This window comes from Rhinopithecus roxellana, chromosome 21, assembly GCF_007565055.1.
Source record: "Rhinopithecus roxellana isolate Shanxi Qingling chromosome 21, ASM756505v1, whole genome shotgun sequence".
Lineage (NCBI taxonomy): Eukaryota > Metazoa > Chordata > Mammalia > Primates > Cercopithecidae > Rhinopithecus > Rhinopithecus roxellana.
In genome coordinates, this window is record NC_044569.1 from 77564603 (window position 1) to 77625550 (window position 60948).

Here is a 60948-nt window from a genome sequence, read left to right on the forward strand (position 1 = left end):
CAATTATCTACCCACCACACCTAAATTGCACTGAGCTTTTATGGTGTGTAAAATAAAGCATCTGGTTTTAAATGAAGAAGGGAAAAGCAAAGAAAATAAAACAGTGTATTAACTATGAATTAAGGTACAGCTGAAGTAATTAATAATAAATGGATCAATAATTACCATATCATACATTAGTCATGTTTGACTCCTTCCAAAAAGTATCTAAAATATGTTACTTAGACACATACATAAACTCAGGGGTAGAATTAACTCCCTAGTAAAACAATTTGTCAAGTGACCTTACGTCTATTCATAGAGAATGTCAGTAGACACAATTGATATGATTTTTATTATAAAAGTTACACAAATTTCCAAATTTAATCACCTTGAGAACTTTGTTTTAATCTGCTTAATCATAAGGAAGATTGATCCATATATTTGTTTCACAGGCTCCTTGGAGCCTAAATATTTATATCTTTTGCCTTTCTTACCACCGTGTAAAAATTGTAGAACTGTTGGTGCAAAGATCAAAAGGAAACCTAGACTGAGGGACCAAAAGATGGCATAAGGTTTGGAAGGCTATGTGGGCTCTGTATGAAGGGGATATTTTCCAAGCATTGTAACAAGAGCGGATTGACTTGAGGTGGAGTCAAAACATTCAAAGGTAATGTAAGTTGGCTGGAGGGAAGACATCAGATCTGAAATCAGATCAGGCTCATTGCTGTGAAGATATGTTAGAAGGCAAGTTAGAGTCCCATTGTTAGAACAAGATGCCAAATGTTGATCCTGGCAGCTTAGGTTCTCAAGAACACTTGCTGGTTCATGTCTTTTTATATATTCCCTGTGATATTCCAGAGTCACTCACATAGGGCCTCCACTATGACATGCAAATAAGGCATCTGGCAAGTGGCAAAGCCAGGATGCAAACTCAGTTCTAACTGTGGGTTAGAACAATGAAGCAGAAAAAATAACACAAAAGAAGGAGGAAGGAGAAGGTGGAGGGAGGTGGATGGTGGGGGAAGAAAATAAAAAGAGTGTTGGCTTCTGCAACACGTATACTAAAATTTTACATCAATGACACAGAGATTAGCATGACCCCTGCACAGGGATAACATGCAAACTTTGTGAAACATTTCATATAAATTGAAGAATGGGACGGGCATGGTGGTTCATGCCTGTAATCCCAATAACAGACTGGAGTTTGAGACCAGCCTGGTCAACACGGTGAAATCCTGTCTCTACTAAAAATACAAATACGAAAATTACCCAGGTGTGGTGTGCGCCTGTAATCCCACCTGCTTGGGAGGCTGAGGCAGGAGAATCACGTGAACCTGGGAGATGGAGGTTACAGTGAGCCGAGATCACACTGCTTCACTCCAGATTGGGTGACAGAATGAGACTCCATCTCAAAAAAAAAAAAAAAGAATGTTTTAAAAAGAAGAGAAGGCAAAGAAAGAAGATGAAAAGGAAGAGAAAGGAAAAAACAAGAAAACATGTGTACTAACATTTAACCTATGGTACAGAAACTATTATAGCTCATGTCTCTCCTCTGCTCAAAACCATCCAATACATCTTACTTGAAGTGAGATCCCATATCATTATTACTTTTTAAATTTTATTTGTCTGTTTTGAGACAAGATCTCACTCTGTCACCCAGGCTGGAGTGCAGTAACACAATCATAGCTCACTGCAGCCTCCAACTCCAACTCAAGTGATCCTCCTGCCTCAGCCTCCCAAGTAACTGGGCCTACAGGCATGTGCCACCACACCAGCTAATGTATTCAATTTTTTGTAGAGATGAGGTCTCACTATGTTGCCCAGACTGGTCTTGAACTCCTGATCTCAAGCAATCCTATCATCTCAGCCTTCCAAAGCGCTAGGATTATATGTGAGCCACCATGCCTGGCCTCCCATCTGCTATCATAGTTAATGACCCTACAGACCCTGGCTTCCCCTATTGCCTCCTTGTCATCTCCTCTCACTCTTCCTCGCTCTCAATCAAGTTCAGCTGCATCCACTTTATTGAACATATCAAGCAAAATAGCACCTCAGGGCCCTTGAGTTAGCTGTTTCCTTTCCCCAGAAGTTCTCTGCCCATTTTTACCCCATGCCCACAAGGCTTGCTCCCTCACTTCCTTTCACTTCTTTCAGGTCTCTACTCAAATGCCACCTTTTCTTTTCATAAGGGCATCCTTCAACCATTCCTAATAAAATAAAAACCTGCCATTGTTCTCTATGCCCCTCACTCTGCTTTATTTTTCTTCATGTTATTTATTGCTACATGATATATTATACATGTATTTGTGTATTTGTTTATTACCTGTCTCCCCTTTGTTTCTGGGATGCATTCGACAAGAGAACACAGATTTTGACCATTTTATTCACTGCTACATGTTTAGCCTCTAGAACTGTGTGTGCTTGGCATGTGATAGTTCACCAAGAAATATTTGTCAAAGTTTGAATGCCTGAATAACTGAATAACTGAGCAATTGAACGAAGAGCCCTGTTTTAGACAACCAACTGAAACTCAGAGAAACTAAGTCGCTTACCCAGGTCACTTGGAAAGCTAGACATTTTTCTCATGATGAGCCAAACAGTTATTGTATCTGTTTAAAACATAACTTGCACGCACACTTGAAGTTTATATTTTGTGTGTGTGTGCGCATGTGTGCGTGTGTGTGTGTGCATGTATGCATGTGTCTGTGTGTGTGTGCATGTCTGTGTGCGTGTGTGCATCTGTATGTGTGCATCTGTGTGTGTATGTGTCTGTGTGTGTCTGTGTGTGCGTGTGTGTGTGCACATGTATGCATGTGTCTCTGTGTGTGCGTGTGTGTGTGTGCCTGTGTGTTTATGTGTTGTTCTCTTTTGATCATTGTTCTTTTGTTGCCTTGTCCTCATCTATCAAGACAATAATCTGATTCTGTTGTTAATATGTTTGGTATGCATGTTGATGTATAGACTGGAGATAGGAAATTACTCTAGATCACTGACATAATTTGTTTAATTAGATTACCAGGAAAATCTGGTGAGAAAGATTGGTTAGATTCAGAAATTACAACTTTTTGAAGTACTAGTATAAAATAGTATTTAAAAAAATGTGATAAGTCCTCCATCTGAAGATCTCAAGAGCAGAAATCCTTCACTCTGATTTCCAATTAGTTGAAGGGGCATATAATCCTTGAAATTCAGACACAATCTGTGGATAGAAGAATGAGGAGAATCCTAATTTTAACCTAATAAAATTGTGTTTCTATTTCACTCTTGCCACCTGCCTAAATGAGGAGGATGTCAAGATAAAGACAAAAGTTATGAAAAAATAAAGGCATATTTTCTACATTGGAATTTGTGATTGATAACGTGATTTGTAGTCTAAGTTAATACATAAATAAAATCTAATTCCTTCTAAATTATATGTGATCTTTCTGGATCAAGAGCATGAGGTGACTGGCTTTCTTTTGAAGAGTACAGCATTTCAAGGTTACACTGAGAAAGGTATTCATGTTACACTCCTCTGAGACATCGCTTTGTGAATCAGAGATATCCTGCTTCACTAAGGTAGAACCACAGAATAAAAATGTGACTAAACCAATATGATTCTAAGAAAATTCATGTCACTTCTTTCTTCTCTACTTTTGTTTTCTCTTTCTATGCCTTATATGCTTAAGACTTTTTTTTATCTTTCCCCAAATAAACTTATATAATATATATCTGCTTTAAGGTGTCTGTGATGATTCACATTAAAAAAAAAAAAAAACTGAGAGTTCTCAACGTATTAGAAATTTCTGTGAAATTCTTCTTTAGCTTGGAACACATCACATTATGTCACAGAAACTTGAAAAGTCTATGAGCCATAATTTTAATGTCACAACACAATTCTATAATGGGTAATGCAATTTATGTAGAATCAGATTACATATGTACAGGGAGTGAATCTATTAAGGCTAAAACTAAAATCTATCCTTTAATAAAATAAATTATACATTTGTATTGCACAACACACATTTACCTTAAGGTATCTGGAAAATAAAACAATAAAATCAATATAAATTACATGAGAATTCAGTAGCAAAATACTCAGATTCCTTGTGGAATCATATTGCATCTATTAGTTTGAACCAATAAAAAAACACTGGATTATAGTGTTCACAGTGCGTATGTTCCTCCCACTATGGTTGCATTGTGCATGGGAGGCAGAGACATATTCTTGAACGGGTAAGTTGCAGCTGTAGCTTTCTTCAAATTGGTTTCTGAAGATCCTTTTCTCTTTGAAGTCATCTTTAGTAACAATGGTCCTGGCACTGTCAATGTGTCTGTCCAGCCCCATGTGTCTGTTCCTGTTTGTTCATGGGCATGGGAGAGGTCTGAGTCACTGAAGGGTGTGTCCCCCACTTTCCTGTAGAAACTTGAAAAGGAGCCATGCACACTGGTGCCCAGAGGCAAAGGCAGAACAACAAGGCTCTCCCACCTGGAGGACTCACGTGGAACTTACGTAACCCACCCCCGTCCAAAAAAAAAAAAAAAGAAAAGTGCAAACCAGTTTATCTTGAAAGGAAATGTTTCTGCCTCTCTGTCATTAATTTCCAGTTGTTCTCTTGTTTGACTAGTAGGTAAGAATCTCAGTTCACTTCTCCTACGTTTCAGAAATTTAGCTTCTTTAATTTTTCTATTGGTTGATTTCTATTTAGAGTCCTAATTGAATCAAAGTAGTAGAGATAAATCTCAGTCTTTTGGGATTTTATTTTCACCCCGAAGTTTCTGAGACTGAGTGTAAATTTTGCCTACTCTTATGGGGTAATAAGAGTTCTGGGTAAGGACAGCATCTGGTGTTTGGTCATAAACTTACACAGTGGTCACTGAGGCAGCACTTACTCTGGTCAGGGTCACCTGGGAGCTTCAGACCAGGAATTTCCACGTTAATTTTATGGTTTACTTACATAGTAGCTAACAAACACTGAGAGGAAAAGTTGCTTAAATGGGATGGGAGCTGGGCAATAAGAACAAATCAAACACCAGGAAAGGAAAAGAAAAAGTATTACAGAATATTTGTGTGTATTACAATCTCATGCTTTTCAGGAGAAAACTAATTTCTTCCCCATCTTCCCAGGTCTACCCCATTGCCCATACTAAATCCTGTGGTCTCTCTGTTCTCTGGAAGGTAAAATGTTGGGCAGCCAACAGACAGGGACAGAAGCTGCTGGGGCGGGGGGATTGGGGGGGAGCTCTTGAGACTCAGTAAAGCACAGTCTGGGAGAAAGATTATCTTATATAGCGGCAAATGTGATCATTTCTAAGTAGATTTGATGCTGCTACTTTTTTGGTGAATTTATTTTAGAGCAGAGGCTAGTATTTTAGTGCAAGCCACTCTCAGTCATGAATGTAGAAAGTCTAGGCAAGGACTCCCTAAAGATGTTCAGTGGTGTTACACAGAACGCGTTCTGGCACAGGAATGTAGCATGTTATTTTCAGCAGACATTACCCTCCAGAATGGATTCTATTTTAGACAGCATGCTGACTAACGTATAGAGCAGGTTGACAGAAAGATGGATACATTTAGATAGTTCAGATCTGAACAACAGCAGATTTTCAACTCAAGTTTCAACTTTTTAGAAGGTTTTACCCTTTTGAGTATAGATACCATAATTAGAATTATGCCTGGATTTATAAATTTTTATCCATAAGGCATTTTAAGCTTAAATAAAATTAACAATTTTAATTTTTCCAAAGCAAAGTTAAACTAATTTTTTTAATTATTTCATTAAAATTATTTGAATAGGAATTATTTTCTGCTTGTATTTTACAATAAAAATTGAATCATTTGATTGATTGGCCCCTTATATAAAATTAAACCATTTATAGTATTTGCATTGTCAGTTTTCTTTGGGACCATTTATGCTAACCAATCTTTATAGCTGAAAATTTTTGCCAAGAAGATATACTTGCACAAATAACAAGTATTTGTACATGCTGTTATACTTATTGTCAGATTGATTTTTGCTTTATCTCATTTGACGTTCCTTTTAAAAATATGCATTTTGAATTTGAGAGAAGATTGATAATCATATTTGTCCCTGAGGAAAGCCTGAACAAGTCCTTTAAGATACTCTAGGATTTCATTCCCAAGTAAAGAGATGCATGAAAAGGCCCCATTTCAGTGAAAGAAGCCAGACACACAAAGCCACATATGTATGATTTCATTTATATGAATGTCCAGAATAGGCAAATCCATAGAGACACAAAAGAGATTAGTGACTGCCAGGGAATAATACAGGGAGGGGAAGAGGGGAATGACGGCTTAAAAGGTTTCCTCTTGGGGTGGTGAAAATGTTCCAGAACTAGATAGTGGTAACAGTTGCACAACATTTCAAATGTCACTGAATTATACACTTTAAAATGGTGAAAATGATGAATTTTAACCACTCATAACCATGTTTTATTAATTTTATCACTTTTTTTAAGTAAAGGGAAAAGAAGGTTCTGAGATTCAAACCTTTGCAATCAAAATAATTTGTCAGATAGAGAAGCCTGTGAACATATTCTGAAAACCATTTAATGTTTCTGTCCATGAAACTGAGCCTAATTCTAAATAGTATAAGAGCCACAAGAAACTGTCTAGTCTGGTATTAACCTTTTTCTTAAATTAAAAATGCTATTGGGTTGATAGGTGCAGCAAACCACCATGGGACACGTTTACCTATCTAACAAACCTGCACATCCTGCACATGTATCCTGGAACTTAAAATAAAATAAGTGTTATCAGTGTTCATTGTGAAAAAATCAATACAGAAAGAATAAATTATCAATTCCATTGTCTGGAAATCATGTTTTGGGATTTTATATATATATATATACACACACACATACACACACATATATATGTGTGTATGTGTGTGTGTATATATATATGTATATGTATATATATGCACAAACTTTATTTCCCTAAAAAGAGATTAGATATTGTTTGATAGTATATCCAACTACATAATTTTACCAACGACCTCACACTTTTTAGTAATTATTTCACTATGTGCAGGCAGGGTTCTATGTACTTTAAGTATATTAACTAATTTAATCATCCAACGACCCCATGAAGCTGGCATTGTTCATTGATTTTAATGAGAAAGCTAAGAGAAGAAATAAGTAGCCTTTCAGAGGTCACACAGAAAGTAAGTGACAGATCCAGGATTCATATCCAAGCATTCTGGCTCTAGCGTCCATGCTTCTCAACCATTATGACCCAATATTCAACCAAATCAATACTGAGGGACACATGAAATTTATCCAGTATTTTGCTATTACAAACAAAAATCCAATGAGCATTCTTGAAGCCATACACAAAAATAATGGTTACAATAGAAGTTACTGGAATTGAAATTTTGGTTCAACCTATATTAAAATTTAAGGCTTTTGATATAAGTAATACATTTTTGAAATGATCAGTCTTACGCTTGTGGGGGAGCACACTCCTGCACTGGGAAAAGATTCACTGTGAAGCACAGAGCACCTTTTTGGTTGGATCATCTTGTGATTAAAGTTCAGGCGTTATCTATCCTGTAAGTGGCAGAATCAAGACCGCAATATTGCCTGCTTTTCTTTTTAACTCATGTTTTCCCTTGACTACACTGCTCCTCAAAGTAAAACCCCTGTGTCAGTGTACTGACATGGAATTCTCTGCAATTATATTCATGGAATACTCTGGAATTCATGGAATACTCTGCAATTATAACCACCTTCTAATACTTTTAATACCCAATCAAAACGTATTATACATATGCATACATAGATACTCATTTGTAAAGTTGTGCTTCAAAATAGTGATCTCTTCCCAACATTACAATATATATTAATGATGCCGACAATTTGATAATGACCCATTGTCCAAAATATTCCCCATTAGTACAACAAAGACATAATTGAGAATTTCTATTTCCATGCCAGCCATAAGCACAAGTTTGCAATGTGATCATCTTAGAATTATTTAATCTCTAAATACAGCAAAAACAAGAAGCCAAGTTAATGTTGTTTTATTACATCCCGCCATATCTGTAAATATTACTTTACACATCCAATTTCTGCTTATTTTAAGCAGCCAAGTTTCTTTAAAAGCAAAGGAACTTCTTTTAACAGCAATATTAAAGCTCTGTTTAAAACATTGCAAAACAAACCCCACTGCATTTTAGACAGCTGCTTCCTTATAAAAACAAGAAAAAAACAATCTGTACATTTACATAAAGATTCCAAATCATTCCCTGGAGGAGAAATGAAAGCTTTAAAAATATATTTTCTTGCACACTCAAATACCATAAATTTCACCTTACACATATAAGAAAATAATAATACTACATATGGGAAAGTCAAATAAAACATAGAAATGAATCCCTGAATTAAATTTTCATTTGAGATGAAAGAATTGCAAATTAGGGCATACATGCAGACCAGGTGGTTTTCAGCATGTTCAAAGAACAAAGAGAAGGTTAGAGGTTTTATAAACAGGGAAGTTATACTGGTTGCTCTTTGAGAAAGTTTGTCGGCACTAGTAAGGTCTTGGGGAGGTGGCACGTTTTGATTGGCGAGTGAGGGAGTGCGCAAACCAAAGTGGGTGTTTCAGTAGCCATTAGATAATATAACTGGCTTCTGGTTACAGTAGACAATTTCATCAACGAGGCTTGCAGAGAATTTCATTCTCAGAGCAATATTTTGTGCCCTGAGTTTTCTCCCCCTGGCTTCTCTACTGTCTTTTGGTTGAGTATTTCAAGATTGATCCAATTCGTATGATCAACTTTCACACATGTTCAGAATGATTACATTAAAATAAGAAGACTTTAAACGGAAAATAAGGCCAAGCGCGGCGGCTCACGCCTGTAATCCCAGCACTTTGGGAGGCCGAGGCGGGCGGATCACGAGCTCAGGAGATCGAGACCATCCTGGCTAACACAGTGAAGCCCCGTCTGTACTAAAAATACAAAAAATTAGCCGGGTGTGGTGGCGGGCGCCTGTAGTCCCAGCTACTTGGGAGACTGAGGCAGGAGAATGGTGTGAACCCGGAGGGGGAGTTTGCAGTGAGCCGAGATAGCGCCACTGCACTCCAGCCTGGGCGACAGAGCGAGACTCTGTCTCAAAAAAAAAAAAAAAAAAAAAAAAAAGGAAAATAAAAAGTGTAAATCTAAAACACATATATTTCAGGGTCAAATTAGAAAACAAAAGATGTAGGAATAAATCAGAATTGTAGATACCCATTTAATTCATAGACCTTCTTAGTGCCCAGAGGGAGGGCTACAGAAGGAATACAGCAATTCCCATGAATGCCTTGTGTGTTCTGCACAACCAGTTCAGGCTCATCCTGCAAATGCCTTCAGACTCATCATTCAGTCAGCTCTGTCTCCTGGATTTCTCACTCCAAATAAGGTGAGCCATAGAGAAGAGGTTGGCTGATCCCTCAGCAGGCTCAAATGGCAGTTGCCATTGGCCTGAGAAAGGAAAAGGCAGTGGCAAGCCTAGGAAAAAGTAGGAAGCAGATGACGTTGCCTTTACTCTCACCCATAGTCCTCGTGTCCTCTCCTTGCCCTGGAAGGCCTGCGTCTTCGTGTTGCCCTCTGACTTCCAAATGCCTTACTTAGGCTGCTTTCTCCTAAAGTTCCCTCTGTTCTAAAATGACAACTTGATCTTTTTCTTTTATACATTCAAAGTTTCTATTTCTTCTATTATTTTAAAATTTCTCTGGAGAAAGCAAACTGATTAAAAATTAATTCACACTGAAGGATGGTGGAAAACCTGGAGTATTTGTCACTTAAGGGAATCTCTGCTGGAGGTGTTGCTGACAATGTTAGCAGAAAGCTGAAAGAAGGGGGCCCACGAGGCCTGGCTTTCCTTGATTCCCGCCAATACCACTCAGAAGAAGGGCAGTAAGGAGAAAAATGAAATTTTGTAGCTCTCAGGCCCAGACCAGGTGTCAAGTTTGTGGGGCTTAGGCCTAAGGACACTCAATCTCCCCGGGGTGCTTTCAGTGAGATCCGCCCCTCAGCTCCCTCTAGCCTCTATACTCTGGGAGGACATGGTTATTTGGTTCTAAATTTAAAAATGTTGGTCAATATAAGAGAGAACAGAAACAGCAATAGAGGATTTAACTTCAGTAAAGGTAAGTTTTAAAATGTTTTTGTTATTAGCTCCCCAAAAAAACACCTCATCTCTGGACCCTTGCTACCAAAAAACAGGGAACCCTAGCTACAGCGAGTATTCCCAAGTTTGCTACTAACTTGTGGATACAGAAATCTTGAAACAGACTGCAAAGCAAACCTACTGTTCCATCGGGTTCTCTCTTTCCTTTCCACAGAAACCAGAAAAGTTTAATTTGTTTACAGTTTTAAACAAATTACACAAATTGGACAGGAACTATTTCCTGATAGACTCAGTTATAATGCAACATTTAAGAGCTAGGCCTAGGAAGCTCTCTCTTTTTTCTATTGTAGGACAAACTATACCCCAGCCTCATGTCAAGTTTTTACAATTTTCCTCTTTGTTTTAATTTCATGTTAAATGTTGCATTGATTAATAATAATACATGTACACACATTTTTTTCCAACTATATTCCTATGGAAAATTGTTACTTCATGGGGCACTTCAACAAATTTTGCCTCCAGAGTCAAATGAATTTGGTAGTGCAGTAGGGGTGAGTCCCTATTCTTTATGAGCTGCAACATTTTAAAGTTAATTCAGTCTTCAGTGTTTCTTTTCCAAATTTTTCTTCACATAGTAATACTCAATATTTCTTATTTATTTTTTAAACTATCACTCAAAGTGAATATAAAATAATGTGATATTAACATAACTTAGCTGTTGTTGGACTAATATTTATCCAACATATTTATTACTAAAATATCTGTAAAAAAAAAAAAAATAACAGAGCAGATGCTTAATTCCTTAATTCCCGTGCTGCAGCTTGAGATTTACTAGTTGTCTGTTTTAACATTTTTCACTTTTTGGAAAAGATAAGCAACAACTTGCTTAAAAAATATAAATTGGTGAGTAGCGTAATTCAAAATTGAGGAAAAAAAGTCATCATATACATACATGTTGAAATTGAACTTTACAATATTATTTTTGGAAACCTCCAGAATGTCTGGCAAAGACCTAATTGTAGCACTGTGACATTATCTCTTTGTGCATGCTTCTGCTAATGTAATAAATTTGGGTTCCAAATTATTTAAAAAGTCAAGGTTGTCTTCTTCCTGTTTTTCACTGCAGCAGCCCACAGAACCAGCTGGAGATCCTCTTCCCTCGTAGTTATAAGTAAGGACATAATCTTGGGATGGCACGTGGTCTTCATTCTGACTACATCGATGCAACTTCTGTAAAATTTTTTAAAAAATGAATTGTATTATAGTTTTAAACAACTTAAATATATGAACGTAAAATTTATTTTTATTTACCTTTTATGTTTAATTTTTAACCAGTGTGTCCTCTAATGGATTCCTACACACAAAAAATGCACATGATTGGTCTATATCACAACCATACCATAAAGTCAGTATAGTTTACATTTCTAATAATCCATATAAGTAAAAAATTATGTATACAAGTGTTATATTTAAGTACATTCAAGTTATCATTAAACGCTTATCCCTAAATTTTACACATAGAGGTCAGGTTAGTCCAAAAAATAGAGACAATAGTCATACTGTTGGGAGTTTGAGATTGGATGTCAAACAGTCTTGGTTGTGAGTCAAAGCTCTGGCTTTACCAACTAGCTATATGATTTTGGACAAGTAACCAAATATCCTTTAATCTCAGTGACCACCTAAAGAGATTATTTTAGAAATTAATGACAAAATCATAATGCATAATACACATATTATGCCCAGCACACATTAAATGTACAATATATTTTAACTAGAATTACTATTATATGCAGTTATAAAGTAGGTAGGATTTACCAATTTAACTTCAGAATCAAGTGTCCAAGAAACCCAAAACATGGCAAAATATATATATGCACCGAAAAGTTCAATGAAATTGAAAAGAATGAACAGAACCCATATTGCAAAAATGGGGCTTTTGTAATAAAGACGCCATGCATTCAGCCACATCTACCCTGTCTGCCACTGGCCTGTCTGCCAACTCATCAACTGCCATGTCTCCTCCTTTTCCTCACCTGGGTGCCCACTCCTTGCCTGTGTGGAGCCCATTGGCATGACTTACGTTCTTTCTTCATGACATTGTTAACCTTACCTCCCATTACCTGGTGTGCAATTGAGGAACCCTCCTAAGACTATGTCTTAAGCTTCACTCCATCTCAACCTGATCTTACATGAATATTGACTAGAAGTAGAAAAAGAATTAGCACTTGAATTCGACCCTCCAAAATGCTATGGATACATAACCTACAGCCCTATACCAGAGTATCACCCATTTGCATTCCATCCAAGGATGAAAAGTCCACTGTTTGTCCTGCAATGGCACTGGTGTCCTCTGATAAAAGAGGTAAAACTTTAGTTCCGAAGAGTGTCTAATCCAGTGGCTTTCTATCTAGCTGCACATTTGAATCATCTCAGAAATGTAAAACAAAAACAAAACAAACAAGAAAGCCCAAATTCATTAAATAGGAATCTTTTAGAGTAGAACACAGACATCCGTATATTTTAAAAGCTTCATAGCAGATTTTGCCAGACCCAGTGGCTCATGCCTATAATCCCAGCACTTTGGGAGGCCAAGGTGGGTGGATCACTTGAGACTGGGAATTGGAGACCAAACTGGGCAGCATGGCAAAACCCCCTCTCCACAAAACATGCAAAATTTAGCCAGATGTGGTGGTGTACACCTGTAGTCCAAGCTATTCAGGGGGCTAACATAGGAGGATCACCTGAGCTCAGGAAGTCAAGGCTGCAGTGAGCGGAGATTGCACCACTGAACTCCAGCCTCAGCGACAGAGCAAGACCCTGTCTTTTTTTAAAAAAAAAAAAAAAAAAAAGAAAGAAAGAAAGAAAAGAAAGAAAAAAGCTTCTGCTTCATAGGGGATTTTGGTATGAACAGAGAATTCCTTATTTTAATTTCTTCTTTCTTTCACATTCTTGCTTTCCTTAGAATAAAAGCACTTTACATTTGCATGGTGCTTTGTATATTTAAAACACGTCCTGCAATGGTGATGATAGTTAATAATAGTATATTGTATATTTCAAAATTGCAAAGAAAGTACATTTCAAATGTTCTCACCACAAAAAAATAAGTATTTGAGGTGATGCGTATGTTAAGCGTGATTTAGTCATTCTACATTGCAGACATAAATCATAATATCACTTTGTGCTCCATAAACACATTCAATTATATTTTGTCAATTTGCAATAAAATAAAAAATATATAAATCATGCTATTTAATCTTTATCCTAAAACTGCATTCAAATGTTTGTGTTTTCACAGAGAAATACAGATTTCATTTGAAAAGTTTGTAATTGTGAGGAAGTAGAATTGCTTTCACATTCTTCTATATCAAAAGGGTTCATCAGGTAAATACACAACTAAAAGTGAGATGTTAGTGAAGAATATTAAAAACCTCCAATATTTATGGGATTTTATAAATTAAGTGAAATATGACAAGTGAAATAAAATCTCTTTTAAATTAAATAATGTAACAAAATCAAAGAGCACAGGAAAATGAACAGAGCAAGCAAGAGAGGGCCCACAGAAAAATACGGAAAAGCAGTTTCTGAAAATACATGTTAATTTGAATTTTCTACTTTTCTCCATTCAGAAGTTTAAATTTTAGAGTCAAAACACGTAAGGAAACTCACTTCACCAAGACGGGGCTGAGTGAAACTGTGCCACTCTGAGTAGGTGTATCTGCAGTTGTCCACCTCCGTGTGTCCTCCCCTGCAGGAGTCCAGGGTGTGATGGTGCCCAGCTCCCCAGCAGGATTCCAAGGTCTGGTTTCCTCCTTTCATCATTTCAATGGTTTCCTGTCCTCCATTTTTCATTCCTGATCCCATGGTGCCACAAAAACCTTGGCTAGAGTTGTTGGCAGTCTGGGTCATAAATCCATTGGCAGAGCACTAAAACAATAAAATAAAATAATTCATGTTGAGAGGAAATGGATTCTAAGTTGTCATGAGAAGGCAAAGGAGAGAGGACATTTATTCAACCTTTTTATTCACTCATTCATTCAACAAACATTTATCAGTTTCTAATTATGCGCCCAGATGCTGTCTTCATTCATTTTGTGCTGCTATAACAGAATACCTGAGACTGGGTAAGTTTTAAAGAACAGAGGTTTATTTCTTACAGTTATAAAGTCTGGGAAGTCCAAGATCAAGGAGTTCACATTAGGCGAGGGCCCATCCCATGGCAGAATGTGGAAGGGCAAAAGAGTAAGAGTGAGAGGGAGAGGTAGAGAGAAAGAGAGGAGCAACAGGGGACTGAACTTGTTTTACAATAAGCTTTCATGATAATAAACCCATTCCCATGGTAAGGACAGTAATCCATTCATAAGAGCAGAGCCTTCATGATCTAATCACCTGCTAAAGGTCTCACCTCTCAACACTGTTGCATTGGGGATTAAGTTTCCAACACATCAGCTTTTAGGGACAAATTTCACCCATAGCAAATGCAAAAGCCTAGAGATATAAAGATAGGCATAGTCTCTCGATGGCTCCAAGAAGCTCTTATTCCAAGGATAGAGAAAAACAAATACTTTAAGAATGTGATTACTCTACGATGTAGGTGAGCACAAAATGCTACAGGAGCACAGAAGTAGAGCATTAAAATTCAAATCCAAACAGGGTAAGTGAAATAGACTGGAAAAACTCTAAGCTAAGAGACTAGGGACTAGGAGGAGTGGGACAAACAAGGCAACCACTGCAGAAGGGTCTGGAGGCAAAAGGCAAACAATGTCCTTCAGGGGTCCCCAACTTCAATCAGTTGAGAACAGCTACCACATAAGATTGGCGTTGGGGGGAGGCTGGAGAGGTTATAAAAGGCTATAATATATAAAGATCTATATGCCATGCTAAAAAAAAATACTTTATTATGAAGATTATAGGGACTGTGAAGAATTTTAACTCATTACAGAGGGAAACACATTTCAAAAATATCATTCTAGGCAATAATGTGGAAGAAAAATAAGACAAATTTAGTGTCATGGAGGTCAGATGGCGGTCACTGCATCTGATCTGATCTGATATTCCAGGTGAAAATGATAAGGACCTAAGCCAAGGTAGAAGCAGTCATGATTGAAAGAAGGAGGTGGACTCCATAGAGAGTCTACAAGTATCTAGATTGATGAGGCAATCAAGGACAGAGTCAGAAATTATTCTTTTGTGTTCCATGAAAGCAAATAGGTAGATGGTACAACTCACTGAAACAGGGAGGAAAGATGTGCTTATGGGCAAGAGGAGAGTGAGCAACTAAAGTTTAGATACGGTAAACTTTAGAAACATGTGGGATGTCCAAGATGAATATATGAATATTTGGATTTGGAACTCAGATGAGAGCTTTGAGCTGGAGATATAATTCTGGGAGTCACTCCCAAATACGTGATAGTTGAGGCCATGGGAATAGAAGACCTATCCCGAGAAAATTGTCAACCAAAAGAAAAAAGGGCTAAGGATAGAACCACAAGAAAAATCACATTTTAAGTGGTGGGTAAGAGACAGCTGTGACAGGCCAGATCTGAGTAGCCACTGAGACAACAGAGAAAACCAAAGAGGCAGGATTCTGAAGCCATGAAGAGAGAATATGATAAGGAGTGGGAGCAGCCAATGATGTTAACAACAACAGAAAAATCACAGCCAGGTAAGAATGGGTTAAATTAAAGTATAAGTGTCCATTGGATTTAAGTGAAAGAACAGCCATTGATCACCTTTGTCAAAAGAATTTCCAAGGAGTGCTGGGTAAGCAGGAAGTAGTATCATAGAGAAATCAAATATACCTTTTTCTTTCCAAAAGTTCAGTTTGAAAGAAAAAGAGAGATGTGGAGGGAACTAGAGGATGACAAAGAGTCAAGGAAATGCTTTAAAATGAAAAAGTCTTCATTAAACATTAACTTAATACTGGAACTTTACTCCAACCCTCTGAGCTATAGGACAGAAGTTTAGTTACAGTGGTAACCTCGACATGTCAGTTTTCATTCCAAACAGTTACATTACTTTCAGGGCAAGAACCTCCATTACATTCAGGTTCCTTCGTGCCACCTTCTTATCAATTTAAATACTTTTCTACTTAAAATGCAGTCTTTAACTAAATTGAAAGATTTTTCAAGTACAGATGATTTAATGCACCTGAAATATATCTACAAAGTCATATTTATATTGCCTTAGAAAAAAATACCAGAAAAAAAGAATTGAAAAGTAGCCATTTGGTGGCAGTGCTACCCTATATTTTTTTACTTAGGTTGCTGTTACAATAAAATTCAATTACAAAAAAGGAAAAAAAGCTCTCCTCATTATTAAATCTTCTTGATGGTACAGTTTTGTTGTAATAAACACAAGTTCAAAGATCATATTTCTAAGTGGATAAAAGAGGAATTTAAAACAAACTAAAGCAATGCTGAGCCTACAGAACTATCTTTCATATTTTCTATTCTCTGCTCCTTTCTGTCCTCCTACAGTCGCATTTCCCAAAGTTCATTCTCACAGGGTATCAACAACTCCTTATCTATGTCAATAATTTCCAAGTTTACTTTTCCAGTCCTGATTATTCACCCAACTCCTAACCCCATGTGCATGCCTTCAAATGAAATTCAGATCCAAAGCTAAAATGATCACTTTTACTCATTGTATTAAAGCAAGTTTATAGATTCAAGATGAAATTTTATGTTTTTGTATAAATTAATATTTCCAAGCCCCTTTTAGAAGTGTTCCTAACACAGAACAGGTAAATATTGTGAAGTAGCCACTCAATATAATCAGCTCTAACATTAAATGGCAAAGAACAAATACTAAGTAAAAGTCTTATAGGTTATGCTGTTTTCCTCTCCTTTAGCTATTCTCACCATCTCTTCACTTTCAAACCCTTCTTATTCTTTAAGCTACCAAATAAGCTGTACCTCTTGTCACTAGCCTATCTGGTTGATCCAAACTACATGAGTACACATAGGTATCATAGGAATTTTTGAACGCTGACAGTGCTTTCTCATATTGGTTTATGGTCATGTTCCTATTTTGCTTTTCCATAAAAGTGGGATCTATTTCTCATAAATAAGTTGACATATTTTTGAGGACAGAACATGCCTTGTAAGTACTTTTGTGTATGTGTATATATATATATACTTCACACAAAACAAGAAGCATAAAAGCACCTCAGAAGTCCCAAGAAATATATAAGGAAAGAGTGGCAGTAGTCTTCCAGACCCCTCTCCCTTTCTTTTAGAAATAGCTCATTGATATTTTCCTAGTTAACTTGAGAACTTTTAGCAAGCTTTTTTCCCCATTATAAATGGTTAACAAGTTACATAAACAAATTATATCTGGAAATATACATTGTAGAGTGCAGGCAAAACAAATTATTGTTATAATAAATTCTCACCATCAAAGAACAAGTTGAAACTATAACACTAGAGTGCAAAAAAGATAACTAAAACAATACATCTGGATCAAGAAGTTTAATAAATTACCACTATATAAATATTTGCATATTGACAGATAATATTTATGCCTACTAAATCTGATTCAATTAAAAATATAAATTAACTCCTAAATTCTGAAATGAGTTTATGAAGATGAATTAAATAAATTATCAGAGATACAAATACATATTTATTTAAAAATTACTTACCACTCTATCATCTCCAGGTGCTTCTGTGTTTGATATAATTAAGTTTTGCTGTGCTAAATCTTCAGGAAAACGTTTCCCTTTAGTTGCACCAAAAACTCCACATACTAAAGTTAACAATACAGCTGAATTTAAAAATAAAAATAAAATAACTTACTTTAGCATACATAGAATAAAATCATCATCATTTATTTCTTATGACTTAAGGATCAAAGTAGAAGATAAAGCCACTAAGCATGGCTTCCCATGAATTATCTTGGCTGTTCTAAGTTAACATGCCACCAGCTAGCTTAGATTTTAGAATCAGAAGCAATCATCTGTATTTTTTTATTATCTTTCTCTAATTGTTTGAATTCTGCCCATCGAAATAAAGTACTTAGAATTATGAGTTAAACAGTACATAAAGAAAAGAAATCATCGACATTTAAGACAAAGACTTTGAAAAAACGTATTGATTCCCTCCAAAGTAATTTCGCCACATGAAAATGTAAAAAAAGAACTGTGTACAAAAAACATGAAAAAGACAGACTGCTTTCCTAGAAAAGACTTATCTTAATTGCACCTACTTTGCATCTTGCCTATTAAGAATTCTTATTCTAAATCATAATTGTGGGAGATTGAAAATACATGATAATTAAACTAAGAATAATAACAACAACAATTCTTTCAGTCTAAAAGATCCTATAGTGCATTGGCAAAATCCCCAAACTCAGACCACTACATATTTTTGTATGGCCTATGAGCTAAGACTTTGTATTTTTAAATGGTTGAAAAAATTCAGAAGAATAAGAGTTTATAATGTGAAAATTACATGAAATTCAAATTCTACAGTCCATATGTACTGTTCTATTGGAACACAGTAATGCCCATAATTTATATATTTTTATAGCAGTGTTATTGTTTCAAGGGCAGATTTGATTGGATACAATGGAAAACACATGGCCTGCAAAGCTTGACATATACACTATCTAGTCCTTTACAGAAAAAGTGTGACAACTCTTGCCTACCCTACATGGCCCCACACTACCTTTCTGGCTCCATTTCCTAATCCTCTTCCCTTTGTCCACTCTCACCACACTGGTTTCCCTGACACTCCTTAGTTTCTCCAGACATAATCACAAATGAGGGCCTTTCCATTGACTTTCCTCTCTGACTGAAAGTTCTTGCCCCAGGCATTCCACCTGGCTAACTCTTTCACCTCTTCCAAAAATCATTAAAAATAATCTTCTCAGGCCTGACCTCTCTATTGAAAATTGCAATCACTGGCACCAATACCCCCCTCACCAACACATTCCATGGCACTACAGATCCTAATTATTTGCCTCTCTTTTTTTTTCCTCCATAGCATTTAATTTATTCATTAACTGTCACAAGGCAGATTGATTGTTTTTGCCTGTTTGTTTGTTTGTTTGACCTTCCCTATTTTTCCTAAGCACCTAGAACAGTTTCCCGCCTACAGTAGGTATTTGATATGTTTATTTTTTGACTTGATGAAAAATAATGAACACATTAGAAATTTACCATGTACTGTTCTAAGCACTTCACATGCATTACCTTATTTAATACTCAGTGCTACACCATATGGTAGGCTACTACAATTATTCCTTTTACAGATGAGAAAATTGAAGCACAGTTAAGTAATTTGTCCCAGGTCACATGGCTTACAAGCGATGAAGGCGGGGTACAAACCCAGGCAGTCTGATTCCTGAGTTTTTTGCTCTTAACTTCTACTCTTACCACAAAACAAAGCTAATCTAGGCTGGAGGAGGTTAACAGAATTTAAAATTGGCAAGATATACCCAAGAAGAGATACTGCTCAGAACAGAACATCTCCCATAACTCTGTGGCTGAATGGTAAAAAGATATGGAATGAAAGTGGTTTTTAGTGGACTTTCCTAAAGCAGAAATTTTAGATTGTTCTATTTAGCCCTAAAAGGAATGGCACTGGAACCAAGAAATAAAGGCTATTTGTTTGTCAGATTCTGTGAAATCTAAGGAATTTTCAAAAATTATGTCTAAGCATAAAGTCTTTTATCTCAAGAAGGATCATGTTCCCTTCACAGAAAATATTCAAACAGAACTCAGGTAATAACACAAAAGGAACTTGGAAAGAGACTCACACCTGACGGATGCTTGGACAAGATTATTTTTTAAAGATCTTTTCCCTCACCTAGATTTGTTATTATATATTTTAAGTTCAAGAAAGTGAAAATACTTACAAAAGAGCAGTGCTATACCCAGTAGTATTGCGAGGATTGCCCATTTTCCAAGTACTACTCCTGCACTCCTTGAAGTCACACGACACTGAGCTGGATGAGTACACTCACATAGATTAACTCTCAATAATTTTGTTGCAGCTTGGCCGGCCCTGTCTTTTACAGTAATAGGAATGGTATATTCTTGAAATCCAGCATTTTTCTGATATGAAAGACGGGCAGCTGTGTCTGAAAGAAAATAAAAGAAGTTTATTTTTTAATGATCATTTATCATTTAGCATTTGTTTCATCACGTTTGTTTTTGAAGGCATCATTCTCAAGGAACTGTCTGCCACATGAAAATAAATAAAAATGGAGGACTATCTTCAACCTTTCAAACTCTAATATTATCTTATATGTGTTGTCCCTTGTAATTCCTTAGAAAGGAGCCCTTAAGAAATAATTTGGCATTGGAGTGGCCCAGTAGTGTTCTAGTAATGTTTATCTATACAAACTAATAATGTTAGGTTGGCTGTTAACATACGCTTCAAGCATTTTTCTTTAGTACCAATGTATCTACAGGTACACACAAACAGTTTCTGAAGTTCACATTCTTTTATCCACTGACCTTCTAGTATTTGCACATTATTCATATGGATAAGGTAATTTTTTCAAAGCACAATAGATTGTTTACGATTAACGCGTTGTATCTGGAAGTAATCTTAGTACCAGAAGCTAATTAATATCACTCAGGCTACTTATAAGACTTACACAAAACAGAAATGTCTATATAACAATTCACTTTTATCAACTGTGATAGTCAATTTTCCCCAATAGTCTTGGTCTATTATTTTAATGACCATATTATCAACTAACCAAAAGCTCCACAGAATTTCAATGGCAGTTACAACCTCCCTGAGTTTTTATAATAGAATAAGTAAAATGAAAAAGTAGCATAAAACATACCCTGGAAGTCATCTGGAATTCCTAAGCCTTGATTAAATGCTCTGCTGTAGCTGTAAGAATTTCAAAGATTTTGGCTGCACCTCATACCTGAAGGCTCCCTAGAGGAATATGAATTACCACTTGGGTTTACTTAGGACCACTCAATACCACACTGTGTCTAAGGTAAGATCCTTGAAATCCCTCCACTCCCTCAAGACAACAAGTGGAGCCATAGTAATGTCTTATTCACAGTAGTGTATTTGCCTCTGATTTTCCTTCACTCACCTACGCTCCCTTCATATTGTCCTCCTGTCACCAGTGTCACCTTTAAAAGATGTAAATCCTGGGATGGCATTGCCTTACTTGCACATTCCCAATGTATAACTGCTGTTGCCTACTGTACCAAGGTTAGTCCTCTCAGCCTGGCACACAAGGCCCTTCACCACAAGATTCCACCCTTTCTTCCACCCAACCTCTTGGCATTCTTACTAAAACCTTCTAAACTCTAATGACATGGATGTACTAATTCTTCTGGTATGTTTCTTCTTTTATGCACATTACTAATCAATTATTGAACAAGCAAACATTTATGAAGCAGTTAGTATCTACTAAGCATTAGGCTAGGTGCTGGAAGCTCTAGGAAACTCATGTATTGGAAGGGAGAGGTAATCAGATGTTAATACAACAGGAAAGGCACTGCAATGCAGGTAGCAAAGGGTCATGGTGCCACTCCTTCCAATTCAAGACAAACTTCAGAGGTGGAGCATCTCAGCTGGGATTGTGTCTGTCTTGTTCGTCTCTATATAAATCCTCAGGATCTGGACTAGTGCTTAATAGATAGTAGGTGTTCATAAATATCATGAAAAAAATATCATGCTCATAAATATCAAGCTAAGAATCGGAAAAGGAGGTATTCTATGTAGATAGAGCTATACACACAAAAGTCCAGTTGCATGAAAGAACATGGCAGTAACAACAGAGTGAAGTATGGATGAAGTACAGAACATGACACCCCCCATAAACTGCTACAATAGGCAGCAGCCCCTCGACAGTCCTTCTCATATCCCTTTCCATATCCTGCCAAGTTCGCTTCCAGGATACCCTAGAGTGCTTAGTCTATACACCTGAGTTCGTCACTTCCAGAGTCAGCTTACAATACAATTTAAACTACACATCTTCTGCTCTCTCCTCACCTCATTGGTGAGGAGAGAGCAGACGGAGTCTCCCTCTGTGCCCCAGGCTGGAATGCAGTGGCACCATCTCTCAACTCACTGCAACTTCTGCCTACTGGGTTTAAGCGATTCTCCTACCTCAGCCTCCCCAGTAGCTTGAATTACAGGTGCCCGCCACCACGCCCAGATAATTTATGTATTTTTAACAGAAAGGAGGTTTCACCATGTTGGCCAGGCTGGTCTTGAACTCCTGACCTCAAGTGATCCACCCACCTAGGGTTCCCAAAGTGCTGGGATTAGAGGCATGAGTCACCGTGCCCAGCCACCGGTACTATTTTTAAAAACACACACACACACAAACACACACACATACACACACAGTTTGTCTTAATGATAAGCTGCCCAACATTTTAACAAAGCTTTTCTTTGTTGTAAATGTAAATTTTGCCTTCATAAAAATTACAACTTCTTTCATTTTATATATAACAGAGCCCCCATACAATATTTATAAAAGGTTAGTTTATCCTTCTAAAATATATTAATGAGACTCAGTTTTACTTCATGTTTTGTGTAAGTAAGCAAGTCAATCTATCCTCCAGTTATTCTCAGTTATTTCAGAGTTTATAAATCATTATTTTTTATTAAATACCATTAACTTTGGTGAGGCTCCACAGTCTACTGATTTCTGGAGAAGTATTTGGCAAACTGAAATAAAATGGAGCTCCATGGACAGGTTCATCAGGATCAACAGCTAAAATGTCGGTATACCCCATTTTTGGTTTACAAATGACTACATATTCTTGAAGTATTTCTGGTGGATTATCATTTACATCTTCAATGTCCACAGCAAGTGTTCCAGTACATGACCTATTATCTAAGGACAGAGGAATAAGGTTTAGTGTTATTTTAAAATTCTTTTATAGTTTCTTAAAGAATAAAATTCAAAGTAAATTCAATTATATTCTTTTTTTTTTTTTTTTTTTTTTTTTTTTTTTTTTTTTTTTTTTGAGACGGAGTCTCACTCTGTTGCCCAGGCTGGAGTGCAGTGGCACAATCCCGGCTCACTGCAAACTCCGCCTCCCAGGTTCATTCTATATAGGATATCTGTTTTTAAATAAAGTGATTATTAAAGGAAATGATAAATAAATAAGAACATAGATGGATAAATAGAATCTACAGCTAGTCTGAAGTGACTATTGCTACTGATAATATCAGATACAACTGCCAATAAATCTTTTACCAGAATTACTACCAAATAAAAATAAATGTCTCAATTTCAATCTCTATTTTTGGGAGTTCCAGGTGCCAGGTGTTAATGAGCAGTAAAGTGGTTACAGATAAGATTTCTAATCCCAGGATATATTCAAACCACTAGGAAGATTTTTTAAAATATAAGATCCCCAGGCTCCACAACCAGAGATTCTGATTCAGTTATTCTAACAAAGTATCTACAGAGTATTATTTTTATTTTAAGGTGAAGACAAGGTTGAAAAACTCTGAGTTACTTTAAGGAACAGAATTCAAGAAAAGGATCACTTTGACCTAATATTCGGCTGAACATATAGTTCAACTTAAAGCTCAATTTAAAGTGACACAAACAGATGTGGAAGTCTGATGAGACCATTTTATCTAGTTTAAGATTTCAGTTTTATTTTTGTCCTCTAGCACAGAAATATATAAGAATTTAAGGTCCTGCCCTATTGGGGATATAAAGATAAATAAAACATGGCTTCTTGTCACCAAACAGTTTCACCTTGTTACATAATTAAGAGAGACAGAAAGAGTCTTTAATTTCAAAGAATTCCATACACTTACCACCAAAAAAACTGCATAAGAATAATTATATTTTATTCTCTAATTCCTTTATAAAATACCAGATTAAAACTTCTTTTTTTTACCTTTGTCTATTGCCAGGACTGTAATATTATACAACTCATTTTTGGGAGTTTCGACCTCCCTATCCAGGATTTTGGAAGTTATGATTGACCCTGAAATTTCATCAATGGTGATCCAACCTTTAGGATCATGCAATTTTTTGTACCTGTTAATAAAAAAAAAAAAATCTTTAGCATTAGAAAATGTTTTCAAATAAGTTACTATCTCAATGATTACAAATACATTATTAGTATGTGATTATAGATTTATTTTACCTTAAACCATTGCCATTTCTAGTTTCGGGGTCATATGCCTTATAGCCATTGATCTTTGACCCCACTGCTAAGTTTTCTTTAATCCGCACATATTGGGCTGCAGGGGTGCATTCAGGCCCCTCATCCAGATCCCTCACATGAACTGTAACCAAGGCTCTGTTCAAGGCTGTCACTCTGGGTATATCTCTAGTAAATGGCGCTTCATTGTTTACTCCAATTTCCAAGTTCACTTGATGGTTTTCTTCATAATTCAGTGGCTTTAAAATAAAGTCCATGCATGTCATTATCAGTGTAAAATACTTTTGGTATTTCAAATGGCGAGTGAACATTTGTCATTCTGACCAGTGTTGCATAAATTCTATGTTCACATTTTGTTAATACTGACTTTTATCCCTTGCTAGAAAGAGAGTGGATCCTGTACTAAGCCTTTACCTAGAATGGTCCAAAAGCTTCTGCAGGTGGTTTTATAGAGTTGAACAAAAGAAATTCCTGAATTTTTATATATAGTAAGAGTGAAATATAAAAATTTCAGTCTTACTAAGGAAAATGATTCTGATTCAAAAAATAATGCAAACAGATGACAGTATTCCTATGGCCCTCCTTGGAGCACTGTCTAACAGGTTGGGCTAAGGGTCATCTGAGTATGGGAAGGTGCCTTTATTTGGCTTATCAGTTACTACTGACTATGGCCCAGGCATTTTATAACTCTTGTAAAGTTTGATGTTGACTTTCACAAAACCAAAATGTGCAATGATTTCATTTTCTGTCTCATAGAAAAGATATCCCCAATGTCTGGGTGTTTTTTTATTTTATTTTATTTTATTTTATTTCATTTCATTTCATTTTTGAGACAGAGTCTTGCCTTGTTTTGTCACCCAGGCTGGAGAGCAGTGGCACAATCTTGGCTCACTGCAACCTCCACTTCTTTGGTTCAAGCAATTCTCCTGCCTCAGCCTCCCATGTAGCTGGGACTACAGGCACATGCCACTATACTCAGCTAATTTTTGTATTTTTTTCTTTAGTAGAGATGGGGTTCTGCCATCTTAGTCAGGCTGGTCTCGAACTCCTGAACTCAGGTGATCTACCTCCCTTGGCATCCCAAAATGCGGGGATTACAGGTGTGAGCCACCATGCCGGGGCCCAGATATCTGTTTTAATTGCCCTCTAAGGCATCTAACTGAGCCATCTAATTTCTGCTTTTGCTTTTATCAAAATCCATCCAGAGTCTCATTTCTTCTTAGGAATAAACTTGTCTTTTTTCTAGTTCCTTCATGAATAAGTTAAAACCTTTATCCATCCATGCCCACTACCTATTTTTATGAAAATTAAATTTTTAAACATTTGAGAATTATACTTTGCTTTTGTCTATAATTCATCCGATGAAATTTTCACAGTGGATACACAGAGTAAGGGAAATACAATGTGATTAATTTCAATGACATTGAATCTCAGGCACTGCTCTAACAGTGAAAATAAACTCACTAAATCCTCATGACATTATGAACTAAGTATTATTGGCCTCATCCTCATTTTACAGAGCAGAAAATGGGAAAAGGAGATAAACTTATTTTTTTTAAGGCCAAAAGATAATCATTTGAGCTTGAGTTTGAAGCCAGGTAGGCTGACCTGAGCCCATTTCCTTAGCCCACACTATAACCCCTATGCTATCGTGTGCTGCTTAATTGGCTCACTGGTCTCTAAAAGATTTCCAAATCAATCTTTGATTAAATTCAGTTTTAGATAACAAATCAAGTTAAACCCATAAAACATTATGTTACACTGTACTATAAAGTTGAAGCACTTTTTCTTCAATTTCTCTTTCTGCTTATCAGAACAATCACTGGCTAAACATTGAACATAATCAAAACTGGTGAATAAAATTATTTTAAATCTTTCTCCACACCTAGGTATTAACGGAGTAAGACACTAATATCACGAGTCCACTAAAAAGTCAGAAAAGTTTCTGAATCTTAGAATCTACAAAATGTATGTAAAATCTTTTTTATTTTGTTTGAGTATCCCAGAAACTGGAGAGTCAAGGAAAAAAATATTAATATCTGTTCATTTGATGCTGATGAACACTGCTTCACAAATCTCATGCGCTGGTGTGATCACACGGAGAGTAAGAGCAACTGCTGGCAATGAGAAATGGATGGAAATGGAGAGAACAGCGGCTGCACTGGAGGAGGTGCAACTATTCAATCCAAAAACACTCACTGAAGCCTTGGAGTGTCTTTGTCCCATTTTCCAACGCTTAAGATGGATATTGTCTTAGTAGCTTAAAACTCTCCAAAATTAAAAATCTGGTGAGATGAAATCCCAAAGATGAATGAGATTAGTTAATCCCATTAATTAATAGGAAAGCATGTAAATTCTTTTCCACCTCAGGGTACGTTTTTGTTTCGCCATTTAAAAAAAAGTGTTTAAAAATATCCCACATCTGCGCTGAGACGACAACTCCCTAGAAAATGTATAGCTGTGGAAATGGAGCTGAGGACTTTCCATGTTGAGAATGACCAAGAATAATATCATCCTCACTCAAGCCCATATGCATCACTGCTGCTGCTCAAATGGACAGAAGTCACTGAGATGGAATGAGTTTACCCAGAACTCAGCAAAAGGCCGTATCACTCATGCTTTGTGGTTACAGAAAAGTTATCCATTATGGAACAGTATAACACTAGTCTCAAGGACATAGTATAACTTTTTAAAATAAAATAATAATATCCTACAGTTACCAAGTGCTTTTACATTCAATATTATATTTGAAAAGCTATTAGGGAGGCAGAGAGAAGTATTGTTCCCATTTCACAGATAACACGGAGGCTAACTTTCCAAGATCACACAGCTGTGGAAAACAATTTAACATAGTGCTTGACAGAGTATACTTAGAGTCAAAGAGCTAGGTTCAAATTCTGCCTACACTACATCCTAGCTGTGTGGCACTGGGAAAGTTATTTAGTGTCTTTAACTTTTCTCTTCTGTGAAATTGTTGTAAGAATGACATTTAACACTACAGCATAAAATAAGTGCTTTACACTAAATTCTGAGTAATCTCTCAAGCTGTCGCAGAGGCAAATGAAGGGAGTAAATGATGTATGTTTTTGTTAACAGCCAATGTAATGCGATAAAAAGAGATGCTAACTAACAAGAAAATGTTTGCAAGCTTTATTCAGCTAAAAGAAGTATACCAAAGCAATTCTTGGTTTGGCCTACTGATTACTTAATTCTTTGAGGCATAAAGGAATGAATAATGTGCACTCTTTCCCTGAATACAATTCTCACTAGCAAAAAAGAACCAGCGCATTGGAAGAGGAAGATTCCTTTCGAGTTAACAACATAGTGATGTCATTCCTTAATCAGTACACAAGAGGTTACTCATCATTAGGTACATAGCCTACATGACAGAAAGATGGGTTTTGAACACCCTGATTATATAGGGTTTGATTTTCAAATAAAAGGTGACTCACTGAGATTAAAAAGTACTTAAAGATGCCAGGCACGGTGGCTCACGCCTGTAATCCTAGCACTTTGGGAGGCCAAGGCAAGCAGATTGCCGAAGCTCAGGAGTTCAAGACCAGCCCGGACAACGCGGTGAAACCCCATTTCTACTAAAACACAAAAAATTAGCCGGGCATGGAGGTGTGCGCCTGTAGTCCCAGCTGCTCGGGAGGCTGAGACAGAATTGCTTGAACCTGGGAGGTGGAGAGGCGGAGGTTGCAGTGAGCCAAGATCACACTACTGCATTCCAGCCTGGGAGACAGAGTGAGACTCCATCTCCAAAAAAAAAAAAGTACTTAAAGACATGATTTAACCACACAATCACAACTCTTTCCCAAGGAAAAGAATAAGATACTTTCAAAGACTAGCATGGCTATCAAAGGAGCCTTGTGACAATTCAGCTTTTCTAAGGGTTTGGATAAAATATGAAAAGGATAACATAACATGGCAAAAGCAAATTTTATTAATCAAAATGTTAGCAAATAATATGAATGACTCAAAGGAAAAGAGAAGGTACGATTAGCAAAGGAGCTAGTAATGTCAGAAGAAGAATATAATTTAAAAAGGAAACACCCAAAAGTAGAAATGAATTAAGGTTCCAAAAAGAGAAGATCCTCTTGTGCAAATGAAGTAATGGCTTTATCAAGCTAAGTAACTCAGGTATGGAAAAGAGGTGACATAAGGGAAGCAAGGATACCAAGCCAGAAGGAGAATAGCCCAGGAATTATGAGTAAGAGCTCTGCATCAGACAGATCTGGATTTGTATCTTGGATGTACAAACAGAGTTCTCTCTCCTAGATAGTTTGGACATTCAACACCTGATTGTGGGGTACAAATCACCTATCCTAGCTGTATGGGCTGCAGCATGTTATTTCTCTTTGATTCAGTCTACTCATCTGCAAATGAGAAGAATGAGAGTAATAACCACATGGGCTTGTTTTGGAAAGATGAATAAATCTTTAAATTCAATGTTTTTGGGGGTTTTGTGGGACACTGTTTCAGAGCATGGAAAAAAAATAAGGAAAATAAATTATTTTTATGAAGCAAGCAAAAACTTGATAGTAAAAACTTAATAGCAATTATACAAAAGGAAAAACAATGGATAAATCATTTTTGTGGATATGGATGTAAATCCTAGACAGATATTAGACACAACAGCTGAAAAAATGAAATTACGATCTGGGGTATGACTTATGAGAAAAATGCTAATTCTCCCCAACTCTTTCTACAAAGTTAATATAATTGTAAAAACATCAAAAGGAATATTTTTAAACTTGGGAGCTGATCTGAAAGTTCACATGGAAGAACAAACAAGCAAGATATTCATAAGAACAAAATCCACAAAGGAAGATCACTAGGTAAGAATGGCATGGAACACTGCAAATACTAAAATGCGTATTATACATTTGATATTCTTAAATAGCTAGCAATAAGACAGCAGCATATAGATGCTAATTAATAAACAATGAATTAATGGTACAAAAGAGAAAGTCAAAAACAAACTCAAATATACATGTATCTTATTTTATGACAATGAAAATATGTCAAAACATGAATTGTGTTGGAACAGATAGAAAAACTAAAATTCGATTCATATCACATTTGTTCTAGGATAAATTTCATACAGATCAAAAATTTAACTGGATAGATAATTAATCAATAATAAATTAGAAGAATTTCAGATAAAATACTTTCATAATGTCAATACCATCATAATGACACAAATCTCATAACCATAGAAGCCTCTGATACATCGTGACCTTGAACAAGCAAACCCTGCCAACAAAACAAATCCTAGAGCTCAAAAACCAACACAAGCAAACTTACGCAACAATAAAAATGGGTAAAAATATTTGCAAAAATATTTCCTACCATAAAACTCTTATAAATGAATAGTTAATAGATGAGAAGAGCAAAACATAGAAAGTGGCTAAAAGACAGGACTAGTGAGCTTGAAGATATGAAATATATTCAATGGTGTCTTCATATAAAAGGAATGCTCAGCTACACTGAAACACCTTTTTTTTTTTGCTATTTGACTGATAAATACCAAAACTTGAAAATATCATTGGCAATTATTTTACAACAGGCGTGTGTGTACATTTCTGGTGAGCATGTCAACATGCACCGCCTCTCGGGAGGACAATCAGGCAATAAATCCACCACAGAAAAAATAGCCATGTCCTTGACTAAGCCATTTCATTTCTAGAAAATTATCCTGCATTTAAGTTGTAGTATATTCATTGTAGTATATTTTGAAATAATGAAAATAAATTAGAATTTCAATTGATATGGTCTAAATTTCCATTTATAATGAACTAGTTAAATAATAATTTACATTCACATGATGGATATTTTACTGTAATGTCTAAAATAGATAGCTGTAAAAAACATCAAAGCTATTTACATACCAATATGTAATGACTTGAGAGAAAGGTTGTTGAATGAAGAAAAGCACAGAATAAGGAATACAGAATATCCATGGGTGTGGTCTAAACTTTCATAGATATGAAGCTGGTTAAAAAAATATGATATATCCATACCATACCACGAAATATTACCGATGTGTATGTAATGAACTCAAGAGATATGCTAATTGAAGTAAAATGTATTTGTTTTTAAAAAAGAAGCATGATAAGATTACCTAAACATGTTTGTGTGTATAGATAATACCTTTTGAATAATATACAGGAAACAGGTGGCATGTATGAATTCTTCCAAGGAGAGCTGAGTGGCTGACAGACCAAGTAAAAGTGAGACGTTTTACACCATGTTTTTTGTTTCTTTTGAACCTTGAAATTTTGTTTCGTTTGAACTTTGAACTAATGAACTGCTTACTGAAAAATTTAAAATTACTGGCTTTATTATTGAATAAATGTAATAAATAATCTATTGACATTTAAAACAATTAAATGAGATACTACAGGTTAAGCACTTGGCATAGTGCCTGGCATTTAATAAATAATAAATGTTAGCCATTATTGTTAATTTGCATTTAATATGAAGTATGAATCTGAGAACATAATTGGATTTCATGATAACGGGCTGCAGATATAATAGATTCTGTGACATACTGAATACAAACTGCCATGTGGGCTTAATGAGGCATGGCACACGGTAATGGAAAGATAATTAATTTGGGAACAAAGCAGACCAGGTTTGTACTCCAGGGTGGACAGTTAATATATGCTTGACTTTGAGGAAGTTATTTACCTTCATTAGCCTTAGGTGGTGGTTGTGTTTTTGGGGTTTGCTTTTTTTTTTTTTTTAGTCAATGTAAAATAGGGATAATAACACCTTGTCATATAGGGAATGTGAAAACTACGTACAACTTATGTAAAGTGCCTAGCATTTTCTGTGACATAAAAGGAACTTGATTCATGGTAACTTCTTTTAAAATTCTAAAAATATTAAAAGTATTTCCCTGATGCAGAAATTAAGATGTAATATCAAATATAAGGGCAACTATCTTATGTTTTAAAATAATGGAAACAAACATATACAAATGTATTAGGGAAATTTTTGATATTCTCCAGATGTGAAATTAGGTTAATCTGAACCAGAAACAAAGCAAAGTATTATTTATCTAACTGCTCCCCATTCTGGAGAATCCTGGAGTGCTACCCAGAAATGAAACGAATGCGTATCAGTCACATGGAATGAGAAATATTCCATGATATAGGTTATAATTTCCAATCATCTTTGGAAATATTTTCTTAATACCTCTATGGTCAGAACTCCGTTGACAAAAAAAACATACAAAAGACCATTGAGTACATATACTCATTGATTAGGCCTTTTTAAAAATTAGAGTATACTGTTTTGAAAAAGTTTACCAGAGCTCATGTTGTGTTGGTCAAAAAAACTTACAAATACAAATTTAATTCCTAATAGTATTTAAATTTTATCTCCTCTAAGCAAGACAAAACCATTGATATCAAATAATAATGATAATAATAGAGTTTCTGCATATGGCTCTTGAGTAACGGCCTTGAGAGAGACTGGAGGAGCTGCCTTCTGACCAAGGAACAGATAGACAGCATACCAAAAGGTCTGAGCTTGGATCTCTGACAGAAGCTACTGTAGTTAGCATCATCCACCCTTCCCAAATCTTAAACTATTACTTTCACTTATTTACAGGAGAAGCCCAGGCTTGGTGGGGGTGAGGTTGGCGATCAGAAGGACTTGTTTTCTGAGCACCAGTCATAACCCTGCTGATTAAAACAGAATCTCATCAAAACAGTATGCAGTCAAGAAACCAGCCACAATCAGTTAAACCAAGAAGATGATGAACGAGACCTCTAATTGGCTCAATCCTCATTATATGCTCATAATAATGCATTAGCATGCTAAAAGACGTTCCCACCAGTGCCATGAAGGTTTACAGATGCCATGGTAATGTCCAGAAGTTACCTTATATGATCTAAAAGGGAAGAAACCCTCAGTTCCGGGAACTCCTGCCCGTTTTCTAGAAAATTCATCAATAATCCACCCCTTATTTAGCATATAATTAAGGAGTAGCTATAAATAGAGCTAGTCAGCAATCCACAATTGCTACTCTGCCTAGGAAGTAGCCCTGCTCTGTCTGTGGAGTAACCATTTTCCTTTGTCTGTTGCTCTAATAAGTTTGATTTGCTTTCACTTTACTGCTGTCTTGCTCTTAAATTCTTTTCTGGGTGAAGCCAGGAATGGGCTGAGGCCCAATTTTGGGATTCACCTGCATCAGGAGGAAGAGGGGAGAAGGGTGTCCAGGAGAACACTTAACAAAATATCTGTTGCAATCACATCAATTCGAAACAAATGCCTGTACTACCTAAGTGTTCAGCCTTGAAAACTGTATGAGATACACAGTAGCCCTTTTCAGAACAACCACAGCCCCTCAGCCAGTTCCCATGAGTGCTGACAGATTTACATCTCAACCACTGAAAGATTTGGCTCTTCAGACTCGGGGTCCCCCTAAAACCAGAGGACTCCCTCAGCAGACAGCAGGCACAGCCCAATCCAGAAGTGCGGTGAATTTAAGGATGCCTGGGGGAAACCTTCAACCAGTGGGGTCTGGGTACTGAGAAGGGATGTGAGGGGTAAATGCCCCAAGTATCCATCTTTGAGGGGATAATTATGAGGCAAGTTCTACATGGTTTCCTGAATGGATGAACACCAAAGGTGATGAGCTCAATAATGCAGACTGGATTGGCTTTTCCTCCTTTCCTGTCTTATTTCCCCATTTTAACATTGGCTTCCTGGGACCCACTTCATAAATATCTACCCATGTTCAGGTCTTTGCCTTGCATTCTGCTTTCTGGAGAGTTCAAATGAAGACTAGATTGATTTGGACTATAAAAAACAAAAGCAATAAGTGGTATTTTCTTATTCTTTTCCTATTACTGTCAACTGTAAAGCATAGTGGTTTTTTTAAGTACTTGGTTTTTAGTATTCAATTTGAGCAGATCATATTACAGAAAAATGAAATAGGGAGGTTTGATGTTAAGAGTCGATATTTGACTCTTCACATGTGCACAGAACTTACCAAGTCTTAGTATATGAGCCTTGGAAATTTTTATGGAGGAATAACTGCAAATAGAGGGGTTTATGTACCAAAGACGCCACTATACTATTTTTGGCAGATAAACCTCTTTCACTCAATGAATGACCCCTATTCTTGTCCACAGGACAATATTAATTTTTTTTTTGCTCTGGGCAGGAAGTATAAAACCAATAATCCTTTTCAAACAGATCCCTTCCTACCCTCTTCCTACTCTGGACCCTAGAATGTACCAGCACAACCAAATATACAACATATTAAATAAAAAGTAAGTTCGTTCATTGCTGTCTGAGATAACACTAAATTTCATTGTCAATATCACCTTTAAAAGGATCAAATACAACCAGGCATATTTATAGAGAAAACGAGAAGAATATGGGCTTGTATGTCACATCATGTAAGAATTAAGAAATTGAGAATATTTATCTTACAGAAGGTAAGTCTCAAATGAACATAGCAGTCTTTTCAAAAGAATCATACCTGTTCTGAAGAGCATTAGAGGAAGAATCAGAACCAAATACATGAGTTATAAGAAAAATAACCTGAGCACAGTAGAAGTGAGAACTTCTGAGAACCAAAGCATTTCAAATGTGGAATAAGTGGTCAGTGGATCTATGGAGATCCTTATAAATGAGAATGTTCAAGCAAAAGCTAGGTGACTAGCAATCGGCAATAAAATTACAGAAGACAGACAGGCCTGAGATTGGAATAGTGGTTTAAATAGATTTTAAATTCTCTTCCAACTTGCAGAGTCTATGATCTGAAACTAGTTGACTAAATTATTAGTTAACTAAAATCTGTTAATTTGCTAAGTCATCAATTACACGTTACTGTACCTTTACAACACAAAGAACACCTTCATTAGTTTCTTTGTCTGTGCTGATTTTGAAATGTCCGTTTTCATTTCCCTTTAAAATGGTAAAATTGACTCTCCAATTGGCAGTATTAATTAAATCTTTATCTTCTACAGGTATTCGTAAGATTTCCACATTGAATGCATTTTCCTCTACAAATGCCTCATACTGAAACAGAAAGAAGTCATTGAAAATTGAAATTTTACTTTATAGACAACTTTTACAGAAAAAAATAAAATTTCTTCCATTCCAAAAATACTTTCCATTATAATTTTATATAGATTATTTTAAAACTATGAATCATAAACACGATTGTTTCATTAAGGGTTATCTTGTAAATAAAAGAAGTTTCATTACAAATGAAGACTGATGTTACGGTCCTTTAACAGAAGAGAGATAATAAGAGCACTAATATGAATAAATAAAATAAATTTACATATCATTTGTTTAAACTTTAATTTTATTCATAAAATATATATACTTCAAAGTATGATACTTTATGAAGTATTAATTTTATTAATTCAGTTTAAATAAAAAATGACAGCAGATAAGACAGAGGCAGATTTTGATATTATATACTTACAGCATTTTGTCTGAAAGTGGGTGCATTATCATTTGAATCTGTTACTGTTATGATACAAGTTGATGTGCCTATCAATCCAAAAAACTGGCCATCCATATCTTGTACTTTCATTATCAATGAGTACTTGTCTACAACCTGGAAACAAAGCAAATATTTAACTAGTCTTGAAAAATTTTTGTTAGATTTATGAGTGAAACCTCAATTGCACTCACTCACTCACATGCACACACATCTGTGTGTGTCTGTGCTTTCCATATTTGCACAGACTCTAGGAATGTGGTTGACAAGGATAAAACTGAAGAGGCAGGCAGAGATTAAATTATAAAGACCCGTACTCAGAAATAGTACTTGTGCCTTAAGTAACAGGTAATAGCGAAAAGGTTTTTGGAAGTCATAGGGGCAACACAAAATAAGAACATTTTAGTTTAGTTTAGTTTTGTTTTGTTTTGTTTTGAGACAGTCTCACACTGTCACCCAGCCTGGAGTACAATGGCTTGATCTCGGCTCACTGCAACCTCCGCCTCCTGAGTTCAAATGATTCTCCTGCCTCAGCCTCCCTAGTATTTAGGATTACAGGTGCCCACCAAAACGCCCCGCTAATTTTTTGTATTTTTGTAGAGTCGGGGTTTCACCATGTTGGCCAGGCTGGTCTCAAACTCTTGACCTCGTGATTCACCCTCCTCGGCCTCCCAAAGTGCTGGGATTACAGGCATGAGACACCACGCCCGGCCAGAACATTTGAGTGTTTAAAAAATATATTCTTAAGAAAGTTTTGGCATAATTTGGAGTAAGCTGAAAAATCTAAGCAATTAGTTGAAACTCCCCTGCAGCAATCATCTAAAACAGATGGCTTGGGCCAGCACAGTGGCTCACGCCTGTAATCCCAGCACTTTGGGAGGCCAACGTAGAAGGATCGCTTGAGGCCACGAATTTGACTCAGGCCTGGGCAATATAGCAATACCTCATCTCTACAAAAAAAAAATAAAAGTTTAGCTGGGCACGGTGATGTGTGTCTGTACTCCCAAGCTACTTGAGAGGCTGAAGTGGATGGACCCTTGAGTGGGAGTTTGAGGTAACCGTGAGTTATGAACATGCCACAGCATTAAAGCCTGAGTGACAGAGCAAGATCTCTTCTCTAAACAACAAACAAATAAATAAATAGGGCAGGTATCCCATATCTGAGGCAGTAGCAATGAGGACAAAGAGAAAGGATGGCAGGAAAGTTACTTGGGAGTTAAAATGGAGTAGGACTTAACAGTAAATTCTACATACAAATCAAGACAGAAAGAAGGGATCGAAAATGATTTTCAGGGGTCCCATTTGGAGAGATGGGAAGACAGGGGCACCACCAAACAATATAGGAAATTCAGGAGAACAATTCTCCGAGGAAGTAAACACTACTGAGGTTGGCAAAGGGGTAGAAATACTGAGTTTTGTTTTGCGTATGTTGAATCTTATGTGCCAAAATGAAATCTAAGGAGTAAAGTCCAAAAGACACCTGGATATATGGCTTCATATGTACCAAAGAGATCATGGCCAGAAATGTCTATCCAGAAGTCATCAGTATGTAGATGATGGTTGAAATTATGGCAGGAATCAGATTATTCAATTCAGGAGAGGTTGCAGATGAGAAGAGCCTAGGATATAAGGACCTACAGCATTTCTACCATGGAGGGAATAAGAAGACTATGCAAAGTCCACTAGAAAGGAAAGATCAGAGAAGCAGGAGGAAGACCAGAAATCTAAGGGAAGAGAGAGTTTCAACAGACAGGGACTTAAGGTTGCTGTTAGATTTGGCAATGAAATTTTGCAGATAGTGTGGTGATAGTGAATTGAAGTCATTAATTTGTGGTACAATCATCTTTGTGGCCTTCTTCTTTTATCTTACTATTCATTCTTTAGTCACGTTTTTATTCTTTTATTTTTCTTCATTTTTTGTTTCCTTCTATCTCTTCCCTCAGTCTTTATTTTACTTGAACTCCCTTCCACACTGAAAATCAATATTTTGGCCATGGCTCACGCCTGTAAATTCCAACACTTTGGGAGGCTGAGGCAGGCTTATTGCTTAAGCACAGGAGTCTAGACCAGCATGGGCAGCATGGCAAAATCCTGTCTCCACAAACAATAAAAAAATAAGCCAAGCATGGTGGTGTGTCCTGTAATCCCAGCTACACAGGAGGCTGAGGTGGGAGGATTGTTTGAGCCCAGGAGGTAGAGATTGCAGTGCACCATGATTGTGCCATTGCACTTCAGCCTGGGCAACAAAGCGAGACCCCTCTCAAAAAAAAAAATACAAACAGAGAAAGGAAACCAATATTCCCAACTTAAAACGCTATTCCCATATGCTTTAAGAATCCCTGATATTCTGTTTATCTTCCTCTAAATTCATTTTTTTTAATCTCCCACGATTTTTACTTCTCATGTTGTTCCTCTCAACGCTCCATGGTTATTGCCCACAAAATCCTCATAGATTTTTTCTTCATCAGGAAAGTAGCAGACATGGGTTTAATCCTAAAACTGTATCTTACAAGTTGTAGATCCCTAAATTTAATTTTTCTAAACTTCATTTTAAAAAATGTGATGACTAAAATCTGTTAACTTGCAAAGTTTCAATTATTCACTTGATTACCACATCATCTCTACATACTCCGCAGACACAAAAGCACATTTGGATTTTCTCCTTAAAACTTTCCCACTTCTTATTATCCTTATGTATTTTATCTATAACATAAAATGCTCCAGCCCCATAAAAAATAAAAAGAACGATAATTAAAACATTCGTACTACTTCTCAGGGATTCCCACCATCCCTTCCTGTTTCTTTGTCATCAAACCCCGTTGATTTCTTCCTTATGTTCTCCAGTGATATTGACTCTTCTGTATAAGGTATTCCAGTTGTAGTGAGAAACATTGAACTATTCCAATAAAGCTATTTTGTGCATATAAAATTGATTCATCTGCCTTGGTCAATAACGCATGATTGCTGACAAAATAGAACAATAAAAACTAAAGATAAGATTCAGTGCAATAATCTGACTTGAGTAAGTCCATCAAGGTTTCTGTCACATTTTTCCTTTATCGATTGGATATAACACCTATCTAGTCAAACAAAAATATTCTAAAGGGCAAATAAAAGTATGCATTAAGAAGTTCAATATATAAAGTGCTAGATACATGACAATATGCTATTACTATCATCCAAAAAAGTGTTACGTATTTTTAATAATCTGTCAATTTTATTTCAACTAATCCTTTTCCCACTAAATATATATATATATATATATCTATAATAATTAAAGTAGAAATCAGGGCATGATCTACACTCATAGAAGAAGCAAAACTGATTGTCCTATAAGAAAATTGAGACCTTTGCTGAATTGGAACCAACTAGCCACACATAAGAAAAAAGAATTTATAATGAAATTTTTTCTTTTCTCATCCCTTCTAAATGCCAATTGATCTGCATTTCTAGTCCTTACGGATACTCTAACATAAGGAAATAGAAATAATATTTTTTAAAAAACAGAAAAAATGTTAGGAATTCTTACTGTCTTATGCCTAAAATAAAATTAAACTATTAATCCACAGGATAGCAAGTTATAATAAATGGGGGAGGGAAGCTTAATCCTCAGCGAAATGAAATTCTACGGAGTGTGTGAGCTACCTCTCTGTCCAAATAGTGAGAGACTGTGGTGATTACACCTGTGCTGGGATGCACAGAAAACAGCCCAGGCGATCTTGGTGTCTGCTGCAAAATGCTGTATTTCAGGCGCGTATGCATTGTGTCCGGTTCATCTCTGTCTGTGGCACAAACCACCCCCACTGTAGTACCTACACATTAAAAAATAAAAGAGCCTTTAATTTTCAGAATTGCTAAATATACTTTCAAAATTCTTAAAATGCTAATAATGATGGTGGAAACCTAATTTAAAATGTATTTATTACCAGAGTATTATTTCATCTTTAGATAGGACTGATGAAGATAACTTCAAATTTATCACACAAAACACTCTGATGCTGAAAATGAAGGTATACTTTTGTTTTGCTCACAGTTTAACACATTTGATCATAAATTACTAAAGAAATTAGTTAAATGGAAATCAAAAATAATTTGAATACATATTTGTACATATTTCAATAACAAACCCAGCTGGAGGAATAAACCATGTGTCCTTAATAATCAGATTTTTTAAAAAGTGGACTTTTGATTGATAGCTAAATCAAGATTGATTAGGGGTATGCAGTAATAACATAGATGATCGATTTACCTTTAGTAGTCCAGCCTCTCCTTTCTGTAATCTTTTTGCTACTTCCTGATTCGATTTGTTCTAATAAACCAGTTTAGTATCACAGCCTCAACTGATCTGAACCTACTGATAAAATGTGCTTAAAGTACCTTGGGTTAAGCTGCGCATCAGAGTGTTTGTCCTTTATTTTTCTCTGTTACTATGGAAGAGAACAGAATCCTCAAGAAAGCCTGAAACCAATTACCCCTTTTTGAAAAAGGGAAAGCATACCCCATTGCTAATTAATTAAAGGCAATATAATGTCAATGTAATGTCATAGAATTGTGAGGCTAAAAACATTATAGGTCATCTAATGTAATGAGCTCCTTTTACACATAAGAAAACTCAGAGGGACTTCCATGAGTTTCCACAGTGAGTTAGTAACAGATCCTACATCATAAACTATGTTTTCTATGCTATAGTGGCCATTTTATTATCTGTGTGTATTCCATAACATCATGTTGTAAACCTTCACTATACACAATAGTGTATACACAATAAATTTATTTAAAAAGAAACAAAACTAGATTTCCTAAACTCCAAACCAATAATTCTTTAAAAATTTTTAAACTGTACCATAGAAGTTAACATCTATGACATTAAGTTAACAAAGGAAAACATGGAGGGAAAAAGCAGATATAATATTGCAGTGAAGATCTAAGCAACTACTGGAAACTTTAAAAAGCAAATTGGCAAAGTCATCCTTTATGACTGAATCCTCCTTCTTTTAACTTTATTGTGAGTAGTTATTCTCCATATTACAAGTCTCAGAAACCATCATAAGCGCCACATTTTAAGGGCCAGGTAAACTAAAATACTTCAGTTTTCCACAGGTAAGAGCAAGTGTTTAGAATGGAGAACATTTGATGTAAGTTTCTCTGAAGTTATTCTGGTATTCATTCTCAATTGGAAGTAGTGAGGTAGTAGTTTTAAAAGAAGAGAATATGAATAAGAACATAAAAATAATTGTACCCTCAGTGGAAACCATTTAACACCTTCCTAAATAAAAGCCCCCCCCCCCCCCCCAAAAAAAAACCATACCGATTTTAGTTGTATTGTTCGTTCCACCCTGCATGTCCTCTCTTGGAGTTAAGAATAATGAAAAACTCACATAATGAGGAAATGAAATAAAATATATAAACTAAGTATCATACAAAGCTTGAATAACTGTTAGCTGCCTTTACAGTTAATTAGTATCATATTGACAATGACAAAAACTTCTGTACTATCTGGGTAAGGCACATATTGATTGAAAGTGATGGGATTAAGTGTTTTCTGGTAAGTAGATACTAGTTCAACATTATCTCAGGCTGATTTGGCCTTGAGTATAAAAAGCTCAATGTCTTTTAAAATATATACAGACATGTTTAAAATGATTCTTTTTATTCTTAAAAGCAGACTTACCAAGTCTACTACTTTCTGAAACTTCAAAATTATAAATTGCTTCTGTGAAAACAGGGTGGTTGTCATTTTCATCCTCTACTCTGATGGGTAGTGGGAGAGGCAGATCTGCTGAATATCCATCTGCAGTTGACGCATAAGCAATCAACTGCAAAACAGCAAGAAGAAAGTTCCATTAATATCAGATTCTGGCAAGACAGAATAAGATGCTTTCTCTACTACCTGCTTTGCAAATCTTTTCAATAATAAACTACTTTGAAGTTTTTGTATTCACTATGTTTTTAATTATCAAAGCACCAAATGGAGAAACACTCTACTGCAAAGATCATCCAGTATGTGGTGGAAATGGCTACTGCAAGTAAAACCGAGGTCAGAGTACAGCGAAGTCGGGGCTGACTCTGTCCATTAGACTGAGGAATTAAATGTGAATATAAATTCTCTCTATAATCAGAAAATTATGCTGGAGAGAACAATTAAACTCACTGCAATGGGAAAAATTCCTACTACATTATCTAAATAAAGCAGCAATGCCCAATTTGTAACTACCGAGCTGTTATTATTTTACCCAATAGACCACATATTTGTAAGAAGTTTTCTGACTGAAATACATGTACTAATTTCCCCATTGCTGATTAAAGACAATGTAATGTCAAATAGAATATATTTCTACTCAACATGTGATTACAACACTGAATTGAAATTTTCTAAGCAAATGCAAAGCATGTCACGTGGGGGACATCAGTCATGTTTGTTTACACAGCATCTCTTCTCTCTTTTTGTAGGAACAGAATCTCTCTTTCTAATAATCATTCCATCAGAATCACAGGAATGACACATGACCTCCCAGCATATACTATATTATACTGAAAATTATCTGAGTTATTTCCCATTGACTATAAGCTCATCTATATCAAAATAATGGCTTATTAACCCTTATTTGAGTTTGGTCTCCCACTTTCACTTTCTTATGTAGTTCTCAGATGTGATCAAATAATCATCTGTGTGGAAGAAAGACAAAAATGGAAGTAAGAGCAGTATAGAAAGAGGATTCTTCCAATCAACTGTAGACATGCCTTGAAGTGAGGAAAAGGTGCCAGTAACCAGTGAGAAAGAGAGAGAGATTATCTCATAAGCAAAACCAACTGTTTGGAAATTTACTGACATTTACATCTAAATACATTGAAATTTACGTTCCAGTATTGACCCTCTTTGCTTCATTTCAGGCTTACCTAACAGCAGGTGAGACAAAGAGCTGACCAAGTATTCCAAAATGTTGCACATTCTATTTCCCCTTGATTCTAAGATACCCTCTAAGAAGGGAGTGCAAGGAGACAGGAAAGAGTAGCTGGAGTAAGCATCAGAAGAAACATAGTTTAATAATTTAAAGTCAGGCATATCAATAAAAGTCCTACATCAAAAACATCATATTCTTCACGATCCACAGGCTGAGTGCAAAATAGATTTCCAGTGTCTCTTTCTATATAAAACAAATTTAAAGGTTCTTGATCAACTCCACGTCCACTTATTGAGTAGAAGACAGTATAGTTCTGTGCTGCATCAGATTCAACCTAAAAGTGGAAAAAAAAGTATGAAAACAATTAAAACTAAATTCAGTTACAATTTTTTTAAATGCAGCTGATTTGTCTTTTCATTTTAAAGAGATAATTTCACTAGAAAAGGTAGAAAAGAACAATAATAACCATTGTTGGCAAGGGTAAGGCAAACAGGGATTCTCATATGAAGAAGGGCATCCCAATTGGAATGTACCTTAGGAAGAAAACTGACAAAAATTAAAAGAATAAGCTATGAAGATAAGCAGGGAAGGATCTTTCTGGCAGAGGAAATAGGAAGTGCAAGGGAACAGGCCGGGGTTTTGCCTAGCATGTTCAAGGAGTAGCAAGAAAGTCACTGTGATTGGAATAGAGAGAGCATGGAAAAAAGAAGTAGCAGATAAAGAAGTAGTGAGGTAATAGGGGTCACATCACATTGGAGAATTCGAGGATGCTGGCTTATCCTTGGAGTCAAATGGAAAACCACTGGAGAATTTAGACAAGAGTAACATCATCTGATTTATATCCTTAAAGGTAATACCTGCTGTTTTGTCAAGCATGACTAGATGTGGTTGGATGGGTAAGGGAAAAAGCAGGTAGACCTACTGAGGAAGTTACTGCAAAAACCCAGAGAAGAGACTGTAGTTAGTTAGACTAACATGATAGCCATAGGGGTGGTGAGAAGTGGTTAGATTCTGGACATAATTTAAAGGTACAGCCATCAGAATTTGCTGATGGGTTGGATGTGTGGTATAAAGATGGAAGTTAAGGACGCTATGTCAGAGGGTGCTAGTATCTCTTAATATCTGTTCTTCCCATCTTCCTTAGTATTTGAATTTGTAGTGATCACAGGGTTGCCCAGAAGAAAGGATTTCTCAGTCACCCTTGCAATTAGTTAGAGCCACATGCAAAGGTCGGGTCAAGGGAGTACGAACAAAAATAGTATGTGCAAAATCCAGTTGTGCTCTAGAAGGTGAGAGAGTGTCTTCTCCCTGTTGGACACAGAGGTGAGTCATCTGGAATCTGCAGGGACAGCCAAGCTAAAAAGTAAAAAAAACCTGGGTCCTTGGTGTTTTCTCAAATTAGAGCCTTTTTACCAGATCACACTTTTACAAGAAAGGAATAAACTTCTGTCTTGCTTAAGCCACTATTATTTGGGATCTCAGTAAAATGTACCTATGCCAATAATGTACAATACAGAAATCAAATAACTATGAGAAGAATAGACATATAGGCTAAATTGAAGCTCAATATCTGTTTCATTTTCCTTCTACAGTGTCTTCTCATAGTGCAGATGCTAGAAATGTTCAAACAAAAATAAACCAAAATCCCCAAATTTTGCAGAATCTCTTGAAACCAGAGTTATGGATTTAAACATGGATGGTCAGATGTGCTTGAACAAGATTAGAAAGCCAAAAGTGAGGTAGGCAGGTGTCTCATTTTTGCTGCTTCTGTTATTTTTGCTGGCATCACAGTTTACATTTCTTCCTTTCTGTCTTTCTTTCTTTCTTTATTTCTTTCTTTCTTTCTTTCTTTCTTTCTTTCTTTCTTTCCTTCTTTCAGGTAGGCAGGTGTCTCATTTTTGCTACTTCTGCTATTTTTTTCTAACATCTCAGTTCAGATGCGTTTGTTTTCCTTCCTTCCTTCTTTCCTTCCTTCCCTCCTCCCTCTTTTCCTCCATCCCTCCCTCCCTCCCTCACTCCCTCCCTCCCTCCCTTCCTCCCTTCTTTCCTTCCTTTTCTGCAATAGCATATGTACTACTAGATATTCGCCAACTTTGTGTTACAAAATAAGATACAGATCAATCTTTTCACTGATGCTGGTTGGCACAGTTCAGAGACTGTTCTGAAGTTGCATGAGGAGGAATATGGCTATGGTGTTTTCCTCACTGTGCCAGTGGCCCTTTGGTTCTTGAAATAATGTCTTCTCTATCATGGAGAAGGCAATATGTCCCTTGGTTGTAGATTCTGTGGTGTAGCTAGCTTGAGGATTTGTTCCTGAAAGTTCAACCTAAAGTTTGTTTCTTCAGCCCTCTGGACAATTCTGTAAACTCTTTAATAAATGGTAATAAATCCTTATCTGTTAAGAACTTAGAGAGAACTATGTTTTCTGCAGCTTAAATCTTATGAATCAGACTTCAATGCCCAGAGAGTTAGAAGGGTTGAACTCTGCTAATTGAGATGGCTGTTTTTAGGAGAAAAAACAAGCATTTTATTTCCATAAGTTTAGTTTGAAACTTTATTAAACTTCCAAATGTTAATATCAGTTAGATAGTTTGGACTGGAAATGCAAAGTTTTAAGTATTCAGTGTATAAATAGTACTTAGAGTTAGGAGATCTGATGAGATCACTGAGGGAGTAAATATCAAGAAACAAGAGATAAGATTCATTGACTGAGCCCTGGAGCTCTCCAAAGTTTAGAGACTGGGACAGCAGGCTGGGAGGATGGATGAGGAAGATCCAACCAAACCTACTAAGGAGTGATCAACGAAGTAAGTGGAAAACTAGATGAATGGTGTCCTAGGAGCCAAATAAAGAAACATTTCCAAAAGAAGGGAAAGGTCAACCATGTCAAATGTAAATATGTCAAGGAAATGAGGACTAAGATGGTGACTGGTTTTGCAAAGCAAAGGGTAAAACTAGCTATGATTGGCACAGCTTTGGCAATTAGAAATCATTTCTTAATATGCTTCATCAGTGTTCAAGTTATAATATTCATGGAGAATAAACAAATGTCTAGCACTAGGGTAGAATAAAAAGTAAGTGTGAATGACTGTGGAAGGATAGTTAAAAACTATAACAATGAGTACAGAGGTTACACCATTAGTATTAAATATCAAGTACACTATTGGAAATTTAAGGGGAAAAAGGCAAGCAGAAGGCTATAGCCCTACTTCAGTAATGGTTTCAGTTGTGCATGTTCCATTTGGATCTTAATGAGAAAAGTAAACCTGACCATGTCAGTAATCTGCTTAAGAATTTCTCCTTGTTATTAAGATAAAGTTAAACTTACTAGCAGAATGCACATAGTCCATAGTGGTTTGACCCCCTACCTCCTTCTTCAGCCTCATCTACCTGCTCCATTCCATCACAACTTGGAAGCCTAAGCCACCCAGAGCTCCTCTAAGGAGCTCTCACTTCTGTACTTCCCTCTTCTTCTACAGTTATTCACCTGCAGAAAAATTTTCCATTCTTCAGGACTCAACTCAGTTGTCTCCTTCTCTAAGCCTTCTCTTGTTTTTTACCACCTTACCTCAGGGTTTAATGTTCATCTCATTTGTTACCAAATCACCAAACAGCTCTATACTAGAATCATAGCACTCATCACTAAAAGTTGTAATTATTATCCTACTTTTGTCTCCTTCACGAGGCCAGTAAACCACATGAGAGCAAGGGCCATGACTAAATTTACTTCTGTCTTTAGGACCTAGAGCAGTACCTCCCACAGGATATAGTAAGTGCTCAGTAACTCTCTGCTAAATGAATGAATAAACAAATAAAGATCATTCAACGGCTTTAGAGCCTTTCTCAGTGGAAACCTATTATTAGGTTTTTAGTGATTTTATTTCTCATTTTACTTTTGTTACGCCTCATGAACATCTTTAATCAGATCTGTTTATTTTTATATGTTTAAAGAGGTATTAAATCTCAATGAAACAGACTCTTAGAATTAAAGCAATCCTAACCAGAAAAGATGTAAACCTACTTGTTGAAGAAACAAAGGGAAAGGGCCCAAGGAATTCTCTTGCATAGAGCAAGGAATAGGTGCCCATCTCCTCTTGGCACGCCTGAGAACAGTTTCTCTAGTGTGTCTTGTCTTCAGTACCTGAATTTAGAGAAAAACAAATACATAAATAAACAAAAGCATCACAGTCTATTTTGTGTAAAATAGTAGACAGCTCATAAACCTAATCCTTCTTTAGAGGTTCAGTGTCAGGCATTTCCATGCTGAAGCTAAACCGGTTAGTAAAGTCTTTCTGCATTAGAAGGGTAAGAAAGAATATATCCAGATTTTATAGGTTTCAAGAAACAGAGAATTTCTTTTTGTACACCATTCTAACACTGACTATACTTTCATGTTAGGAAAATCACCATTATATTCTTAGGTCTTCTTGCTTTGTCCCAAATAGAGATATAGAACACATTCTCTCTACAACAGTCTCCAGATAGCACTTACCTGTTCTTTTAGTTAAAACCTCATGCCCTTAGGTCAGAGAAAGAAAATGTATGTCCTTCACTGCCACAGTGCTCTATCTACACTGTCCGACATGGTAGCCCTTAGCCACCATAAGTCATGTGATTATTTAAATTTAAATTAACTGGCATTAAATAACATAAGAAGCTCTATCCTTCAGTTGCACTAGCCACATGCCAAGTGCAGAGTAGCCATTAATATTGAGCTACCATATCAAACAGTGTGGACAGTGCGCGTCTCTATCACGGGAGAAAGTTCTGTTAGACTTTTTAGTGATGTTCATCTCATTTCATGATGCAGCAAGGGAGATATTTTATTTCATGAAAATTAATGAATAAATAATTGCATTAAACATTTAGCAAAGTGCTAAGCTGTAACTTAAATTAGCTTTATTGTTGATACAGTTAACACAGATTAGGTATAAACCAGTCTAAACCTTTCATCATTTTGTGACTACTTTCATAATGGCATTCCTCACTGTCAAGGCTTTGCATTAAAAAAATTCTGAATTCTATAATAGAGGGATAATCAAACCGACACCAGTGCACAAAAAACAATAGTTAGAATTTAGAGGTGGAAGAAGCCCTCACAGAGGAGAAATAATTTAGGTTGAATAAAGTAAAACCAAAACCGGAGTTCAACAAGTGTTAAGAAAGAGAGAGAGGGAGAGACAAAGAGAGTGAGAGGTAGAGAGAAAGATAGAAAAAGGGAGAGAGGAAAGGTGACAGGGGGGGAAGAAAGGGAAGGGGAAAGAGAAGGGGAAGGAAAGGAGAAGGAAAAGGGAAGGAATGAAAGGGACTGGGTAAAAAAGTGGAAGGGAAGGAAAAGGGTAAGAAAATGGAAGCAAAGTGAAAAGAAAGGAAACAAAATGAAAACAAAAGGGGAAAATACCCTATTTATCTTTGTTTCTCTTTGCAATTTTTAATGAGAGTATTTTAATGAAAAAAATGCCTGAAAATATTTAATATACTTTAAATACCTTCTTCTGATGTTCTAGCAGCACGGTAACCTCTTTCTGTTTCTGCTTCCTTTTGTCAGAAAGCCATATGGTAAAGGATCTTTTCTCATCAGACAGTACAACAGCCCTGGCTGTGTACACTGACCCATCACTTAGAACTCTGAAATCAGGATCACTTGACTGGATGAGGTCTGCAGATCTGAAGCACTCTTCCAAATTAACTGCAAGTAAAAATTTCCAAGTTATAAGGTTGAAACACATGAGAAGAAAAAATGTGTTGCAATAATTTATATAATCTTTTTTAAAACCATGAAGTGGGATGAAATCAGCCAACCGCTTTGCATTTACCAGATATCTAAACCTGTTTTTTACATTACTTAAAAAATAATCATTTTCTTTCAGTCAAAAAATAATTATCGAGTGTATATTTCTATTAAATAAACCTTTTATTAAATAAAGTTTTAAACCTTTATATGCTTCTAATAGACTTATGAAAATGACCTTCCAGTTAAAGATTTGGGCATGTCATAATCATGACAAAACTTAGCTACATGCCCCCAACACACCTGAATAAACATATAGAAGAGTTGCCCTAACAATACAATCTGAGGGTTTAAGATACACCTATATTTAGTGAGAAGTCATGAGCCAATGAGCAATGGAGTGTATGAGTTTAGTAAAGAGTCACATAAGAAAAATCTGATCTCCGAATTTTTCTTCCCACTGGCACTTTTCTGTACACAATTTCCCCTGCAGGCCCACGATACTCTGTGTGTTCCAAGCTTTCCAAGGCCCCACACTGAAACTCTACATTAAGTCTTTCTTCCCTGGGATTTCTGGCCTCTAGTAATGGGTAATAAAACGCATATAAACATTGAAATGTAACTGTCATTCATCCCATTCTTCAACTATTTGTCTTAACAGAAAGCAAATGGATAAATTACTACTCCTATAAGTAACAACCTCTCAAAGGATTCATTTGCTCAGTCCATGAGTCATGTTTTCACATTAATTCAAATCTGTCACAGGTGGAAACATTTAGCAAAAAAATAAAGTAAACATATTTAGGGCTGATGACATATTTCTCTCATCTCCACATTTTTAGCAGAATGATAACTTCTGGTTTACTCCCTGGAGGGACATCCCTTGTTAGTAGATTCAGGCTACCTCCAAAAGGCAAAGGTATTATATCATGCTCTTTCCAGCCTATGTAAACTAAATTTCGGCTTTAAACAGACTTTTAAAATTTCTCACCTCTGCCAATTATTTTGTCTGCCTCCAGTTTAGAAGGTACATTAAGTATCACCTTTTTGCAGGCTTCACCAGCAAGACTGAAGATCTAGAATTTAAAAGGTCACATTAATACAGTAGAAAATAAAGATTAGAAAAACATAATCATATAAATAGATGTGATTAAAGAAGCAACTGACAAAGTCCAACACCCATTTATAATAAACCCCCAGCAAACTAGGAATAGAAAGGAACTTGCTCAATATGATAAAGTTCATTTATGACAAACAACAACTAACTTCATATTTAAAAGAGAAAGATTGAATTATTTCTTCTAGCATCAGGAACAAGAAAATGATGTCTGCTCTGCTCTAACTACTTCTTTTTTTATTTTTATTTATTTGTTTATTTATTTTTGTGACTGAGTCTCACTCTATCACCTAGGCTGGAGTGCAACGGCATACTCTTAGCTCACGGCACCCTCCACCTCCCGGCTTCAAGCAATTCTCCTGCCTCAGCCTCCCAAGTAGCTGGGATTACAGGCGCCCGCCACCATGAGCAGCTAATTTTTATAGTTTTAGTAGGGATGGGGTTTCACCATACTTCTATTTAACATTATACTGGAGCTTCTAGCCAGGAAAATTATACAAGAAAATAAAATCAAAGGCATCCAAATTGGAAAGGAAAAGGTAAAATTGTTTCTCTTCACAGATGACATAAATTTGTAGACAGAAAATCCTAGGAATCCACTAAAACCTGTCTAAATAAATGAGTTCAGCAAGGCTACTGGATACAAGATGAACATGTGACTGCATTCCTGTACACTAGCATTGAAAAATTTGAAAACTAAGCAAGAAAATTGATTTGTAGAGTTTTAAGAAAAATAAAATACTTAGGAATAAATGTCATCAAAGAAATAAAATAGTACACACTGAAAACCATAAAACATTGCTGAAGGAAATTTTTAAAGACCTAGATAAATAGAGAGATAGCCCATCTTCATGGATCAGAATACACATTCCCAAAATTAATTTACAGATTCAGTACAATCTCTATAAAAATCCCAGATAACTTTTTTGAATAAATTGAAAATTAGTCTTTATAGAAATACAAGGTACCCAAATAAAATTGAAAAACCAAAAAAAAAAAATGGAAAGACATATTTACCAATTTCAAAACTTGCTACAAAGCTACAATAATCAAAACAGAGTGGTACTGGCAATACAATAAATATATAGATGAATGGAATAGAACTTAAATGCCAGAAATAAGGCCTTACATTTATGGTTAGCTTCCAGAAATTTCAAGAGAAATAAATAGTCTTTTCAACAAATGGTGTTGGAATGATTTGATATCTTCCTGAAAAAAAAAGTGAATTTGAACCCCTACCTCATACCATACATGAAAATTAGCTCAAAATGAACCACAGACATAAATGTAAGAAATAAATTATTTAGAGGTAAACTTGAGAGCAAATGTTTATGATGTTGGGTTAGGAAATGATTTATTATATACAACACTAAAAACACGTTGATAAAGAAAAGTTGTTAAATAATACTTATTCAAAGTAAAAACTTCTGCTCTCCAGAAAAATACCACTTTCTTTACAAAAGTGAAAAATATAACTCATGGGATAGAAGAAAATAGTTTCAAACCAATAAAGGACTGGTATCAAAAATATTTAAAGAATTCCTGCAACTCAATAATAAAAAGATAAATAATACAGAAAAATGGGCAAAGAATTGGAATAGGTATTATCCCAAAAAAGATATTAAAATGGCCAAAAAGTAGATGAAAAGATGCCCAACATCATTAGGTTTTAGGGAAATGGTTATCTAAATCACAATGCAATACCTACTTGCTAGGATAACTAAAATAAATAAGACAGAAAATAACAAGTATTGGTGAGGATGTCGAGAAACTGAAACCTCTACACATTGCTGGAGGAAACGTAAAGTGATGCAGACACTTTGGAAAATAGTTTTGCAATTTCTCAAAAAGTTAAACATAAACTTAAATGATCCATCAATTCCACTCTTCCTAAATGAAATAAAAACCTATGTCCACACAAAAACTTGTCATGAATATTCACAGTACATACCATTATTCACAACAGGCAAAAAGTGAAAACAATCCATACAACGAAATTTACTTTGTTAAGTACTATGCATGCTACAACAAGGATAAACCTACAAAACATACTCAGTCAAAGAAACTAGACACAAAACAACACATACTGTATGATTTCATTTGCATAAAATGTCCACAATAGGTAAATATGCAGGAACAAAGTAAATTTCCATGGGAAGTGCTTGTAAATGGGCATGAGGCTTATTTTTAAAGTGATGAAAAACTTCTAAAATCAGATTGTAGTAATGATTGCACATTCTTCAAATTTACTAAAATTCGCTGAATTGTACACTTAACAAAGGTGAATTTTACAAACGTAAATTATATCTCAATAATGCAGTTTAAAACAAAAAAGGGCACTGATGTTGATCGAAAAATGACTCTTTCCAGTTACTTCTACAAATTGGTAGTGAAACGCCTTGTCAAATTTATAAATTCACAGAAGTAATTTCAGCACAATGAAATGGAATAATAACCACAAAGAAGTATTTTATTTCTGATATAATCAAATATAAAACGGATTTCTGCACAAATTAAAAGATTTTAACTCATAGTAACACAACTGTAAATATATCTATATACAAATATATACATTATCAAAATGATTCTAATATGTGATCTAAAATTATTGTACTTCTCAAAGATTCACCTTACCCTCACTTGAATCAGTCAGAATAAATAAAATATCTCAAAAATATGGACAAATAGGGCCAACATGTAACAATGCTGTTTAATTTAGATATAATAAGCCAAGAAGTCATTTTCAGAAAATCCTAACCAGATTGCAAACTGGGACAATGAAGTAATAAGTTGTTTGCCCTTTAAAAAAATAATACATATGCTTAATTTAATATTTTCCTTAAGCATATAGTTGCCACCTTGGGATGAAAAATGGTTTCCTTCAACAAACCACCCATTGGTTAAAATATATTGTAACTCTATAGTCACTATTTTGGAATCCCAAAAAAATGTTAACCCCAATATATACTTATTCACTTCTCTTTTCAAAATATTTCAGCTAACTGAAATATTTAAATCAATTAGAACATAATAAATGTTCTGTGTCCATCTAGATCTTTAAAAAAAACTAAATATTTTGCAATTTTTGCTCCATTTTTTAATTAAAATTTACAGATGTGGCTAAAGTCTTATGCTCTATTATATTTCCAACTCTTCTCCAGGGAATAGTTTTTTCAGAAGTTAGAATTTATACTTCCTCAGTAGGATTTTATACTTTTATTATATAGTATATGCTTGGGCCCATAAAATATAAGCTGGTATTGGGGAGTATGTGTTTATATGCATCCCTTTGCCATTTGCTTTTTTCACCCAACAGTATATTTGAGATTTTTCCATAAATGTACCACAGTTTATTATTAGTCATTCTTCTGTTGATGGTTATTTAGATTGTTTTTCATTTCTTCTATTACAAATGATGCTATGTGAGCAGAACTGCCTACAGCGGAAACTACTGTGGCATACATGAGCATCTTCCATTTTATTAGCTATTGCCAAGTTGCTCTCCAAAGTACTAATATCAATTTCTATTAATGCCCCCAGCATATTAAATCTCTCTATTTCCCATATCCTCCCTTACAAATAATTTTATGACTTCTTCCATGTTGCCAACCTAACGGCTGTTTTAATTTGCATTTTATTAATTTTTAGTGAGATTGACTGTATTTTCTTGTGTTTATCTGCCATTTATTTTCTGTAAATTGTCTATTCTCCTCTAATCACTTAAATTTGCATTTTTTAAATTTATTTTTTTCTTATAGCTTTACATAGTTTGCTTTTTACCTTTTATTATGAAATCTTTTGATAAACAGAGTGCTTCATTTTGTTTTTTTATTTGACACATCTTTATTAAAATTTTATGTATACCAGATACTCAAAAACTTCAAAGTCCCCATTGCTCAATCTTCTTTTTTAAAGTAGTATTTTTGCTCTTTTTAGACTTTGACTTTCAAAACAATTTTATGATCAGCTGCCCAAGTTCTGTAAAAATTTCTTTTAGGATGTTGATGACATTCCATTTCATTTAAATATTAATTTAAAGAGGATTTGACATTTAGGGCTCTTGAGACTTTCCATCCATCAACCTGATTCATTCTCAATTACTTATGAATTATGTTTCCTTTTTGCTGTTCCCGCCCCCCACCCCCCGCTTTGAGACGGAGTCTCACTCTGTCTCCCAGGCTGAAGTGCAGTGGCATGATCTCGGCTCACTACAATATCTGCCCCGGGGTTCCAGCAGTTCTCCTGCCTCAGCCTCCTGAGTAGCTGGGATTACAGGCGTGCACCACCATGCCCGGCTAATTTTTGTATTTTTAGTAGAGATGGGGTTTCCTCATGTTGGCCAGGCTGGTCTCGAACTCCTGACCTCATGATCCGCCTGCCTTAGCCTCCCAAAGTGCTGGGATTACAGGCATGAGCCACTGCGCTCAGTCGAATTATGTTTGCTTTTCAATAAAGCTTTGCAATTTTTGCTATAAAGGTCTTTCACATTTTTTGTTACATTTATCTTAGACACATTGATTTGTTGTTGCATGAATGGGATTCCTCTTAACATATTTTTGAGTTGTCCCTTGATAATATATACAATCATGTAAAAATGTTAAGCTTATATTCATGAAACTTGCTTACTTTTATTAGTTCTAGTATCTGTCAATAGATAGTGTTGGATTTTCTATGTAGTTAATCCTGTTGCTGGCAAAATGACAATGAGGTTTATTTTCTTTTAATCCTACAAGTCTTTCATTATTGCTAATTTTTATCTGATATGCTTGTTAGGACCTCTTCTGGAATGCTGAATAGAAACACCTATACTGACCATTATGAATTTGTTTCTAACTTAAAGAGAATATTTTTTATAATTTTGCCATTAATTATGAGTCTTTTTCTTTTTTCCTTATAACATTCATTCATTCATTCATTTTTCTTAGATACGTTTCATTACATTAAGAGAGTTCACGCTTGGCCAGGTGCAGTGGCTCACACCTGTAATCCCAGCATGCTGGAAGGCCGAGGCAGGCAGATCATGAGGTCAGGAGTTCGAGACCAGCTTGACTAACATGGTGAAACCCCATCTCTACTAAAAATACAAAAATTAGCTGGGCGTGGTGGCGCGAGCCTGTAATCCCAGCTACTCAGGAAGCTGAGGCAGGAGAATCACTTGAACCTGGGAGGCAGAGGTTGCAGTGAGTCAAGATCATGCCATTGCACTCCAGCCTGGGTGACAGAGTGATACTCCATCTCAAAAAAAAAAAAGTTCATTCTCTATATTCTGAGTGTACTATGAATTATATGAATTCTTTTAAAACGAACTATTTCCACTATTTCTGAAATAATTACTTTTTCTCCGTTGATACATTTTCTCTGTTGATACTATGTTAAAATACAATAATAGATGTTCTAATGTGAAACCATGTTTCCTTTCCTGAGATAAGCCTTATAGGAACATCATATATTTATGCTTACAAATATATTGGTTTGCTTTCAATTTATCTCAACATTTCACATATTTGTAAGTAAGATCAGGCTACTATTTTTCAACATCATACAATCCTCATAAAATGATTTAAGAAGAGTACTGTATTTTTCTGTTGTTTGAAACAATTTACATAAAGTACAGACTCTCTGTTCCATATAATTTTGAAAGAATTAACTTGTCATAAGCCCCGGCCGGGTGGATCTAAAGAAGTGTGTGTGGAGCTATCTGGCTTCTAATTCAGTTTATTTAATGGTTACAGATCTATTTAGATTTTGTATACCTGCTCAACTCAATGTTGGTTATGTGTATTTTGTAAGAAGTTGTCTGTTTTGCCTGTATTTTCAAATTAATTGGAATTATCTATTAATATTATTTTACTTTTTAACATTTGTTCTCTCCAAAACTGTACTTCCTTTTCATTCCTAATATTGTTTTATCTATGCCTTTTCTGTTTTTACTTGCTCAATTTGAGCAGAGTTTCTCTATACTCAAGAAGTTTGGTTTAGTTGATACCCTCTGCTGCTCATTTCTTTCCTTTTTTAAATGTTCTTCCTAAAATATATTATAAATACCAAAGATTACATATAGCATACGTGTGTGTTTTAATAAATAATAAAATGAACATTAGGGTATTCACATTCAAGGTTAAGAAATGGAACATCACTAATATTTTCAAAGTTCCTAACTATATAGCAGTAGTTCATTCATTTTCATTGCCACATAGGACATTATTAGAAAGAATGTACAGTTAATTCATTAATACAACTTTTGAAAGGGATAATATTCAATATAGACTTCAGTTATAGTATATTTCTTGAAACTATGAATTCAATTGAGATTATGTTTTTGTGAGGTTTGGCTGCATTATTGAAAATAAAATAAAGTAAAAAATGTAAAGACACTAGTGTATTAACGATGATGAACTAATGACCTTTAAAGTTATTTTATAATAAAAATAACTTCTGTATACAAGAGTGCCCATATTTTAAATTAAAATATAAAAAACAAAGCTTAAAAATGATAATGTAAAGTATTACTTACTGCAGCCTAAGCAAAATAAATTGGTTTGTTGCATTTTACAGTACTAAGCAAATTGTATTAATTGCATGATAGAAAGCTTATCAGACAAATCACTAAATCCTGATTGAAAAATTTAATGCCAAAGAGAGAATGAAAATTAAAGGTGTTATCTACAGTTGTTTCACTTTTATGCTAGTGTTTAATTTTACAGTAAATACACAAAGTAGGCTTTCTAAAATGACACCCTGCTTCAGTAGAGAAAGAAGAAAAAGAATGGAAATTTATGGCATGTCTTAAATGTGAAGAGGATCTTCTGGATTGAACACAATAATTACAGAATTTTAACTCTTCGTCTCTCCTGTGGCCATAAATCTTCTTCAGAATGGAAATATTACCTTTCCAATTCTTACCACTTCAAAAGTAAATTGCAAGATTTACTGCTCTGCATTCTCAGTACTTAGATAAGTATAATAAAGTTGTTTCTACCCAAACTCATTGTAAGATGGGAATTCCAGCTATCATACTTTCAATGGAAAGTATGATTAACTACAGGTCACCACAGATACCATCTATGGAGCAGGACTGCCACATGGGAATTACAACAGGACCAAAGAATGTGCATGAGTTTACATTTATTTATTCAGAACGTGCTTCCGTATCTAGCTGTATCTCAATAGGAACATCAACAATCTCCTTTTAATAAGGTAGCTGATAATGCATCAATCTAAATATATGTATACTACAATTTTGACTTTTTTAAGCTTGCAGTTTTAAAACTAGTTTTCATCTACTTCCTTTATTTGCCATAATCTTCTTTTAATGAATGGAAAAGTCTTTAGAAATTACTATACTCCCTTTTATTTTAAAATGATGAATATAGCAACTATTATCAGAGCAAAACAATCACACAAGTTTTTCTGGTACAGACTCACATTATTCACATTAACCCTATAAAATATAAAAATTTGGATGCCTATTTATCAACATAGGCTGCAGGCAGAGTTCATATCCTCCAAAGAGGAAAAGTACAGATTTGAGGGGAGTTATTTCAAATGTTTCAACTATTTTAGCTCCTTTAGGAAAGGAGCCCATTCAACGAAATGATGGATTAGCTGTGTCCAAGTATGTGCCATTTATAATGTATAATAGATAACAAAATTCTTTTTTTTTTTTTTTTTTTTTTTTGAGACGGAGTCTCGCTCTGTCGCCCGGGGTGGAGTGCAGTGGCCGGATCTCAGCTCACTGCAAGCTCCGCCTCCCGGGTTTATGCCATTCTCCTGCCTCAGCCTCCCGAGTAGCTGGGACTACAGGTGCCCGCTACCTCGCCCGGCTAGTTTTTTGTATTTTTTAGTGGAGACGGGGTTTCACCGTGTTAGCCAGGATGGTCTCGATCTCCTGACCTCGTGATCCGCCCGTCTCAGCCTCCCAAAGTGCTGGGATTACAGGCTTGAGACAAAATTCTTAAAGTGGATTTGGTAACAGTATCAACACATGTTTTTAAAAGAATCGTATTATTTGTAACAGGCAGAAGACAACTGATCTCATGAAAATTAGTTTCCACCATCTCTAACAATTCTGGTTACATTAAGAAGAAAATACACTTTCTGAGGCAATCAAAAACTTAACAATAGTGAGATGCTCTGATATACTTCTTTTTTTAGTATTCCCCTCTCATTTTTTTCTTTCTGCGTGTGATTATTAGAAATTGTATTTACACTTTAGAGTGTGGTGGGGCACAGGGTGGCAAGGAGATACAGGAAAAGTGCAGAGTGGGAAAATTCCTCAACCTGTTGGGCTGCTTACTGGGAAGACTAAAATTTAACAAGTCTCAGATTCTTGTTAAAGACTTGCTTTGAAAAGCTGTCTCCTTAGAACAAACAATGTTTTAAAGATAAATAATGGTTTAAAGATACCCATTAAAGTCTCTATAAAATGAAAAGTGTTTCTAAAATGCTATGTCATTAATATTATAGTGAAAAGTTGAGAGTCGCATGAGTCAAAAGGAAGGAAATACAGACATGAGATGGTCAAGAGAAGTGTTAATTTACCCATTCGGTCCGAAATTGCAAGTGTTTGTAAATTGACAATTGCAGATGAAAGCAATTGTCATTTTATGTACACTTTCGGATATTTAAGTTTCCAGATATTTAATCTAAACTCAATGGAATAATTTTTTTAAAAAAATCTTAAACCAGTATGTCCTAGATCAAAGCTGGAGCTTCCTTCATTTAGATTTACACGCACCTTCTTCCTTGCCACAGCCCGACACCCCCACCCATGCCTTGCCAGGACATCTCCTGGTCTTCTATGGCCTCCAGAAGCCATGAGCGAATGCGAGAAAATCTGAGAGCAGCACCCGCAATTTCGTTCCCCATCCTCAATCCCCTCGTAAAGGAAACACAAAACCCCAAATGCATGCTTGTAAACTGAAAAGCTGAAAAACCTTTTAAATATGTTACAAAAGAACACATTTTGCAAGCAGTTTGCATTTGTAGTCATTTCATAAGCTCAGATACTTTGTTGGAACAGTTCCCGGGCAAATAGATGCGCTTATTTGTCCAATTCCTTCTGCATAAACATACCGTAGATCATAACTACCAATCCCATATTCATATGTCGCTGACCTAAAGGGAGCACAACCCTTAGACCCACTCCCACTTGCCAGGGTGGAGGGCCGGGAAGCACTAAGAATCTACCAGACCAGATTCGACTCACTGCCGACGCGGATACTATACACCTCGCTCCCATCGGACCCCATGCACAACCGTGGATGCGGGGAAGTCGCGGGTCCGCGGATCCTTTCTGAGCGTGCGGAATGAAACTCTGTTGAAGCCTGAAGCTTCGCGTGCAACCGCGCCGCCAGAGTTCCGAACACTTCAAGTCTCCCGTGTTCTCAGAGCATTGTCTCTAACTTCCTCTCCTAGAGGATTTCGTCCTGGGCGGCAGGTTTCCGGAGACTCGAAACCCCAGGTTGTGCTCTGATCGCGCACTCCTCCAAGTACGACCCAACCCCACCGCATCCATCATCCCGCACCACTGTCACCCTCTACCCGTCTCCCCACCTCGGCTGCATCCTCCATACACAACACGACCCCAACCCCCATTCTGGCCCAGGCTTCCCACACCTTCGCGCCCCGGGCACATCACGCCCCCGGCTGGGAGGCTGGCAGGGGTGGACCGCTTGCGTGAGCTTCTGAATACCCTTTAGGGGAGATACCGAGAAACTCGCTTCTCAGGGGCAGCCCCACAAAGGGACCCAGGGACACAGCCCCGGCTGCACACACTAACTAACCCATCCAGGTCAACTGGGACCCAGAGCGGGGGAGGGGGCAGCCCCTAAATCCCATTTCACGTCTGTGCTTTGAGCTCTCAGGGATCCTAAAATACTGACCAACAAGCTCTCTTCCTCCCTCTCCACCCAAAGGCGCCGTCCAACCACCACCACCAGCAGCTCCACCACCTGGGGAGGAGCGTGAATCCCAACCCCCTGCCCAACCCGCGACGGCGCCCGCCAGAGCGCAGCGAAGCCTGAGCGCGACTCAGAATTCCAACAATCGAACTCGGTGTCTCAAAACAAAAAGCTGAGTCCAGAGTCGACCGGCAAGCACGCGTTTTCTCTCCTCACTTCTGCAGGCCCGAACTTGGGGCTGCTACCAGACCCGCAGCGTTGATCTGAGCCGCAGTGGTCACGTTTCGGCCCGCTTTGTCCCCAGCTCCGCGCAGCGTCCAGAGCGGATCCACCCCGGTCCCCATCCCAGCCCTATCCGGCGAGGTCTGGCTCACCACGAGGGTCAGCAGCAGCTGCCGGCAGGCAGCTCCGCGCACGGAGCGCCGGGGCCCAGCGGCTGCCATTGGGATGCAGGGCAGGGCCAGGAGAACGCGGGCGCCAGGAGGGTGCCGAGAGCGAGATCTGCTGAGGTGTGGGGCGCGGGAGGTGCTTTTCTCGCCGCTGCTTGTCTTTAAGTGTCTTTGGCCTCTCTCAGGCTTGCCTGCCCGGGAGCAACTTCACTTCTGAAACCAGATTGGACCCAGAGGACGCGGAGAGGCCACTCCTTGTTATTTCTCAAGTTTTATCATCGCCGGCGCAGCTGAGGAGCTGCCCGAGCCTGCCCCTCTGCTCCCCAGCAGCCACCGGGGCGTCCGCGCTCGGGAAAGCGGTCTCTGGCGCACCCTCTGCCAGCTCTCCCACGCCCCTCGTCTGCCCCGCGGCGCTGCCGCCCCGCCCGGCCCGCAGAGAGGCCCTGGCAGGCCAGATCTTCCCAGGGCGGCACCATCGCCGGCGCTGCGCGGTGCATCTCAATGCAGAATCCCAATCCGCCCGCAGGGATCCCTGCCTCGACAGGGGCCCTGCTGGATGCCAGGAACACCCTTTTCATTGGATCAGCGGATCTGCCCTTCGACGTCTGAACAAATTCTGCCAGTGTTTTCAGATTAAAGCAAAATATATGTACAGTATTCTCTGCAGATTTGACTAACATGACAAAACACACGACAGAAGGACTTTATGCCAAATGGCATGAATAAACAGGTTTTGGCATGTCAGAAATTAAAACCAAATATAAGAAATTCGAATCTAACCATTTTTACGCAACCAAAATACGAGTGATTACACTCAGCGCTCTATTAACTGACAGTTTGGGGGACTTATATGAACCTTCTAAAAACGACTTTGTTCTTAGATGTAAATTATTGGTTTACTACTTACTGGTACCAAAATGAAATTTTTCAGGTGGTCGAAGGAATATCTACCACACAAAACCTTCTAAAATGAGGCTTACAGATTCTACATCATGCAACGACTATTTATCAGGACCCAAAGTCGGCCAAGCTTTGTGTGAGGGACTGGAAGAAAGGAAATGCATAAAATCCAGTTCCTGTCGGAAACAATTCCAAATCAGAAAGGGACGAAAGGCAATCATTCCTAGCCTACTAGGCTACACTTTTTCATAGAGATGTCGTTTGTAACACTAGGGATATTCTCTTATTTCTCTCTAAACTTACTTTTATGTACCCAGAGCTCTCACCTACTGAATTCAGGAGGAAATCTCTCTCAGACATGTGATGCTACTCCTCGAAGTCCGTTCAAAAGTTTGGAGGTCAGGAATTTCAGACAGCCAAGTAATCATGAAAGGGTGGTATGAGCTTCATTCATCTCACTCTGGTTCAAGTCTAATAGACTCCTCATCGTCTAAGCCATGTACTCCCTGAAGTCTGGGGCTTCCCTGAAATGCATGAGGCTCAGTTTTAAGGGCTCAGACACTCTAAGTTGAGCTTCCCAGTGCCAATCTCCCAGGCAGCCATCAGTGGAGGTCTCTGTATGGAAGAGCCCTTCCAGTCTCAGAGAAAGTTCTCCAAACTTCTCTCCACTCCAGCGTTTTCACCTCCCATCCTCCATGTGCCTCCAGCACGACCTCAGGGAAAGCTTCCAGCCCAGCCCCAGCCAGCCCTCAGAAATCCAAGCAGAATGGTTTTCTTGAACTTAGATGAGTAAAGGAGACCCTAGCACCGATCTCCCTCCCTCACCACTTTGAATTCACTGTTAGAGTGAAGGGTTGAGGTGTTAAGGCATTTTAGAGGAGATGATCTAACTTAGTTGGAGAAAGCTTTGAAGAAGCAAAATGTTGAGACAGGCCCAGCAAAGAAAAAGGAAAAGGTAGGAGAATGCTCCAAGGTAACACAACATCAACAGGACATGAGAAGCTCTGGAGAGACCTGTGAGAGTGCCCCAGGCTAAGAAAGCAGAAAGGGGTTGGTTCAGATTGGTCAGATGAAGAACTCCCGTGGCTGGGAATTAGGTTGGAAAGATGGCTCATGACAAACCATGCTGAGGAATTTAATTTCATCCTGACAGAAGTGGAGAACTATCTATTCAATGTGTGAAAAGGGTAACTACTGCTACAGAATTGTCACTTTTGGTGAATTTGCACATATGAACCCGTTTGTGCTGTAATATGGCTTTAATACCTAGGGAATAAAAGACTTTGAAGTGTTTTTCTTTATTCTAACTA

At 36.6% G+C, this 60948-nt stretch overlaps 1 protein-coding gene and 1 non-coding gene across 3 annotated transcripts; one reads left to right on the forward strand and one right to left on the reverse strand.

Moving 5' to 3' along the window:
* Positions 1 to 1019: 1019 nt before the first annotated feature.
* Positions 1020 to 1129, forward strand: LOC115895546. The gene has a single exon (XR_004055743.1). It is a non-coding gene; the product is annotated as a U6 spliceosomal RNA (small nuclear RNA).
* A 9401-nt stretch (positions 1130 to 10530) lies between these two features.
* Positions 10531 to 59005, reverse strand: DSC3 (desmocollin 3). Of its 2 annotated transcripts, XM_030926159.1 has the most exons (17): positions 58724 to 59005; positions 48322 to 48406; positions 47089 to 47288; positions 45621 to 45740; positions 41778 to 41933; positions 40369 to 40513; positions 38343 to 38509; positions 34680 to 34814; positions 34079 to 34264; positions 24200 to 24456; positions 23948 to 24090; positions 22699 to 22923; positions 19957 to 20181; positions 17741 to 17862; positions 13765 to 14022; positions 11410 to 11452; positions 10531 to 11328 (listed from the first exon to the last, which is right to left on the reverse strand). In XM_030926159.1, the coding sequence occupies exons 1-16, from the start codon at positions 58790 to 58792 to the stop codon at positions 11426 to 11428; spliced, it is 2520 nt and encodes an 839-aa protein (XP_030782019.1). In that variant the 5' UTR covers positions 58793 to 59005; the 3' UTR covers positions 10531 to 11328; positions 11410 to 11425. The 2 variants fall into 2 exon arrangements, with proteins under 2 accessions (XP_030782019.1, XP_010379220.2); XM_010380918.2 differs by lacking the exon at positions 11410 to 11452.
* Between the last annotated feature and the right edge of the window lie 1943 nt (positions 59006 to 60948).

What these genes read in the sequence shown, in the direction of transcription:
- DSC3 (XM_010380918.2), bottom strand. Translation starts at nt 58,792, where the DNA reads ATGGCAGCCGCTGGGCCCCGGCGCTCCGTGCGCGGAGCTGCCTGCCGG. An exon ending in AAGAATATGATGTTTTTGAT is followed by an intron (nt 40,514 to 41,777) that starts GTAGGACTTTTA and finishes GCTGTTTTGCAG; the next exon opens with TTGATTGCTTATGCGTCAAC. An exon ending in AGAAATGGCAATGGTTTAAG is followed by an intron (nt 24,091 to 24,199) that starts GTAAAATAAATC and finishes TTTTATTAACAG; the next exon opens with GTACAAAAAATTGCATGATC.